This window comes from Gossypium hirsutum, chromosome D01 (assembly GCF_007990345.1).
Source record: "Gossypium hirsutum isolate 1008001.06 chromosome D01, Gossypium_hirsutum_v2.1, whole genome shotgun sequence".
Lineage (NCBI taxonomy): Eukaryota > Viridiplantae > Streptophyta > Magnoliopsida > Malvales > Malvaceae > Gossypium > Gossypium hirsutum.
Genome location: NC_053437.1, coordinates 43,591,034 through 43,663,122, shown reverse-complemented (window position 1 = coordinate 43,663,122; position 72,089 = coordinate 43,591,034). Strand labels below are relative to the sequence as shown.

At 33.7% G+C, this 72,089-nt stretch overlaps 2 protein-coding genes and 1 pseudogene across 2 annotated transcripts; 1 reads left to right on the top strand and 2 right to left on the bottom strand.

Moving 5' to 3' along the window:
- The first annotated feature begins 53,332 nt into the window (after window positions 1-53,332).
- LOC107945917 (protein SLOW GREEN 1, chloroplastic) lies at window positions 53,333-54,632 on the top strand. The gene has a single exon (XM_016880077.2). The coding sequence runs from the start codon at window positions 53,433-53,435 to the stop codon at window positions 54,423-54,425; it is 993 nt and encodes a 330-aa protein (XP_016735566.2). The 5' UTR covers window positions 53,333-53,432; the 3' UTR covers window positions 54,426-54,632.
- Window positions 54,547-56,488, bottom strand: LOC107945918 (uncharacterized). Its single transcript, XM_041086376.1, has 4 exons — window positions 56,450-56,488; window positions 55,682-55,993; window positions 55,408-55,556; window positions 54,547-55,215 (listed from the first exon to the last, which is right to left on the bottom strand). Exons 1-4 carry the CDS (start codon window positions 56,486-56,488, stop codon window positions 55,020-55,022), a joined length of 696 nt encoding a protein of 231 aa, XP_040942310.1. The 3' UTR covers window positions 54,547-55,019.
- A 275-nt stretch (window positions 56,489-56,763) lies between these two features.
- On the bottom strand, window positions 56,764-60,449 carry LOC107942905 (helicase sen1-like; annotated as a pseudogene).
- Window positions 60,450-72,089: the final 11,640 nt, after the last annotated feature.

Genomic DNA, 72,089 nt, shown 5'->3' with positions numbered 1-72,089 from the left:
CCGAATGCCATTTACCGCAATATCGACATTTCGTTCTATCTCGACGTTCATTCCCAACACTGGCGACCGAAGTGCCTCGTGTACCCACAGGGGGTCGATCACGATCTCGTCTAAAAAGGCCCGAAGTGCCTCTAAACTGGCCTGCATCATCTCGAAATCTCTTCGATGTCTGTTGAAGAGACCTTCCCGAGGATCTTTTACGAAACTCTCCAGTTCCCTCATCAACTCTTTGCTTTTCTTTTCTAAGCTCTTCGGCTTTACAAGCTCGTTCAACAAGTACCACGAACTCTCGTATTTCAAGAACGCCAACGAACATTTTTATATCTTCATTCAGCCCATCCTCGAAGCGTTTACACATAATAGCTTCAGACGAAACACATTCCCGAGCGTATTTGCTAAGTCTAACAAATTTTCGCTCGTAATCAGTAACCGACATGGAGCCTTGCTTAAGCTCAAGAAATTCCTTCCGTTTTTGATCAACAAATCTCTGACTGATATACTTTTTCCGAAACTCAGTTTGGAAAAACTCCCAAGTTACTTGCTCTCGGGGAACAACAGAAGTCAGAGTACTCCACCAATAGTAGGCAGAATCACGTAGCAAGGAGATAGCACACTTTAGGCATTCATCGGGTGTACAAGATAGCTCATCGAGTACCCGGATAGTGTTGTCCAGCCAAAATTCAGCTTGCTCGGCATCATCGCTATCCATAGCCTTAAATTCAGTAGCCCCATGTTTTCGGATTCTGTCAACTGGGGCTTATTTGACCTTATTTGGTCCGTTACCGGTGGTATTGTAGGTGCGGGGGTAGTATTTGTCGGGAATGGAGGTTGTGGAACAGCCATATTAGTTCGAATGTATTGGTTGAACCAATCATTCATCACGCTATAGAATGCTTGTCTAGCTTCATCATTCGGATTACTAGCATTAGGTTGAGAGTCTGCCGGCACTGTCCCTTGTGCAGGAGCAGGCGCTACACTCTCAAGATCATCAGCTACCTCTCGGTCACGATCGGGATCCATTACTATAAACACATTTACAATTGTCAGAAATCACCACACTATCAAGTAATCACATAAAATGGCATGTATAGCTAGACCCAACACATTACGGTAGTCCTAGAATCGACTAAACCGTAGCTCTGATACCAATTTAATGTAACACCCCGAACCCGAGACCGACACCGGAGTCGGACACGAGATGTTAACAAACTTTGAAAAATTTTTCCAGACACTGCCCAGTCTGAGTACTAGTCGCTTCAAAAATCATATCTTGAGTTTCACAACTCGAAAATCAGTTTTGTGATTTTTCCCTGAAACTAGACTCATGTCCCCACCTATGTATTTTTTTCTAGAATTTTTTGTTGGGCCAATTAGTACAGTTTATTAGTCAAAGTCTCCCATGTTACAGGGGTCGACTACACTGACCTTTTCTCATTACAACTTGGATATCTCTCTGCACAGAGCTTCAATACTGATACCGTTTGTTTCTATGGAAACTAGACTCAGAGGGGAATCCATACATATATGGTATGACCCCTAATTATCTCTGGTAAATTTATAGTGAATTTTCAAAGTCGGAACAGGGAATCCAGAAACTGTTCTGGCCCTGTTCCACAAGAACCTGAATATCTCTTACTGTACTGTTCATATGATTGTTTTGTTACTTTCATATGAAAGTAGATTCATCAAGGTTCGATTACATAATTTATTCACTATTTAATTCCACTCCTACGAATTCTTGTGATTTTTCCAATCCACACCACTGCTGCTGTCAGCCTCTGTTTTCAAAGTAAACCTTACCTATTTTCGGGGTTTCATGGACCAACTAGGGCCTTGTCATACATATGCCCACATATGATCATACTTAGCCATTCCAATGGCTGATCATTTGCTCAACACTTCCATTCCAACTATAGTTACATCATGAAACCATCTATACATTCATAAACACGAATGGTCTAATGCCATACTCCACTTCTACAAGCCATTTTCGCATGGCTGTACACTTATACATTTCATAAAGTACTCGAAAAACAACAATGGGTAGTCCTATACATGCCATATCAAAATTCAACCAAAATAGTACCCAAAAGAGCCTTTGATAGTGTGGGCGACTTCGACTTCAAGATCCCGAGTCTGATAGCTGGAGAACCAAAAATCTATAAAACAGAGGAGCAGTGTAACGAGTAAGCAATTTATGCTTAGTAAGTTTTGAGCAAGGAATTCCAGCATAAACAAAGAATAACACACATTTAGCTAAACGGAATATTTCATAATACGCAATTTACCGATATCAAACTTGCTTCACAACATTAACAACCCTTATGTACATACACAATAGACTAACTTAGCCGAAGGCCGGTAGCTCGTTTATCAACTGAGCGAACATTTATTTGTAAGGGCTCGATTAAATTCAACACATACGTAACATATCCCCATATTGGGATGTTTTTCGAGTATTCGCTGAAATTTTACAGCAAGCTCATTCATTACCAAATCACGTACCTTCGGGATTTAACCGGATATAGCTCCTCGTTCAAATGCCTTCGGGACGTAGCCCAGTTTTAGTAACTCACACAATGCCTTCGGGACATAACCCGGATTTAATAACTCGCACGAATGCCTTCGGGACTTAACCCGGATTTAGTATCTCGCACAAAGGCCTTCGGGGCTTAACCCGGAATTTGTATCTCGCACAAATGCCTTCGGATCTTAGTCCGGATATATTCACTTAGCACAAAGCCTTCGGGACTTAGCCCGGACAGCATTCAATTAATCATGCACATCTAACAATAATTCATGGCACATTCATATTTCATTTTCATTTGCGAAACTCAAACACAAGGCACATATCGTCCTTGCACATTCGGCTCAATAGCCTCACATAGAGCATGATTTAATCACATCGTAATTTAAGCTCTCTTACTCAAGAACTTACCTCGGGTGTTGTCGAACGATTCCGCTAGCTATTCAACCACTTTTTCCTTCCCTTTATCGGATTTATTTCCCCTTTGCTCTTGAGCTTAATTAAACAAATAAATTGATTTCATCATTTAGGCATCAAAAAGATGAACACAAGGCACTTAGCCCATAGTTATACATTAGACATTAAAGTCTCATACATGCAAAAATCATGCATCAACACAACATATTAGCTAATTTCTTTCCCCTTGGCCGAATATGCATGTCTATTTTTGGGGTCGATTTCAACACTTAATACACACATATACACACTAGTAAAGCATCCTCCCCCTTTTCATCAATTTAACACATGCATTGCTCATTAACATGCAAAGTTACATTCGGCCTTAGCACACATCTTGCTAGCCGATTCTTCTCCATTTAGCAACCAATGCACATATGTGCTCACACAAAAATGCTAAAAAGGAGGTTCAAGAATCATCAAGCCATCATCACATGCATCATTAACAAGCTTCATATTTTGCATGCAATGGCATTAACACAACCTCCACCTAGGCCGAATCTTAACTCATCCTCATGCCTCATCACCACAACATCAAACACCAACCAAGAATGATGCATCCATGGTCAAGTGCCAATTCCATCACATAGCAAGATTTAGACCATGGGCTAGGTAGAACTCAAGCTAACAACTAAAACATGCATGCATCTCATGGAACATCATCAAACATACCTTAGCCTAGCTACATGCATGGCCGAATCTCTTCACCTTTCTTCTTCTTTCCTCCTTAAAATTTTTGGCCAAGGATGAACCAAAGGATGAGAAATTTTTTTCTTTGTTTTTCTTTCTAATTTAGGCTAAATGAAGGTGAGAAAAGGATGAACAAAGATCTTCTCCTCTCTTTTCTTTAGCTCACGGCAATGGGGGGGGAAAGAATCAACTACACATTTTTTTTTGTGTATTCATCATACTCCTTTTCATTATTTAATTTCCATGCCTATTATTTTATTTTTTTCCACCCATGATGCACCAACAAAACATGTCTATGACATGTCTTGGCCATCAAACTTGGTCTACCATGCTTGTCATGGCCGGCCACTACTAGTAGGGGGGAAATTTGACATGCAAGTCCCCCCTTTGTCCACATGCACTAATAGGTCCTCACACATTGACCTATCACATTTTAGAATTTTCTCACATACGTCCTATTGACTAAATTCACATGAAATCAACCAAATTGAAGCTTGAAATTTTCACACATTCATAATTACATATTCTAGACAATAAGTATCACATTCAAACATTTCGGTGACTCGGTTTAGCGGTCCCGAAACCACTTCCCGACTAGGGTCAACTTTGGGCTGTCACAGTAAAAATTATTATTTGAATGGCTAAAAGGCATGATTTTATAAGTTAAGTTTGAATAGGTTGAATTGGTAGGTTTTGATGTCAATTTGAGGTATATTCAAAAGGATGGTTGGAATTGGTTAAATGTTATGTTTTGGCATGAATTTGGTACATTTTTGCGAAAGAAAATTTTGTGCAAAATGCACTAAATGGTGAGTTGAAAGGTGGACATGAAATAATTACCAAATGGCCTAATTTGTACCAAAAACAGAGTCAACATCGCGAAGTCGGGCGATGGTCGTCGTGACGAGCTTTGGATTTCAAGCCACGACGTGACGAGGAACCTCATCGTCACAATGAGGCAAGTCAGTATGTCACATCGCGATGAGGAACCCCCTTACGTTGTGGTGTTGATCCAAAATTTTGAATTTTTTACAAATTGATCCTTATTCAATTTTGAGCTAACTATAAAGCATAGGTAGGCTAGTATAAGACTCGAGAAAGGTTGTATATCATGTTTATGGTTTGGAAATGTTATGTTTGTATACATTAAGCTGTGAATTAAAAGTTAAATGTTCGTAGTTGCTCCGGCAACGAATGTAGCATCATGCAGCCCAGATCTGACGATCGGGTCAAGTGAGGGGTGTTACAGACTTCTTGTTCTTTGGTGATGATAGAAAAGGATTATGTAAAGGGCTTAGAGCTTGACGTTGGTCCTATATAATGAGTACCCTGTTGGGGACAAAAGTAAGGTCATGGAAAACCTTAGTATGATGTAGCCATATATATATATGAGGTTATGCATGGTTTGTTGGGGACACCAAGTAATATCACACACAAATATTACTTTAATATTGAACACCAAAATCGAATTAGGAACACCAATACCAAATCGAAACTACCCAAACATGGTAAATTAACCTTACAAATTACTATTGAATATTAAATTGTGATACAAAAAAACTAACAAATACAAATAAAAAATAAATGGGAGAACACACCAAATTTATGAGGTTCAGCACATTGCTTACATCCTTGAGCACTAGCAACGAATAATAACTTCACTATCACCAAAATGTTTACAAACTAATGAAAACCTTATTTAAAAGATTTCATTAAATATACTTAATAGTATACTTAATAGTATATTCTTAAGTGGGAGATAAACTAATGGTTGAGGATGATACTCAATTGAAGGCCTAAGGCCTTAATTTATAGTGGGTGAGAGGTGACATAATTATGCTCATCTCCATGTAGGATTAAAGAAGTCAAAATTAACAAATCTCCATCTTTGTTGACTTTATCAATCCCACTTAACATCCTCAATCTTCAACTCCTTATATTTGATGAAGTCATCTTTAGTAATGCCTCCAAATACTGTTGCAATCTTCAGAACTAGAACTTTTCATTCTTAAAAGATTTTTCACACAGAGTGATACCTCACATTGATGTTCTTAGTTCTTGAATGGTAAACTTGGTTTTTCACAAAATGAATAGTACTTTGACTATCACAGTAAAGGATAATGAGACTTCGAACAATTTTCAAGTCTTTCCAAAACCCATTAAGCCAAATAACCTCTTTAATAACTTCTGAAATTGTCATATACTCTACCTCTGTAGCTGGCAAAACTATTGTAGGTTGTAAGGTAAACTTCTAACTTACTAAGGCTTTAGCAAGATTAAATAGATACCCAATAGTAGATCAAGGTTTATCCAAATCACCAGCATAATTAAAATTAACATATCCAAGTAAACACTGACCAAACATTTTATCTTGCTAAAAGATTAAACCAACATTATAATTTTCAAAAGATACCATAGAATTCATTTCACAACTTTCCAATTTCCTTTACTAGGATTTGGCATATACTTGCTCACAATTCAAAATGTTTGTGAAATGTCCAGTCGAGTACACACCATCGTATATATTAGGCTCCCAACTACATTAGCGTATGAAACTTTTGCCATATATTCTCATTCTTCATCGCTCTTAGGAGATTATTGAGCACTAAGTTTCAAATGAGAAGCAAGTGGGGTACTTACTGTTGGATCTAATGCCCTAAGTGTAGTATTTTCGTCTATGTACACTTGTATTTTTTTTGAACAATTTGGTTAATGAAATTATTCATAAATTACATTAATACCCTTTGTATATTTTCTTCATGTGGTTTTTTCATGTTAAGCAAAATAGAATCAAATATTAGCTCACCGGTTATCTAGTGTAAGTAAAAGTCTAAGTTCAAATAGATAAGGAATCGAAAGTTGGTTCGTTGGGTATACAACTTCTACAATATTTAGTGTCATTCACAATAGCGAATCCATAGACCTAGGTATGGGTAAATGATACTCTCACATTGGATTTACATGGTAGATGAAAAGTAAATGTGGCCACGGGTTGTTCGTCTTTGTGATGAATAATTTGATTACTATTTTATACTAATTGACTTTTCATGAAAGAAGATGTAATGGTTAGCATGAGATAAAATAGGATCATATTGGAAGAACAGATATTATCCCAAAGAGATTAAAAATATCCTATAAGGGTAACACACTTATGATAAGGTCATTAGACGAGCACTGATCGAATTGCTTTTGTAATGGTATGTCAATATGGAGAACACATTCACGATACTATAGTTGAATGACTTCATGACTAAATGAGTTTATAATTATAGATGAAAAGTTAGAACTTAATTATAAATCATTTGAGCCCTAATCACATATGTCTAATTGATCCCTCCGCCAACTCTTTGAAATCATAAATGAATTGTGTGTTGAATCAAATGAATAGAAATGGATGGAAATGGTGAAGTTAGAGAAAAGAGAAACATTTAGAAATGAAAGTGGTTTTCTCTAAATAGAAATGGCCTGAAAATTTAATTTATGATTTTTTGAATTATTATTTAATTGATTAAATAATTAAAGTTCAAAAATGGAAATAAATTAATTGATAATAGTGAATCTGTTGAATGTAGAAATATTAAATATATTTTCTTATAAATTCTTTTATTGTAAAGTCGTCATGATTTGAAGGGAATCAGAATTGAGTTTAGAAAAATATTTAATTGGGAAATTAATTTAAGATGTTTATTTTGGGAAATAAAAAAAACAAGTATCAAGTTGGATTCAATTATAAAGTATTGAGTTAAAAGATTAGGAAGTACTTATAATTGGACTCGTTAAGGGAGAGACCCAAAAACCCCTCATGTTAATGCTAGGGACGACAGACCCTAGTATAATTAACTAGGGTTGCCCCCTAATCCTAGTTAGACTAGGAGTTTGTTTTTCTATTAAAATAAACTTCTATAATTCAATAAGGGTTTCACCTCTTCTCCCTACAAATAGTTGGGTAGGGCTAAATACAAAACTTTGAGAAAATAGTGAGAATTTATTTTCTAAGTATAAATTCTATTTTTAGGAATAAAAATTCTACTGGTTTCTATTAAAAAGAGATTCACTTTCCCACTGAAAATAAAGTAAAGAATTTCTAGTTGTGTTTGATTTGAATTCGTTTGAGCCCACATTCAAAGTAATTCGTGGTATGATAACAGCGGAGAAGGCCATTCAGTTGAAAGTCAAGAACAACAAGGATTCGTCTAGCCGAAAACATAAGTGCAATTTTGGTAAAAGGTTTATTGCTATAAGTATCACAAACCAACTCGGTTTTCAAAATTTTAATTTTTTGTTCTGCTGGAAAATTGTTTTTGGACTGAATTTTTTCCAAAACTTACATGTTTTGTATTTTCATTTAAACCAAAAATATTGTAATACATTCTTTAGATATTGTTTCTAAGTTAAACAAAGCTTGGATCTTTTTCTAACTCCATGCCCAAAATTTTATTAGTCTCACTTAGATCCTTCATCTCAAACTCTTGATTCATCTGAGCCTTCAATCCATCTATTTCTCTTTGATTTTTGAAGAGATCAACAAATCATCAACATATAATAGAAGATAAATGAAATATCCATTTCGTAGCTTTTGCAAATACATACAATGGTCATATTTACTCCTGATATACTTTTGTCTTCTTATAAAGCTATTCAATTGCATGTACCACTGTCACGAGGATTGCTTCAACCCATAGAATAGTTTGTTTAGCTTACAAAATCAATTTTCTCCACCAACAACCTTATATCATTTTGGTTGAGTTATGTAGATTTCTTCTTCTAAATCATCATGCAAAAAAGTTATCTTCACATCAAGTTAAGCTAGCTCTTGTTGGTATCTAGCACCCTTAGTGTAGTATTTTTATATAAGTATACTTGCATTTTTTGAACAAATTGATTTAATAAAATTATCCATTAATTACATTAGTACCCTTTGTAAATTGTCCTCAATTTTTTCACACGCAAAACAAAATGGAAGCAAATATTGGATTACTGGTTATCTAAAATTTAACTATTACTAAATAGTATTATGTAGTTGGATCGTAATACGAAAAGAAAACTTGTATTAGTAAATGAGCCTAAATATGCCTTTAATCTAATAAAAAATGAGCAAACCGATTGAAAGATAATTATGTTGTCTATTAAGTCCAACTGGGGAGATGCTTTTCCTTGAGCAATGAAATGAATGACTCCTAGAAGATATAGAGATAAATGTGACTGACTTGATTGATATTTCATCATATAGGACCCAAGTAGAACAGATCTTAGATTTATTTTATAGATTTATTCACTTATGACGTTCATAGTGTGGAACACCTTAATTCTGAATAGATGATGGACTATGTATGTACGTGAATTGTATACTTTGATGTAAGTAAAAGTCTAAGTTTAAATAGATAAGGAACTAAAAGTTAGTGCTTGGGTATACGAATTCTGCAGTATGTAGTAGTTGGAAAAAATTCGGTTGAAAACGGTTTTCCTGCACAGCGAAATATTAAAATTTTGAAAACTAACTCGGTTTGTGATATTTATAGCAATAAACCTTGACCAAAGTCATACTTGTGTTTTTGGCTTAGCGAACGTTTGTTGTTTCCTGCTTTTAACCAAACGATCTTCTCCACTATTCTTGTACCATGAACCACTTCAAGTGTGGGCTCGAACCAATTGAATCGAAACACAGAACTAGAAAAAGTTTTCTCTCTTTTATTTGGGGTGGAAATTAAAATTCTATATCTTTAATAGAAATCGATAGAATTGTTATTCTGGAAATATATATTTAATATTTGAGAATAAATTCTCTTAATTTTTCGACAGAGTAATAATTTCTCAAAGTTGTGTGTTATGCCTTACCGGTGTCATCTATTTATAAGAGGAGAAGGTAGAACCCTTTTTGAGTTGTAGTGGTTTATTTCAAATAGAAAAATAACTTCCTACTTAGAGTAGGAGTGGGGTGTAAGGCACACCCTAATATTCCTACTTGGGTTGCCTCCTCTTTATATTATATAAGGGGTTTTGGGTCTCTCTCACATCGGGTCCAATTACGAGTACTTCCTGAACCTTTTGACCTAGTACTTTGTAATGTGATCCAACCCGATTTGACTTTTCTATTTCCCAAAATAAACTTTAATATTCTATATTAAATAATTTTCTCATCCTTATTTTACCCCTGGTAAAATTTTGAGAAAATATGTTTAATATTTCACAACTCAACATGTTCACTGTGATTGAATAATTTATTTTCATTTCCGGGCTTCAAAACAGCTCAAAAACATAAATTCATTCTTCCGATCATTTTAAGTAATTTAGATAGAATTGCAATTGAATCATTCCCATTTGCATTTCTAATTTGGAAACTTAAATTCATTTCCAAATGGTTCCATTTTTTCCATTTTAGAAAAACCATAATCATTATTGAATGTTTCTCATTTCTCTTTTCCTATTCATTCTGTAACATCCTGCCCGGTGAAGTCCTAACATTCGGTTATTGTTTGTCGATGTATGGTATTTAGAGTAAATTCTGAGTGGATAAGGTGTTAGATTTGACTAAGTATATAAATTCTATGAATGCACCTAGGTGAAGTTTGTGTTTGGTGAGCTCGCTAGTTTGGCAAACTCTTCTGTGGAGTATGCGCCACCCCAACTGTTAGACGATTATGTCAAGTCTTTAGTTTGAAAGAATTATTTATTATTTATTATTTTATTATGATATTATTATTCTAGTTGAACAATTTATTTAGACATATGAGAATTGGTTAGAAGAGAACTAAGTTATTGTAGTCGATAAGACTCACATTTATGATGAGAGAAAAAGTGCTTAGTCACATGAATCGAGGGAGCTTAGTGGGGTAATATGACTTGTCCACTAAATCTAGCTTCTGTGTTTATTTGTATTAAGTTAGTATTGGCTTCTTGAGCAAGTTTTATGTTTTCTCTGGCACCCATATTTTCTTCTCAAATTTTCTCTACACATTTGCTCTCAAAAACCCTACGACTGAAGGCTTGCTTGAAGTTTGGGTTCGCTGTACTCAACCAACTCTTTCGTTGTTTTAAAACTTGGTAAATATTGATGAACTTTAGGTTATATTCACAGTTATTTACGTGACCTTAGAGTTGCATACTTTAGGGTTAGTTTAGAGTGGAAGGAAGGAAACTTCCCGATTCTGGGTTTTCTGCTAATGTTTCCTACAAGCTTGTTTAGTTTTCTGGTATAGTGATATGATAAGTTTAACTATCTATATTATAGCTCAAGACACTCCTGAAGGTTCTCAGGATAAGGAAAAGGTCCTATTGTTTAAATTTGTTGCATTTTCTGGTGAGTTCCTTCATACTTCCATGTGTGTGTGCAATGCCTTTATTCTAATTCCGTTAAAGCCATAACAATTTTACCACAATAGAATCTATGAAGAAATATATTTAATTTCCTTATTCAATAGATTCATAGTGACTAATTAATTTAATTTCATCGTCAAACTTCAATTGTTCAATTTTAATTAATTAAATAATAATTTGAATAAATTTAAATTAATTCTCAAGTTATTTCTATACTTAGCGAGGAAACGCATTCACTACAAATAGTGATACATGCTATCTATTTCTCTTCATTGTTTCCATTCATTTCTATCCATTTGGTTCTACATGCATTTCATTTTTGGTTTCAACAAGCTAGCGGAGGGATCAGTTGGAAAAATGTAATTAGGGTTTAAATAATTTATAATTAAGTTTTGGTTTTTCGCCTATTAATTATAAACTTATTTAATCACGAAGTTATTCCACTAAAGTATTGTGACTCGGCTCTATCTTATTATATACCATTACGAAAGCTACTTAATAAGTGCTCATCCAATGACCTTTCCATAATTGTGTTACCCTCATAGGATATCCTTAATCTCTTTTGGGATAATTTTGTTCTCCCAATATGATCCTATTTTATCTCACGATAATCATTACATCTTCCCTCATGAAAAGGCAATCGCTATAAAATAATAATCAAGTCATTTATCACAAAGACAAATGACCTATAACCACGTTTATGGTTCATATATCATGTAATATTGATGAGAAGATACCATTTACCCTTCAGTTAAGCTATAAACTCCATTATTGAGGAATGATGCTACATATTGTATAAGTTGTATACCCAACGTACCAACTTTTGGCTACTTATCTATTTGAACTCAGGCTTTCACTTACATCAAAATATACAAGTCACACACACATAGTCCATCATCCACTTAGGATTAAGGTATGCCATATTATGAATGCCACAAGTCAATAAAATTCCAGACTTAACATTTTTTTCCATACTTAACATCACAATGTAACTTAACACCTCTTATTTAATAACCATTTTCCTTTTTTCCCATACTTTCTATATACTTAACATCCTTTACTTTCTATATCCTTTTTATATTTTGGCTACCACTTCCTTTTTTGGCGGTACAATACTAAGGCTACCATATTTTTTTCTTCAGAACCATTTTCCCCTTTCTTTAGCATACTATACTTAACATCTCTTTACTTTCTATATCCTTTCTTAAATCTTACCTTATTATCAAACTGAATATCTTTTTCCATACTTACTAATATTACCATTTTCTTTAGGCATGGTAGACTACGCCCAATAATTAACTCAGAATTTGCCCATATCTTCCTTACTTTAGTGCACTCTCTATACATACTTTCAATAAATAGCTTTGCCTCACCACGTACTCTAGCACACACTATTCTACTCCCTTGTAACTATACGGGGTTTGCCTAAAAGTGTTGTCTTTAAATGATTGTTACGAGAGTCATTCTTTAGGTTACGCCATGAAGGTGTTCCTTTCCAAAGATAACTACAGAGGCTTTCTTTTCAGAGTCTCGCCACAAAGGTGTCTTTTGACAGAGATTGCCACAAAGACTTCCTTTTAACAAAGATCGCCACACAAGTTTCCTTTTAATAGAGATCACCATAAAGGCTTCCTTTTAATAGAGATAGCCAAAAAGGCTTCTTTTTAACAGAGATAGCCACAAATGCACTTCTTTAGGTTACGCCACAAAGGCGTCTCCTTACAAATTACCACAAAGGTATACCTTATTATAGATTTGCTAAAAGGTAATTTCTTTAACATAAACAGCCACAAATGCTCACTTTTACAAAAATTGGTGTTTTTGACAATAGGGATTTGCCTAAACTCACCATCGTGAGGTTTACCCCTCACTATTTGATACTCACCCAACTGTTCTTTAAATATTTTCTATATGATGCCATAGCCCAGTCATGGTCTTACACTATATGGTTTTTAGAGTTTCATTGACTTTTTCATTTAGAGATTCGTGTTTTTCGTCTTTATGAACCCTTTTAGACGACTCTAGAGCCAAACACAGACTCATTCACATTTGACTTACTCATTTGTCACAATAGACTTGTTCATATTCATATTCTATATGAATTATTCATGCAAGTTCATCATACATACATTTCTCATAGAATCATCACATCATGCATTCTTAGCTTATTTTTACAGAAGGTTCTAACATGCATAATACATTTGCAATAGTCAGCTTAGAGGCTCACTTTATAACCTCAAAAGAAACTTAAACTTCAGATTTAGCCCTTTCTTCTTGAAATCAACCGCTTGAGCTCCAGATCCTTTAATTAGCAAGATGATATGGCCTCCTCACCTCAAAAAATAGAGACTTTGTTAAAATCTATTTGGGTAACATTTATCATCACTTTAAACCCCAAACGTAACATTAAGCCTTATTTTTTCAAGTATACTTACAGATCCGTGTTCTCTTAACAAGCAAAACCTTAGAGCCTACCTTAATGGGAGGAAAATCACTAGTAGAAATAAGGGTTTTAGACACATTTGTTGGGAGGTAGCTTTCATATGCTCAGGGCCCTCATCCTTAAGAATAAAGATAACCCCATTAACTTAACTTGGGTGTCATTTTAACTTAACACTAGTCTTCACAAAAAATTGGTGAACGTCATGACAAGATTGAATGGCTTACCAAAATCTGTCACGTCTAAGAAACTTACTTGATACTCATTTACCTTTAACTCTTCTGGTTCACATTTGGTTAGTTCCTAACAGCTTTCCTTACAAATCAACTGGTATAGGACCACATTGGTCACTGCAGGTATTATGCCTTCTAGCATGGCCGTATACCTCATAACCATCCTTTTTGTAACCATCACTTTCGTTTCACTTATCATTCTAACTTGACTAGGAATCCTTGTCTACTTATTTCCATCTCAGAGTCCGCCCATTCTATAAGCCAAAAATGCATTTGGGCAACTACTATACTTAGTTAAATATTCATCCCTATGATTCTTTAATTGTCCTATTATAGAGGGTCGTACAAACAGAACATTCTTGGTTCACCTACTCTATACGCCAAGATGGGATTTTTTGGGTGAACACTTTTTCGCATTTTGTTTTTCTATATAACTATACGCCTAATTCAAAGACTTATACACTCCTACCATTATTCTTTGAATTATCATACTTAACTTAGCCATAAGTTTCATTCCTCCAAAATACGCCAGACTAAGGCGTCATAGACGTGCTCAGAAAGTAACTTATACTTAATCCAATTTCACAAAAATCACAACCTTTATACAACCATTTTAACCATTTCAAACATTAGATCAAATATCCCTAGGAACATGCCATTGACATAATGAAAAAGGCTATACAAACTTAGGTTGAGTCAGTTGCTGCTGTTTGGATACTAACTTCAGTTTCCCGGGGCTTTGAGAATACTTGTACCTACGCACGAAGTAAACAAACTATACATTAAGTAATAAAGCTCAGTGGTACTTTCATGATCCAAGATAATAAAACATAAACATGGTTAATAAGCTTCGAAACAAATACGTTCATACATATATGTACTCATTATCCAACCAAGTCATGTTTTAAAATGTCACCATTCTCATTATCTTTCAAAATGCTAGCATACTTATAACCATGCTAGAGCAACTTATACAACATTTCCATATACATGGCCAACTCTATTTAATTGTCAATTACCAATCCTTAAACTATATATATACCAATTCAATATCTGTCACACTCGGATCTCTGATTAATCTCTAATTTAGAGGAATTTTAAGGACTCAATTGAAGTCTTGGAAAGTTGATGAACTTGGAATTCTGGGAAAATTTGTGACCGATGAGTAAATTATTAGATTTCAACTCTTGATTAGTTAGATTAGAATCATCTGGTTCTATAGTGGAAGACAAAATGGTTAAGGATGAATGGTAAAGATGGTTGATGAAGATCGTGCAATAGGTGTATATATAGGTATGTGTGCAGACATAATTTTCTCAATTATGTTTACAAATTTATCTCTCCATAACATCATCTTCTTCAGTCGTTCTAAAGAAAAAGAGGATATTTCTGAAGGAAGCTCTGCATGTCCAACATTCGTGTGAATCGAAGTCTGGTAGTAGAGAAATTGAGGAACTAGTAAGCTTCCTTACATCTCTATACTTGTGGATTGAATAAACAAGTAGAGTAATAACTCTTAAAAGATTCTAAATAATTATGGATTCTAGGTTTTTAAGGGTTGAACACCTTTAGCTTAACCGATAAATGATTGTCATGCTTAGCTGACAGGACGGAAAAGTCTCTGACGTTTGGACAAGCTAAGTTGTCAAGGATAAGGAAGCAAGGTGAGTTTCTGTACTCTAATTTTTGGGTGATCTATGGTGTTGTGCTTCTAGACAAAAATACCTCATTTTCTATTACGTATTGTGATTGTGAATGAAAAGTGTTGAATGGGTGTGATATTAGTGCACAAACTAGTAGTAGCATGTAAATGTTGTAAGAACGATTATTGTTTGTCTATAGTTACTTCTCAATGTTTAAATATTTGGTGTACCGTGTATGGGTGGATAGTGTCATAGTATGTGGGAAATGCATGAATTATATGATTATAATGGCAGAGTACGAAGGAGAAATTATTGATGGGTTAGATGAAGTTAGGATTTGGGAAATGGTGTTTCTGTATACCGCCATTCGGAATTGCTGAGTGCAAATTGTGATGTGCGAAGCTCTGGGCATTGTGGAGGGGACACTACGATTTTCAAGCATTAAAGTTGAAAGTGACGAGATGGAGGAATGGGAAGATAGATAGGGAAATGGAAGTTCCATTAGATTTCACAATCTAGTGTTATAAGGTGCAAACTATGATGTGCGAAGCTGTGGGCCTTGTGGAGGGGACACTGCAGTGTTTGAACATCAAGGTTAAATATGAAACAGAAGGATATCTACCATCTCGTTAAAGAGACACCATGACGATGATTATTAGGTTCCATAGAGCAACAACGTGATGATAGTTAGCAGGATCTATGGAGCGACATCGCGATGGCGGTAATGTCCTTCGGGGCGACACCTCAGAGAGGTTTAAGGTGTAACACCATAGCGGAACTATGGCAACCAATGGAGTCTACCAAGACATTAAATATAGGGAATAGTGTGTAAGACCATGGCTCGGTCATGCCAGTAAAGAGAGTCCGAGAGATAGTAAACATGGGGAAATCTGCCAGGATATTAAACATTGGGTTACATGTGTGAAGTCCACATATCAGTATACCAGGAAACTCGCCAATGTATAAAGTAAAGTTTTTAGTATGAATGGTGCGATAAATCACCAGACTGAATGAGCTTGGTAAGTTTGGGGAACAAAGACTAGCGGGATAATGAGAGAATTCGCCGTAGTCGAAGATGAGTGGAGCCAAAGAAACGTTCCAACCCAATTAAGGTGGAAGGAGGGAAAGACTCCTTGGATAAGGAGATAAACGTAATTTACATCAATAAGAGTTCGTTAATGAAGCCGTGGAACCCACATTATTTAAGTAGATACAGAATAGGCTATAATGGGATGCAATCTTAAATTCTAAGTCAACGAAGACATAATTGAAAGACTAGGTAAACCGACCAGAGTCTTCATGGGAGGAGATGTAATCTCAAGGCTGAATGATCTATAACATTCGCCAGAGAATCGTGAAAAGGGGAAGTCCACCAGGACTATGAAGCATGGTAAAGATTTTTTTTATCTACCAAGGGTAGAATGTAACAGCCCGATTTTGGGCCTAGTCGGAACAGCGGTTTTGGGACCACAAATTCAATGAGGAAAAAAATTATTTTATTATATTTTTATGTTCTATAATTTCATGAAATGATTTTGTGAAAATTTTGTTCGAAACTTTCGACATTTGGGCACTCAATTGAGTAAAAAGGATTAAATTGTAAAAAATGCAAAAATTGAGTTCTACATGTTAGAAGTGTCCAATTGTTATGAAATTTTAAATATGAGGTCCTTATATGGTAATTAGACCATTGGTTAAGTTGGTGGACAAAAATGAACATGGTTAGGCATGTTTCCAAAGTTTTTCATTAAGGGTATTTTGGTCATTTAGTTATTAAAATGAATTAAAAACAAAATTAAAAGCCAATTTTTGTCCATTTTCAAGCTATGGCCGAATTTTGCATGAAGAAACCATGACTAGGGTTTTTCAAGCTTCCAAGCTCGATTGTAAGTATGTTGTAGCCCTGTTTTTAATGATTTTTATGTTTTTGAAATCCTCGTAACAAGATCTAGTTATTTCTACCATTATTTTGAACTAGGGTTTGTGTTTAAAAATTTACTTATGAATGATATGCATGTATTTTGATGTTTTATGGAAGAATATGAATGTTTGGAGTGTGATGAATGTCTTTTACTAAGTGATTTTCGATGAAAATGCCTAAAAGAATTAATTTGTAAAAGTTATAAAATATGTCACAAGTGTGTGAATAAGTGAGTATTGTGGACTACTATAGTTGTGAAAATGGTTCGGCTAGGCCTAAAATGCAAGGAATTTGAATAAAAATTATTTTACGAGCCTAGGGGCAAAAATATAATTTTTTCCAAAGTGTGATTTTTGGACTAGATTGAATAATGTGAGTGTTTATAAGTTTAATGTGTGATTATAAATCAAGAAAGACGAGAAATTAACTTTGATCAGTGAAAAAGAAAAGTGAGAAAAAGTGAAAAATTTCCCGGTTGAACCTCCGGAATAGAAAAGATACGAATGAAGTGACAGTAATGATCACATGTGTGGCACAGGTTGTGTGCAGGCCACTAAGTGAAAGTGATAGTAATGGTCAAGTGTGTAGTTCTATGTGCAGGCTACTACGTGTACTGAGTACCATTGATTATAAAGGTGGTTGCTATGTGCTGATTCCACCGGGTACCATTGATTATAAAGGTGGTTGCTATGTGCTAATTCCACCGGGTACCATTATTATAATGGTGGTTGCTATAGGCTGGCTCCACCGAAAATCATTGAAAATAAAGGTGGTTGCTATGTGCTGATTCCACCGAATATAGTTGATTATAAGGGTGGTGCTATGTGCTGATCCACTGTATAACGATTATTATTCCGAAGTGATCATCAGGAAATTGGCTAAGTGAAAATACATGTGATCACATAACAATTAAGTGTAATCGAATAAGACCATGTGATGAACAATGTTCTCGATATTTAATTGACCCTTTGGTACAATGAAATGAAGTAATGAAATTATGAAAGAGTAAATTTAACAACAAAACAGTTTAGGGCAGCAACAGTTGTGTGACTTTGAAAAATCACTAAAAATAATGAAAATTGAATTAGAAGCTGAATGAGATGTGGAATTAAAGATGAATGAGTCTATTTTCACATAAAGGAAACAGAGAAAGCAAAAGAGTTATATATTTTGAGATATGATATATGAATTTCAGTGAGATAGGGTCAGAATGATTTCGGAATCCCTTGTTCTAACTTTGGAAAATTGTTAAAAATTTTACAAAAATAATTATGGCCTGAACTTTATGGTTTTAGAATCTTGAATAAGTCTATTTTCAAAAGAAACAAACTAGAACATTATTTGAATTCTTTACAATGAGATATTTAATTTTTAGTGAAGAGGGGTCAGAACTATCAAACAGTGAAATAGGGGAAACTTTAAAGAATAAACTGTACTTATTGGCTAAGCTAAAAATTCTGAAAATTTTATGGTAAGAAGATATGTGAGTCTAGTTTTGGGAAAAATTAACTAATCTTAATTTAGATCTCTGTAGCTCAATATATAAATAAATAATTGACTCTGACTCTGACAGTCAACTTGAATTTACATATGGGAAAATAGTTAAAGTATGTATAATGTTGTTTAAGTGTGTAATTGGTAATACGCTCAATTATAACTGATAAACGATGAAATAGAAATGACTCATATATTTGTGCATTATTGGTCATGGTTTAAGCTCGTGGGGGAAAATCAAGTTTCATAGTATGTGTGTATGGTATATTTGGTATATGATTTGGAATGAAGTAATGTCATGAATAGGTATTGAGTTAACACATGTTAGTAAGTTTGATACATGAATAAATATTTTTCTCATCCATGCTTATAATGCTTATGTTATATGTTTATTTGGCTGGCATATTTGGAATACATGCTTAGGATTTGGCCAAGTTGTGGCAGGATTATGCCACGTTAAATTTATAAGTTATGCATCGAAATAGTAAGTGCCTAAATGGAAATATGCTTGTGATCATGAAAGGGGATGTAAGGTTTAAATTATGTAATCTCTAGTGAAATGGTTTATCATGTGGTTAGTTCCAAAAAGAATTATGTTTCAATGCACTAGCTTGCAACTATGGTTGAATGATATGTTTATGTCTTGTGTGATAAGCATAGGAAACGGGTGTGGAAAGGTAATGAAATAATAAGTTCATACTTGAAGTGTAAAATGACAAAAAAAGAGGATGATGAGTTGAATTGATGTTGTTATTTAAGCTAAAATGATATTTTCATTGCAAAATTGAGAATTTCATAAATGTGTTAATGAATGGTATAATTGATAAACATTGAGTTAAATGGTAAATACGTATTAGTATTGATCTTAATGATATTGAATTGTCAGTGAATTAAAAGGAAATTTCTAGTGATATGATTTGAATTGTAAGCATGAGAAATTGTGAAATGAATGAAAAAAAAATGAAGCATTGAATTACATGAGTATGTATCGGGTCTAGTAGGCCCTATTTATTATGAATATAATATTTTGAGGATATATTGTGAAGAATTATAAAAGTATGTTAATAATTTGAAAATTTTAATTTAGATGAAATTTTATAACTCGGTTCAATATGTTTACAAGTGTATGTGTTCTGATAATGCCTCGTACCCTATTCCGGTGTCGAATACAAGTAAGGGGTGTTACATAAAAACCTTTACGAAATACCTGAGTAGAAAATAGTATGTCGAGAAACTCAGGTCTATTGGAGTATCTTAAAGGAACTGGCTAAAAGAGTGGGTGTTATGGGGTTGCATTGTGGGTTCTAGTTCCCCAAGGAAAATTAGGTAATAGGAAGAGATCACATTTTGGTAAGGACCCATAGTTACAAAAAATAATTGGGTAAACGCTAAGCGTCACAAGTCAAGAGTAATGAATACGAGTATTAAGGATGTGGAACAACGATGAATGGGTGAGACCCAATAAGAAAACATGGATATGACCAGGCCATGGTTTATGCCCGCAATAATCTGCATAGAGTGTATAAGGCATTGGCCTTGCCAACCAATTTTCAAAAATGCTTCTATGGAATTCAAGGAGTCAAATTCTAAGCCAGAAATCTCAACTTCTTAAAATTTATGTAGTCTTATATGAATTGTATGTACAAAACTCACTAAGTTCTTCCGAACTTATAAAATTACTGCTTGAATACAGGTTACATAAAGAATCAGAAATCAAGAGGGATCAAGCCTGATTCCGTTGGAGTTAAGTGGTGCGCAGTAGCTATTCATGAATATAGAGGGGCACCCACAAAGGCCACGCATCAATGCTGAAGTTGACTAAGTCTATACGGGGTTGAGTTGGAAATTATAAATAACTAATAGATCATTAAAAGTGTTAGGTTGTATGAAATTGGAACTAATATGATGAGTATATAAATTTTAGGATTAATTTAAAGGTATAAGTTTGTATTAAGATAATAGTAGATATGTGTTAAATTATTCGGATTGTTGTGGCATCCAATACCTAGACTTAGCGATTGGGTCGAGTAAAAGGGTGTTACAATATCATTCATGAATCAAACACACCTTATTCATCTTTATTAGCATGCCATATAATGTCATATTTAATTAACATCATTTACCTGTTTAACTACTTTTCAATCCCTTTTCTAGAGTCGTTTGACTCATTCACATTTGTTTCGGCCCCTAGGATTCATTTTAAATTGATTTGCACAATAGATTACTTGATTTATCTATCACAATTCACATATGTACACAATCCATCTTATATCATCATGTCATTTTAGTTATATGCCATTTACAAAGTTTACCAATTATAAATCCCTATTGACATGACTTGGACTCAAACAGATACATAGTTCATCCGACCAACACACCAAACTAGCACCTAGGTGCATCATCAGATAAACTAAAGTAGGGCTGGCACGTAAAGTGCATAATGGCGCTTAAAGTGCATCACTACTGTGCAAAGTGCATACTAGCACACTAAGTGCATCCTGACACATGAAGTGCATCGTGGCACACAAAATGTATCCTGGCACACAAAGTGCATACTAGCGTACGAAGTGCATCTTAACACACGAAGTGCATTTTGGCGTATAAGTGCATAATCGCATACACAATTCAATCCTATGACATGCCAACTATATCCGACTCAGATCAACTAGTTAATAGGGTACCAATATTAAAATAAATTATACATATAATACATATGCCATTTCCCTTCATATTCATAATCATAAGACAAGTCATCATCAATGCTCATGCATTTCATGTCACACAATATGTTTCTATCCTTTTTCATATCACCTATCACAATTCAAGCAATTTAAATAATTTTTCTAGTTTATTCACTTTAGTCTCTTATTTCGATATTCCTTATCATACTTAATCAAAACCATTCAAACTATCACCATGTACTCACTTTGGCATTCAATAATCTAATTTACACATATAGGCAAGCAATTAATCTATCTTGAGTACTAAAAGTACAAATTGTGGTATCGCGTCACTCGTTGATAACTCTAGCCTTTTCTTTCCCTTTTGAAGGTTTCGCATTGATGTTAGCTACAAATAGTCATGAAACATGTAACATTATCAATTTCCATCCAAATCCAAAACAAATACAAATTCAAACTTATATTACAATTTATTCAATTTAGTCCTTAAACCTAGGATAAGTAAAACTTTCGATCTAAAGCTTCGGATCAAAATTTTATCTCAATTTTACTCATTAGAGACCTTCTATTTCTTATTCCTACCACAATTTCATAATAGTTTTTCATTTTTTTCAATTGTTCCCTAATGTAAACAAGCTAACAGTCAAGTTTGTTAAACTTTACAATTTAGTTCTTTTCATAATCTAAACTTAATTTTTATTAATTTCACATATAATTCATCAATTCTCAACAATGAAAACTTACCAAAATTCACCAATTGATCAAATTGATCCATGGGTTAGCTTAATCAAGTTCTCATGATAACAAAAAAATCTATAAAAATCAAAGAAAAATGGCTATGGGCTTACTTGCAAAGTTCACCGAATGCTTAAACTAGGTTTTGAAGCTTTCTTCAATGGTTTCTAAGGTGGACGGCAGCCTTGGGAAGAACATGAAAACTTTTTGTCATCTTTTCCCACTAAATTTCCTTATATACTAAGCTTACTTTTAAGCTTAATTAATTAACTTAATCATGATTAATTAAACCTTAATCTTTAATTAACTTAAGCTAATGATATTTAACATCACATCCCACTATCATCCATTTAGAATTGGTCTATTAGCCATTTAAATCCTTGGGATAATTGCTATTTAAGTCTCAAAGACTTTTTCCTAATTAAAAATCTATAGCAATTAAACTTTTACAATTTAGTCCTTGGGCCTTAATTAACCACATTTTCAGCTAAAATGCTTAACCAAATTTTAATTCATCAATATAATAGCCCCGTAAATATCTATATTTACTTTTCACAAACTCGGATTATGGATACGAGATCTCGAAACCATATTTTTCGATACTACTGGAAACTGGATATTTATATGATGAGCTCATTTATAGTGGTTCTTGGTTGATAATCGAACCTAAAAAATATTTTATTCATGTAGTGACGATTCTGATTACTTTTCTTTAGGAATTTCTCCTCCAATGCTTCTTCCAATACATATGCAAAAGTTTTGTTCTTAAAGCTACACTTGCTTCTTGGAAAGACATGATCGAACCATACCACATACCAAGAGTTGGTGGTATCCCATTCTATCTCCTTTGTATCTTCGAATTTTTCTTCTTCAATAGAAAATTCTAAACCCTACTAAAATACATTGTTTAGTACCTCACCTTACCACATTCAATAGAAAATGATCAATTCTGTCTAAAATCTCCACCAAAAACTTTGTAGTTGGCATTATTATCCTCAATGGTACAGGTGATGACCTTCACGATAGCATCAATGTTATTTCAAAAACAACTAATAATATTCAATAGCAATCATTTGATATTAGAATAGAGAGTGTAATTCAAGAACAGTACACTAGGTAATTTCCCAAGAAAGAGAGGTGGATCATAATGCACTCTTAAATATCGAGTCTTTCATAGCCAAAACTTTTCTTAGATATGCACATTCACACAACTACACTTATATCCAGTAATTGGACAAGTACGAATCATCTCCAATAGTTAAAATTTCTTTTTTGATGTGGAAGATCAAACAATGTTGCAACCACAAAGCATATAAAGAAAAATAACACTTATTTATTGACACTCTGGTAACAATTGTTGGGGACACTAAGTAATATCCCACACAAATGTAGTTTCAATATTAAAAACAAAAATTGAATTAAGAACATGATAAGGGGCAAGCGAAAGAAGATCGTATTCAAATTATTCAACTTGAGAAAGAAAGATTCAGATCTAACCTGAAAAGAAGAAACCAAATAGTTTTAGGAAAACAAGAAAAAAACAAAGAAAATAACTAACATAAGAAATTTAAGAATAAATAATAAATAAATAGAATAAAAAATGAAACATGGATCGAATAAATCGGTGAATATGACGAATAGATGGATAAGTGTCCAATTGAACCCTATGAGATATAAACCCCGAAAAATCATTTAATGGATCTAATCAACCCTCTAAGAAATAATCCTTGGAAAATTAAAGGATGAACAATGAATTCACATGACTCCTTGAAGAAAATCGAGAAGAAAATTGCTTCTGAAAATCACAAGAAAGCAATATTGCACAAAGAAACTAATTGCTATAGTTGGAATTTTTATTAATGAACAAAAACAATTATGTCTCTAATGAATATTGATGGAGCCTTTATATAGGTTGGCTAAGTACATCCAAATAAAACTTTGAAGTATACTGAAACTCAAATTAATAGATACAAGTTTAAACTTAACTTTCTTGTTGACTAAGAAATATAAAACTCCAACATAACTTAAAATACTTTAAAATATATCTAAAATTCAGATTAAATAAATAATAAAATAAAATAAACATAAAGCCTAAAAATTGAACACAATATGATTTAAACTCGAATCAAAATCTCGAAACTCATAACTTTTGTAATAATCCGGTCCAAAAATTTTGCTCACGCAGTCTTCACTAAAATGGTCATAACTTAAGCTCCCAAACTCAAAATTGAGTCATTCAAAGTGCTTTTCAAATATAAGATATATATACTCAAACTCTATAATGACATCTCAACCCAGAAATGTCTGGATACCATCCAAAGAGTTGTTGCAAGTTGGTTGATAATCCAAACTTGAAAATTGGCAGCTTCCGTGAAAGGAATTTAATAAATTTCAACCTATCCGTGCATCTATCATTCCCCCTTTCCTCAAAATTATTCTTCCTTGAATCTTGCCCTTGGTTGAATAAGAAAGAATCTTTATCATAGGTGGAATGGGTTAATTGAGCTCCTCTCAAAGGATTAACAAATTCCTAAAAGAATGAAACAAGTCAACTAGACAAATTCATGATAAGGTTAGTGAAAACATAACCATTCCTCTCTTTTGGATAGGTTCTCTCTTTCTTTGTATTCTCTTTTTTAATCTGAATTGAACTCTCTAATTTTACCTCGTAAGAATTTTCACTCACCAAAGTTGGACAATCAAATTGACTTTTATCACTCAATATCTCTTTTCTCTTAGCCTTTTGGCATGAATCATCCTCACTTCCCATTAACCCCTTAAAAAATTTTGAACATTGAATTCATCAGAATGCAACACTTTAGGCAGAAAATAAAGGTCTAACTCGTCCAAATTCATAGACTCTAAGAAACAATTCTCACAATCAACATTTTTCAGTTCACAAAGTTCACTATCACTATCATCATAATTCACACTATGTAACACCTCACCTGATGAAGCCTTAGTGTTTGGATATTGTTTAGGGGAATAAGACAGATGAGATATGTAACAACCCATTTTTAGTGATGTCAGCAATAATGGTTTTGGGACCACAATTTTGATGAGTAAATTATTATTTTATTATTTATTTGATGTTTACGGGAATATAGTAAGGTTGTATTTCATTAAGAAATTTTAAAGTTTACTTAGTTAATTAAGTGAAAAGGATTAAATTGTAAAAAGTGTAAAAGTTGAGTTCTATTAGTTAAAAGGGCTAAATGACTATGGAAACGAAACTAAATGGACTTAAATGGTAGATAAACCATGCAATGAGTTAGTAGAAATGTATGGATAGGTTTTATTGAAAAATTAATGGTTTTAAAAGGTTAATTAAGTAAATTAATAATTAAGTTATCATATTAGTTAATTAAAAGATGAAAAAAACTATCATCTTTCTCATTTTTATCTTTTCTAACCTAAAACACCATTAAAGAAAGCTTGAAGCATTTGGTTGGCTTTGTCCTAGTGCATGATCAAGATAAACCACGTTCGGACTTAGGTCGAGGAAAAGCTAAAGCTTCGGACTAGGTCAATTTAACTTCTACGCCCCTAACTATCGAGGTAAGTTCGTATGAACTGTATTCGATATAATGTTATTAGATTGAATGCTTATTGTGCTTTTTTAATGTAAATCAATCAATATGCTAATGTTACAATGCTATGATGAATTGATGGATATCGAGTCCCTGTTGAACCTTAGGAATCCTTAAGATACAAATGACATGTCATTAGGGATTTTATGTTTCGGGCTCTAGTCTTGAATGTCCTATTGATGGCTGAGTTCTTGCATATATGTAGATACTTCACATCTCATGTGAGCAGTATCGTGTAGCTTACATTCTGACCGACAGATCGTGTGAGTAGGCCCATTTCACAGCTCGTGTAAGCAATAATGCATAAGCACACTTCGCGTGAGCTTTCCCAGGTATCTGATGTAATTCTAGATGGTTCAACGGGTATGAAAAGGAAATGAAATGATAAGTATTCAAATGGATTGAATCATGAACTTATGAAAAGGATTATGGACAAAAGAATGTGATTACATGTGTAAATCTACTTATTTTATGGATGAATTCATTTGAATCATGCACATGAATACTAACTTGTGAGTTTTATGATGTTGCATAGGCTCATACTAAGCTTATGGCATTGGTGTTGAGTTATTTTTAATCTATGAATGGCATATTGGTTAGTCGAATAAGGGTCTTGAAATGATATCTTTATGTATGCATGGATGGTGGCATGAACCCTTGAATGTGTGTTTCAATGGGTTGAATGGTTATGCATGAAATGATTGAGATGGCTTGATTTTAGGTAATTTTGGGACCACACGGCCTGAGACATGAGCGTGTTACTCAGTCATGTGAGACACACAGCCTGACGACATGGCAGTGTGTCATTAGGGGATTTCCTAGGGTTCAAGTCAGTAAGTTACACGGCCTAACACACGGCTTGGCACACGGATGTGTGGGGTAACTCAGAGAGTTACACGACTTGGCACACAGGTGTATGACATGGTCGTATGACCCTACTTAAAGAGTTACATGGGTGAAGGTACGGGCTGGGACACGACTATGTGTCCCTTGTTCGAATGTTTCATGGCCTAGGGTGATTCCACATGGCCGTGTAACCCATCTTTTCAAATTTTGTGACTTTTTCCTAAATTTTCCATTTTGTTTCAAATTATCCCTAAATCATTCTTAAGTTATTTTTAGGGCTACGAGGGCTCTATTTAGGGACAGTATGCATGTGAATGAATAGTTTACAATATTGTTAACATGTTAAATGATATGACGTTTAAAAGTTTCCAATTGTACGGTAATACTTTATAACCCTAATCTGGCGACGGAGATGGGTTAGGGGTGTTACAAGATAAGTTTTGAATATGTATAGTATTAGAATTAGACTAAGTATAAGAACCCTTTGAGCACACCTGTGACGCCTTGATGTTCGAGAATACTAGGTTAGCACATAGTGATCAAGAAGTGTGTCTGATAAGGAAGGATTCACCCAAAAGCTTTGATGGCACATAGAGTGGGTGGACTCCGTTATGGATAAGGAAAATGATCTTTATGACGTGAGCTTACGTCAGCAGTGTACAGTATCCTATAAGGTTGGCTTTGAGCCAGTCAAGATGGAAGGAACAATAGTCAGAAACCAACCAAATGAGAACCGAGATAGTTAATGACCAAAGGTAAGTACTCTATTAGTTTTCTTGGAAATTGTATGTAATAGCACGTTTTTAGTAGTGTCAAAAACAGTGGTTTTAGAACCATGATTTTGATGAGAAAATAAATATTTATTATTTATTTAAAGTCTATGGGATTGTATTAGGGTCGTATTGAAGTTTCTTTAAGAAATTTTGAAGTTTAAATGGTTAATTAATTAAAAAGGGACTAAATTAAAAAAGGTGCAAAAGTTGAATTCTATTTGTTAAAATTACTAAATGACTATGGAAAGGTAAGCTAGTGAACTTAGATGGTAATTATACCATATATGTTGATAGTGGATGTTTATGGATAGGTTTTAATGAAATTTTAATAGTTTTAAAAGGTTAATTTGGTAATTTAATAATTTAATTAAAAGCTAAACAAAGAAAAAGGAAAAATGTTTTCATATTTCTCATTTTTCCTATCTCAAAACTGAAAACACCATTGAAGGAGGGAAGAAAGTTTTGGTTTTGCATTTACTTCATGCTGGTATGTATTTGAGTCACTTTTTATTGATTTTTATGTTTTATTGAAATTGTTAAAAGCTGAGGGGCTTGCCATGAACGAATTTGATGTATTTGTGATGTTAATTGATAGATTATTAATGTTGGTTGTTAAACAAACTTGTTTTGTTAAGTGGTCTTTGATGAATTTAGGGTTTAGGGACTTATTTGTAAAAATAGTAAAATTTTATGGTAACATTATGAAATGATGATTTAATTGGGTTGGTATGGGTCTCTAAGAAACTTGGCTAGCATGTATGGAGGGTAAAAATGGTATTTTTACAAGTTTCAAGCTTAATGACCGATTTGTGAAAAAGTTAAAATAGGAGGGGTAAATACATAATTTTATGATAATGTGAATTATGGATTGAATTGAATGTTTGATGTTAATTCAAGTTTATAATTGAATGTAATTATCTATTTAGATCAAGATAAACCATAACCAGACTTAAATTAGGGAAAAGCTAAAGGTTTGGAGTAGACTTCAACTCGGTTATTGCAACCATAGTCGTCGAGGCAAGTTCGTATGAAATAAAATTTTATTAATGGTAATTTAATTGGTTATTTGTTATATTATGTTAGTATAAACAGAATTGGTTATATGAGTATATCGATGCTTTGCTTAAATGACGAATAAATGATCTCATTTGAACCTTAGGAATTCTTAGGATACAAGTGACATGTCAGTAGGGATTTCATGGTTCGGGTGTTGGTCTTGAATGTCCTACCGATGGCTGAGGTCCTGCATTTGTTGTGGATTCTCCACAGCTCGTGTGAGCACTATTGAAAAGGAAATGTTACGGTTATATGGAAAGGCACACTATGTGTGAACATTCCCGAGTATCCAATGTAATTCTAGATGGTTCAACGGGTAAGCAAAGATTGATGGCCAGGTATGTATAAAATTGGATATTGATTTATGATCTTATTAAAAGGTTAGTGTGATAAATGATGTGTATACAAAAATCTACTTATGGTATAGTTAATTACATATGTATCATGTAAAAACTTACTCACTTTTGAGTTTGAAGGTGCTTATATAGGATTTTACTAAGCATATGATCTTGGTAATGATGTTATGCTTATTTTATAACTTGTGCTTAAGAATGGTAAGTTATGTTTGAGTTTATACGAGCTTACTAAGCACTAGTTGCTTATGTAGTTACTTTCCTTTGTTTCGTAGATTATCGAAAGCTCGATCGATTGGAAGCTTGTTAAAGATCTATCACACTAATTTGGTCAAGGTTATAAATGGCATGTATAAGAACTTTTTATAATGATAGTTCTTGAATGTGTTAATGAACAATTTGGTATGTGTATGTTTTTGGAGTTATGTCTTGTTGATGGGCTTTTAGAGCATTGACAAGTTTAATTCGTTTAGCCACTGTTAGGTACTTGTAATATATGATCCTTTTTGGTATGTTTGTGATGATTTGTGAATGGTTTTAAGTGATGTCAATTGGTAGTTAAAGGAACTAGGTGTTGTGCTTGAAATGTGGCTATATTGCTTAGTTTTGGTTAATGATGTTTTGGTATAAATGTGGTGCCTTTGAATGGCATATTGGTTAGATGAAATAGGTTGTTTGAATTGGTATGTTTAGATGTGTTTGAAAGATGTTTAGGTCTATTGAATGGCTGCACAAATGGAGTGGATGATTGGATATGTTTTGGTCTTGAAATGACTTGTTTTTAGGGTCAAATTACAGAGCACACGACCTAGGGCACGGGCTGTCACATGTCACACGGTCCGGCTATACGATTGTGTGACACTTGTTACTTTTGGTGTAAGTTTCACACGACCTAAGACACGACTATGTGTATCAAGTCAATAAGTTACACGGCCTAGCACATGGCTTGCGACACGGCCGTGTGTCGCAAGTCAATGAGTTACACAGTCTAGTACACGACCTGCGACACGGTCGTGTGACCTAACTCAGTGATTTACACGGTTTGCGATACGGGCTGGGACATAGCCATGTGTCCCTTTGTTCGATTGTTACACGGTCTGGGCTATGTCACATGGCCCAGACACACGACTGTGTGACCCCTGTTTTCAAAATTTCTAACTTTTTCCCAAACTTTTTTATTTGTTTTGAATTAGTCCCAAATTGTTCCTAAATTGATTTGAGGGCCTCAAAAGCTTGATTTAAGGCCCAAATGCATTTGTATGCTAGGGTTGTAATGAGTTTTAAGTACTTATTGTTAAATGAAATTATTAATGTGTTTTGATATTAATTGTTCGAATTTGTATTGTAATGCTCTATAACCCTAATCTAACGACAGAGACAGATTATGGGTGTTACATTTAGTGATATCAGAGCTACGGTTTAGTTTATTCTAAGACTGAACTTAGCTAGTAAAGAGTATAGAATACAAGACATTTATATAACCTATGATAGTATTATATCTCATGACCTAATTGAATCATGTTTTGCTTATAAATAAAAGATGTCATCCAACCGAGTCTATTTCGATGAGGTTGAAATAATGCACAAGCTTTCGTTGAAGGAGCAGCTAGTAGTGGGCCCGTAGATGAGGACCGGGGAAGCGAGGCGAAAGAAGCTTTCTTTCATATGATGTCCGAGTGGTTCTCTGAGTTATTTAAAATGAACCCTATGGCTCAACGACGTTCACCCCCTCTCATACCCTACCATGTCCCCTCTATTCCTCAAGGTTTGGAACAAGTACATGTAAGCAAGCCTCCGGTTGATAAAATAAGTAAATATGGGGTAGAAGAATTTCGCGTAACCAATATTGGACTATGGCTATAAATTGCCTTAGAAAGGAATAAATCATTAGGAAAAAGAAGTCTAGTAAGGTATTAAGGAAACTTGGATAATAGGGTCGTCACTAAGAAGGCATGACACACCAAGTGTGAATTAGTTAAAATACCAGCTACTCTCTAACGTAATGACTAAGGACAAAGGATGGATTAAGACCTAAAGGTATGTTATGTAAATATATGTATTCACTTACACACCTCTTTACAATTTTCAAGCATTTATCTGGTTGATTGGAAGGATTGAGACACGTGTCAAATATCCATAGGGACAAAGGTAAAATATCAAGGTAACCCGGGTAAGAAATGGGGAACCTTTCTCTCACTTCTTTAAGAAGTAATTGTAATTTATAAAAAGGGAAAAAAACATAAAGAATTCCTCTCATCCTTCAAGATGAGTTGAAGATATGGATCTAGGCTCTGAGATGCCCCTTGTTAAGGTAAGATCTACAACCTTACATACTAAGCTGTTAAGGAGTAGCTCGGTTTAGCTGGGTAAAGTAAGTATGGTAAAGTCTTATTTCGAGATTTCTGATGTTCAAAGTGAAATAAAATGAGTTAAGTGTACATATCTTGCTAAGTTTTCATGTTCTGTCAATTAGGGGTTGTCGATCTACTCGATAGAAGCCCGGATCTAGTGTTTAGAGTTGACAAAGATGCAAGTTAAGTGAATCCCTAAGTCAACTCTTGCAAATGTATTATGCATGTTAGAACCTTCTGTGAAAATAAGCTAAGAATACATGATGTAATGATTCTATGAGAAATACATGTTTAATGAACTTGCATGAATGATTCGTATGGAATATGGATATAAACAAGTTTTTCTGTGAAAGAATTTGTCATGAGTAAGTTAAATGTGAATGAGTTTGTCAAGTATGAGTCTGTATGAAGTGTCTATGTTTGTCTCCGAATTCATCTAAAGGGGTCCGTCAGGACTAAAAACACAAATCTTAGAAAGGAAAAGACCATGGTTGGGCTATGGCATCATATGGAAAATATTTAAAGGATGGTTGGGTGAGTACTAGACAATGAAGGGTAAACCTCACAATGGTGAGTTTAGGTGGATCCCCATCGTCAAAAACTCCAATTTTCGTCAAAGTGAACCTTTGTAGCTATTTCTGAAAGTATTTCTTTGTGGCTATTTTTGAAAAGACGCCTTTGTGGCTATCTCTCTTAAACGGAAGCCTTAGTGGTTATCTCTGTTAAAATGAAGCCTTTGTGGCTATCCTTGTTAAAAGGAAGCCTTTGTGGCTATCTCTATTAAAAGGAAGCCTTGTGGCAATCTCTGTTAAAAGGACGCCTTTGTGGTGAGACTTTGAAAGGAAAGCCTCTGTGGCTATCTTTGGAAAGGAAAGCCTCCTGGAGAAATCTGAAGAACAACTCTCGTGATGATCATCTGAAGACAACGCCTTTGGGCGAACTCCGTATAGTTACAATGGACTAGATTAGTGTGCGCCAGAGTACGTGGCGAGGTAAGGTTATGTGTTGAAATTATGTATAAAGAGTGCACTTAATTAAGGAAGATATGGATCTAAGTTAAGTATTGGGCATAGTCTACCCCACCTGAAGAAAATGATAACACTAGTGAGTGTGGAAAAACATATTAAGTCTGATAATAAGGTCAAGAAATACCCTAAGGTTGTGCAAAGTAACATATGCAATGTAGAATGAATGAAAAAGGTATTCTAAGGTTTACCTCACTAAGTTCTTACGAACTTACAAAAGTTGTTTCTGTTTTCAAGTCTGTAAAGGAATATGCATTGAGAGACGATGCTACGGCTACGCCAAGAGAGCAGTACATCAGGTTGTTATGAATACAGAGGAAGTCAAATGGTGTGTCCGAGTCTATGCTGAAGTTCATTAAGTAGTATCCCAAAGTATATCCAATAGACTAAGACATAAAGTAGGAAGGTCTGAAATTTTATTAGGTCGAAATAATAACAATACATTGTATTTTTACAAGAAACTCTGTAGCAGCCATAAATAGTAGTTTGCACATAACCAAAATGTAAATGTAAATATACAATGTACACCAATAAGAGATTATGTTACACTCATAGAGAAAGGTTTACATTAATGAACAAGAAAGAAAAATTTTAAGTTACATTTGTAAAAAGAACGTAACACCCAAGATTTGGATTCGGATTTGGTGGATTGGGTCTGGTTGAGGGCGTTACATACTATTACTATCAACTTCTTTGACATCAACTTTGAAACAAGGTGCAATGCTAGATCTAGACTCGCCAATAGGCACAAAATCTCATTTGTTGTCTTTACAAATGGTGTTCCTTGAAGTTTCTTGCTCATTCATATCATCGTCGCCAATGATAGCAGTAGAAGAAGACTCCTTAATAGGCTTTGTGTCATACTTACGTAACTCGACTTGTAAGGATTGTTTCTAATAAATAATAGAAGGTTTAACGACATTGGAAACAACATTTTTGTGTGAGTTCTTTTTACAAATATGGCACTATGTCTTGCCCAAGGTTTATTAGTCTCCTCTTCCATACTAAGTCTATGTACCATTATTAGAGGCTAAAATAAAAAACACTCAAACAAGAAAGTTAGTCAAAGAAATTTAAACCTTACCATTATACATTCACAATAAAAATAAACAACTCTAAGAGGAAAAGAAAAGAAGTTAAGATTTTTTCGCTTGTAGCTTTTAAAGAGTAATCAAACTTAATAATATTAAAAAAGATGTGGATCACTTCTAACAAAGTTGACCTAAGGCTCTAAGAAGCCAAAGAAAAACTTGACTCTAAAGGAAGTAAATTGCGTGGAGAAAGAAGAGGCAACTCTTTTTGTACCTATTAACACAAAAAGTGAAAATTTATTAGAATGCATAATAGAATAATAAAATCTAAAAACAAAAGAAAACATAAGGCTAGAATCAAAGAAAATAAACTACTTAATAGAAAAAAACCTGAAAGAATGGAAAACAACTTGAATTTTTCGTCCAATGTGTTCCTGATGTGGTAAAATCACGAAAATTAAATTATAACATTTTTATATGATAAATAAAAAGCTGATTTGGAAGTTTTTAACACAAAATTTCACCTACAGAATATTATTCAAATTTTCTCACTTGTTCAAATCTTTTTTAGGTTGTTTAAGTAAAACTGGTGAAACACTTTATTTAGCAAAATGAAACAACTCAAAAGCACCCAAGTTTGATACTAAATGATAAAGGAGAGAGGAAGAAGAATATCATACTCAAGTTGTTCGACTCGATAAAGAAAGATGCAAATTCGACCTGAAAAGAAGAAACCAAACTGATTTAGGAAAACAAGAAAAAAATAGCTAAAATAAGAAATTTTAGAATAAAAAATAAATATCAAAATAATAAATAAATAAATTATAGAATAAAAAGTGGAAGATGGATCAAATAAACTGATAGATATGACAGATAAATGGATAAGTGTCCACTTGAACTCTTTGAGATATAAACCCAACAAACTCAATTAATAACTTTAATCAATCCTACAAGAAATAATCCTTGACAAATTGAAAGATGAAGAATGAATTCCCGCGAATCATTTAAAAAAATTGAGAAGAAAACTACTTTTAAAAATCACAAGAAAGCAATCATACACAAAGAAACTAACTCTTAGAGTTAGAAATTATATTAATGAACAAAAACAATTGTGTCTCTAATAAACAATGAAGGGGGTTTTATATAAACTAGCTAAGTACATTCAAATGAAACTCTCAAGTATACTAAAACTCTAATTAATCTAAACAATTAGTTTTAAATTAAACTTTCTTATTGACTAAGAAATATAAAACTTATAAATAACTTAAAATACATTTAAAAACTATAAAAAATTTGGAATAAATAAATAATAAAACTTAATAAATACTATATTGGGATCATATATAAAAAATTAAGCCTAAAGATCAAACCAAATATGATTTAAACTCGAATTAAAAGCTCGAAACTAGTAATTATCATAATAATCCCGTCTAGAAATTCTACTTGCACAGTCTTCACTAAAATGGTCATAACTTGAGCTTTCGAACTCGAAATCGAGTGATTCAAAGTGTATTTCGAAGATAAGATAGAGATATTTGAACACTATGAAGACATATCAACCCAAAAATGTTTGAATCCTATCCAAAAAATTTTGCAAGTCAATTGATTTTTCAAACTTGAAAATTTGTAGCTTCGATGAATGGATTTAATAAATTTCATCCCATCCATGCATGTATCAGAACACTAATACGAAATTAAAACTACCCAAATGTGGCAAATTAATCCAACAAATTACTATTGAAAAAACCAATAGATGCAAATAAAAAATAAAGGAAAAAACATACCAAATTTATAAAGTTCAACACATTGCTTATGTCTTCAAATATCAACACCAAATGATAAATTTACTATCAACAAAAAAATTACAAACTAATGTAAACCTTATTTCAAATATTTCCTAAAATATATTTAAAAGTAAATTAATAAGTGTGAGATGAAACTAACGGTCAAGGATTGCACTCAATTGAAGGCTTAAGGTGTGACACCCCGCTCGGTTAAGCCTTGATATTTGAATATTGCAAAAATTTTGAAACAAGTCTTGAAAAGGTGAGATGTCAGATTCGACTAATAGTTGAAGTTCATGAGTGTGCCATTGGGCGAAGTCTCTAAAGAGAATAGGTTGGCGTGGTTCTATCCGCCCAAGCGACGCTTTTGGTAGAAAAAGGTAAGGTGGGTAGTTAGTTTAGGAGTAATGAGGGAGTTCTAAGAAAGGAACTTAGTGAGTTGTCAAGGAATTTTGAGTGTTAGGGATACCGACGAAAGGCATTGCACGATAAGTTTGTTTAGCACGATCCTGGTTACGTCCTAACATGTAGTCATGACCAAACCATGAAATGAAATCACAAATATTTATATGAATATATAGGTGGATTGCGATACACTTTTCCTTACGGCTGTGAAGCACCCATATGGTAGCTTGATTAGGATTGTAACACGTGTCAAGTTATCACACGGACAAGGGTTGCATAAATTTGGGTGACCAGGACTGAAAGGAGAGTTTTTTCTTCATTCTCCAATAAGTATTTTTCAGCTTGAGTTTAAAGAAAAACAAAACAGACCTTTTTTATCTCTTCAAAAAAATCCTACTATCTTCAGGTTGGAAGAACGGAGAGAAAGTATTCCTTATACTAGAGTAGAAATCCTAAGCTTTATCGATGATTTCTTCATACCAAGGCAGTGGTCACTGTAATCTTTGAGAAGAACTTAGAACTGGAGCTCAAGCTACTATTAAGGTTAACAGGTGAGTCTTTAAACTGACTCTTATGTGTATGTATTCTAGATACTTCTGTGCCAAGTGACCAGAGCTTAAAACTTAAACCAACAAAACATGATAGTATGCCTCTGATAAGAAAAAAAGTATATGCATATATAATATGTCTGAAAGCATGATTGTGTCTGTCATGAACAAGTCACTGCATGAAGGGTCTATGTATGAAGTTTAAGGGGATGCGTTACATGTCTGGAAAACACGAATGCATCTGTCATGAAGAAGTCCGAAAGGGATAAATCTGTCAAGTATGAGTCTGCAAGGTGAGTCTGTGTCTGTTTCCAAAGTCGTCTAAACGGGTCCGTCGGGACTAAAAACACAAATTTCTAAAAGGAAAAGTACATGGAACTTTGAAGACCATATAGTGTAAAACCATGGTTGGGCTATGGCATCATATGGAAAAGATTTAAAGGACAGTTGGGTGAGTACCATACGATGAGGGGCAAACCTTATGACGGTGAGTTTAGGCAAATCTCTATCGTTAAAAACACCAATTTCTGTAAAAGTGAGCCTTTGTGGCTGTTTCTATTAAAGAAATACCTTTGCGGCAAATCTCTAATAAGGAATACCTTTCTGGTAATCTGAAAGGAAATACCTTTGTGGTGCAACCTAAAGAAGTGCCTTTGTGACAATTTCTGTAAGAAAACCTTTGTGGCGATCTCTATTAAAAAACGCTTTTAGGGCGAGACTCTGAAAGGAAAGCTTTTGTAGTTATCTTTGGAAAGGAACGCCTTCATGGTGTAATCTCGTGATGACCATCTAAAGACAATGCCTATGGGTAAAATCTGACACTATGTTTGGTTTGGTGTATTGGATTAGCCAATACACCCCTAATCCATGGGCCCCACTTAAGCCCCTCTTAAGTAGGTGTTTGGTTCAATGTATTGCCTAATACACCCCTAATACGTTACGCCCCTAATCCCCGAAATTCTCTATTTTTTAATCCCTGCCTTCTCCTCAGTTTACATCCGTTTTAGTTTTCACGCCCTAATTTGCCCTCTGTTTACTGGGTTTGTCTCTCATTTATCTCCTTCATTGCTTGCTTCGCCTTCGGCCAGTAGCCCTAAATTCTTCTCGAGCATGCCATAGAGAAAGGCAAGAAGAGAGCTGCTTCTGTTTTCTCTCTCTAAGTAAAAATTTACAAAGGCTTCTCCTTTATTTCTTTGTTTTCTGTAACAGACCCAGAAGTTTTAACCTAGTTTCAGGTATTTTTTCTTCATATAAACTATGATCATTTTCCTTGTATGTTAATAACTTAATATCATTCATTTACTGAGGTTTTTAGCTCTTTTGGTTTTATATTGCACCATTTTAAAAAAAGACCTTTATGTTTTTTATTAGTGGGTGATTTCTTTTTTTTTCTTTACTTCATGATTAAGTATATAGGCTTTGTTGGTTCGTTCTAATAGGGAATTGGAAGTTGTTTCATTTTGGGTTTAAATTGTTAAAAGCATTAATTAATCAAAGGAAAAGAAGCGTTTTTAAGGGGGATTTGGGGTTGCATGTGTTCTTCTGTTGTTCTTATTGATTTGTTGTGTAAAAGAAAGCACTTGGTGTTAATTGAAGTTATTTGCAATGCATTTGATTGGTTTTATTTTACGAGCGACTGATTTTGTTGTCATTTAAAGTATGCTAAACTGAATGGTGAATTGCTTACTAAAAGAGGTGAACGGTTTTATCTGTTAAGGATGCAAGTCTATCATCTGTGCATTTAGGTTCCTCCTTTAAGTTATTCAGCAAATTTTTTTTGACATATTCATCGCACACACTTTGTTCCATGTTTGATTCTTGTTCCTTTTTAACTTTCATTGTTGAGAAAAACTTTAAGATAGACTTCTTTTCATGTGTTTTCAGTGGTACCTACAAACATAGTTGAAGAAGTAATTAGTGGATTTCTTAGAATAAACCATGACACCATGAGTTCCTAGTTAAATGCAACCTTTTTTCCGTAACAAAGCTAAGCAGATCAAGACAATGAAGACAAGTTAAAAATCACTGAAACCAAATAGAAAGTCATTCCTGATAAGCATTTAGTAAACGCTTTCTTCCTTCTCAATTTAGGGACCTCGGGAATGCAAATATGTCTGGTCATTTGGTTCCACAGCTTGGACAGCTTCGGCTTTGCAGAATTTGTAAGTCGATAGTGTAGGCCTAGTCTATTTTTGGTTGACCCCAAAATAGGTAACTCATTTCTTACATGCTACCTCTCATTGTTAGAATATTGAGACATACATAAAGGAAAACCAAAACACCAGCATGCTTTTGTCATCCTAGTAACCAAAACTGACCAGAACGTCTGAGTTATTCAGGTATACTAGTAGAAATAGTTGTAAACAATGATGTTCTATGCTTTTATCATTACACAATGGTTTGCATCTGTTGTCATCTTTCCATTGGATTTGGTTGCATTTTCATAGATACATGCATGGTTTATGTGCTTCTATTGAACTTCTTTTGCTGAAGATTACCATTTTTTTTTATGACAGGGAGCTTTATAGTAATAACATATCTGGTATAATCCCAGAGGATCTTGGAAATTTGACCAACTTAGTGAGCTTGAATCTTTACTTGAATACTTTAATCGGACACATTCCATCTACTCTGGGCAAGCTTCAAAAGCTACGATTCCTGTAAGAGTACATTTTTTGAGGTTAATTTACTTAATTTCTTTGCCCTCTTGCTTTCTAGTCATGTGTATATTGCTAGCTGAACTGGATAAGTAAATTGTATTTTTACTAAGAATGTATGTCCTTATTTATAATTTTTTCTAAACATAGTTGAAGAAGTAATTAGTGGATTTCTTGGAATAAACCCTGACACCATGAGTTTCTAGTTAAATGCAACCTTTTTTCCGTAACAAAGCTAAGCAGAGCAAGACAATGAAGACAAGTTAAAAATCATTGAAACCAAATAGAAACTCATTCGTGAAGTTATATCTGGACCAATGATCTAGACCAACTGTCAGCTGATGAATCCCTAAACTATGAAACCAAATAACATAAATTCCTTTAAATTCGAAGTGCTAGTCATCTCCTATTACACATCATGAAATATTCCTATTTAGCTTTTTCTTCTTTGTTGGGTTATGTTATTTATGTGTTTCTTATTCGTTATGTTATGGGCATGTTGTTTTACTTCTTCAAACGTATTGCTTTACTTTTTCTTCTTCTTTTTTTATTATTGAAATTGTATTTTTATTTTCACCTCTCAGTCCCAACCTCCCTTGCTTGCTTCGCCTCCGGCCACTAGCACTACTCCCTTAGTCCCTTGGCTTGCTTGCTCCACCCATAACTAAGCCTCTTGTATTCACTGAGTCACTGTAAGTTTTTTTGCAATTAAATTATTTGATTTTTTTTTTACTGTTATTGAGATTAGTATTGAAGAACTATGAGCCTTTTAACTTAATTCTCTCTAATATGATAATGGCAAGATTGTTAACTCTACCATAAAAAATTACATTACCATAACATAAAACCAGCAGCACTCCAAGTTACCAAAATAATTACCTATTATCATTTCAATCATTCTTCCATGGTTCTAACATTATAAGCTCCTTTAGAAGAAATAAGAAAGCCTACTTTGATAGCCCCATCTAATAAACATCCTTCAACCCACTCCGCTTCAATTATTGGATAGAATATAATTCTGGTAATGTCTTATTTGCATGTAACTCTTTAACCTACTCTCCATCTCATATATATATCGACTTTGAAGGCTTTCTGAGCATTGCCCTTTCTCATTATAGTTATTTTATTATCCAAGTCATCATGAATGTCCAATCTACTTGAATCTAGAGGTAGTTGCGTAATGATGTTATTTCCATGATTTTGCTGAATTTTTCGCATTCTTTTATCATGCTTGTTCATGAGTGGATTCAATAAATTATGCTACTACTATAAAATTATAGAAAAAAAGTTAATTTGATTTGACGAGATGGGAAAAACATGTAATCTTTTTCTTTCAACTGTTATTTTTAAATTCTTTAAATTAAACAGTATCTTGTATGGTTGAAGTTTTAAAAATCTTTAAAATTTTATGTTAGAGTCTCATCCTATGTCATTTATGTGCGAATTTTTAGTTAATATTTATTTCGGTTTAAGTTTTAAATGTATTATATATTTTTTTTATGTTTAGAGTTTGTGGTTTTCTCTTTTAATAATGTCGTCTCTAAAGTTTAAATTTGAGTCTTTCCATTAGGAACGCAATACCCGGCCATTTATTGATAATTTTGAATGTATTCTGTATTTTTGAAAAATTGAAAGGCTAATGCTTCTAACGTGTATTATTTTGTATTGTAATTAAGATTGTATTATGCTTCTTTAAAAAGTTTTTATTTTTTAAAATTTTCATAGTTTTTTTAAATCAACTTCAATGCAAAATAACTCGATTACTGATTACTTACAATAAATTTGGGGAAAATTAGGGTTCTATTGGTTTGATTTAATTGAGTCTTTTGAATTTTTTCAACTGTCTATTATATTACTTATAATATTTTTGTTTTGAGCTTTTAGATTTATTTTAACAAAAAGAGCTTTATTTATGGCTTTTTGAATATTATTTGACAAAATTTCAAAAACATTTTCATAAATGTTTCTAGAAAATAATAATCTTTCAAAAACTTTTAAATTATTTTCACTACTGTAAATATAATAATTTTATTTTTATATCATAAAATATTAAAATTAATTATATAATAAATAAAAATAGAAATGATTTGGGTTTCACATTTTAAAACTAGCATTTCATAAACCGTCCAAACACATTAGTTCAAGTTAATTTTGGTTTTCGAATTTTCCTGCTTACCCTTAAGAAGAACCCATGTGTTAAAATAAATCAAAATTCGAATCCCGAACCTCAACTATGTGTTGATTAAATCGATTATAAAATAGGTAGTTGTTTTAAGGCTACAATGTTAATAAAATAAAATAAAATAAAAGATTGAAAAGTTGAAGAGAGTTAATTGTAAAGAAAAGTAATCACCCAAGTCCCAAGTAGAAATTTGGTAATGATAATAATATATATTTGGCATATTTTAATTAAAATATAATTCGGTACTTATATACACAATCAATCAAGTTCCAATTTCGATGCTTATATAATATCCAAATTTAAGATTAAATGTGCATATTTTAATTAAAATATAATTCGGTACTTATGTAAACAATCAATCAAGTTCCAATTTCGATGCTTATATAATTGTTATTAAATTAATAATATTCAAATTCCTTATTTCATTCAAATTGATTATAATATTATTTTCAAATAAATTATCAAATTATAAAATGACACTCAATTGACATAATTATTCATAACGAGTTTATTCCTTTTTCAAATGCGTATAATGTTAATTACTCATGTTTTTGTTGCATCAACGGAGAAAATGCTCTAAAATTTAAAATTGATAAAATCTTACTGAAGATTAACAATATCTCAACAAAAATTGAATGAATTATCTATTTTATTAATTGAAAAAGATATCTTATACGATATTTATTTTAATAAATTTGCATCTCTAAAGTGTGAGGGGATTGATACTGAGTTCTAATTTTAATATGGTGCAGTAATGGCTCGTCTGCCCTTAATTGCACAAAGTGTGAGGCGTAAAAGAATCAGTGCTGCATTGACAATTTGGTTGGAAATCTGTAGAATCGCGATTTGGTTCTTATTTAGAATGGGTGCCAGCCTTAGCCTACATACTTATAGACCAAGGATTAGGTCCTATACCGTAGATTTTTATGCATAACGGGATTATGTGAAGAGGCTTGTATATGCTAGTGACGAGACTTGTATTGAACAAGTTAGGATGAATAGAACTGCCTTTTTTAAACTATGTGAGATGTTAGAATCGATAGGGGGATTGAAGTCGTCGAGGTTCATGCTTGTTGATGAGCAAGTAGCAATGTTTTTACATATCATCTCCCATCACCTTAAAAATCGAGTTATCAAGCATCACTTTAGAAGGTCCGGGGAAACTGTAAGCAGAGCATTTCATAGTGTTTTAAATGCTGTCATACGCTTACAAGATGTCTTATTTAAAAAGCCGGAGTCAATTACAGCCGATTCTTCTGACACAAGGTGGAAATGGTTTAAGGTATTAGACTGAGTTTTATATATAGATTGTACAACATTTAGTTGACTTAGAATTAAATTAGTATTCTAACTCAAGGTTTTATATCATGTGATATAGAATTGCTTAGGTGCTCTTGATGGAACCCACATCAAGATTAGGGTGCCAACAGTTGATAAACCTAGATATCGAACCCGAAAAGGTGACATAGCAACAAATATGCTAGGTGTTTGTACACCTGAGATGCAATTTGTTTATGTTCTTCCTGGTTGGGAAGGTTCAGTTGCCGATGGACGAGTGGTTCAGATGCCATTAGTAGAAGACATGGACTAAAAGTTCCTCATGGTACAGTGTATAGTTAGAGGAATTTGAATTATTCATTAAGATCAAACTTTGTTTGCTGAATTAATCATTTTTTAAAAAATTTATTTTATAGGTTGTTATTATCTAGTTGATGCTGGATACACAAATTGTGAGGGATTTCTTGCACCATTTAGAGGACAGCGATATCATCTGAACGAGTGGCGTCAGGGCTATCAACCAAGTTCTCCGCAAGAGTTTTTTAATATGAAACATGCCTCAGCACGTAATGTCATTGAAAGATGCTTTGGCTTATTAAAACTTAGATGGGGAATACTTAGGAGTCCATCGTTTTATCCTGTAAGGGTGCACAATAGAATTATTATTGCATGTTGTTTGCTCTATAATTTTATTCGAACCCATATGAGTATTGATCCCATTGAAGCGGAGGTGGGAGAAGGATTACCTACTAATGTGGTGGATGACGATGAACCGAATATCACAAATATTCATCCATCGGATGCTTGGGCAACTTGGAGGATGGAACTAGCCAACCAAATGTTCGATGAATGGCAAGCATCTAGAAATTAGTTAGGTTTAGGGACAAATTGAGTTTGAATTGATTTGTTGATGTTATTTTATGTATCTAGTTTATGAAACTTTGGTGGTCTTTGATTAAAATTCTGTATTTTACTAAACTTTGTTAAATTATAATTTAATTATCTTTTCATTCAGCATGTGTTATAAATTTAAATTTAGTATTGAACTACCGATATAATATTATAAACTGTTCACCTTTTGATTCATGATATTCAAAATAGTAAATAATGTTAATTTGTTTTTTTTTCTTAAGAACAATATGTCAGGTGTTCCACCAACGGGTGCTTCTTCTCAAGCTTCTCGAGGAAGCAAAAGAAAATGGGTTCCAGAAGAGGATGCAACCTTGGTTTCTTGCATGGTGGATTTGCACAATGTAGGAACATTTAATGCTGATACCGGGTTCAAAGCCGGTTATTTGAACGAGCTAGAGAAAATGCTAGAAAAGGCTTTACCAAGAGCAATGTTGAAGGCGAGACCAAATATTGAATCTCGGATTAGGTGCCTAAAAAGGGAATGGTCAGTCGTCTACGACATGCTTAATGGTCAAAACAACAGCGGTTTTGGTTGAGACGAGCATAGGCAGCTCGTTGTTGCTGAAGATGCAGTTTGGGAATCTTATGTTAAGGTAAAATGTATTTCAAGTATTTTTTTTTTACAAAACTTATAACTAATATGATTTCCTGGTTTTTTTTAGAGTCACAAAGAATCCTCTCAGTTCAGACATCGTTCTTTCCCTTACTACAACCAGCTTACTGCCATATACGCAAGAGATCGGGCGATTGGGAAAGACGCTCAAACAGCTGCTGATGTTCTTGAAGAAATACATGCTGAGGATGAACGTACTACATATATGAATGAAGAGAGAAACACATTCTATGACTGCGAAGCTGACGTCTCTTTAGACGACATGGATGTTTCTGGTACAGATCCGCGAGGAGATAGAGACCAAGGGGTTCCTCATCTTCAAACAAGAGAAAGAAGAAATCTGATGCTCGTGATAATGTGTATTCTTCATTTGATGAGGCTGCCACTTTGTTGGGGAAAAAATCCAGGCCGTTGGCGATCAAATCAGTAGGAGTATTGCCTCCGAGGTGGTAGTTCAGCAGAAGTCAGAAGAACATCAAAAGATGGAAGAGAAAGCTTCAAATTTATATTCAGCCTTATGGTCAATTGAAGGTTTAACCGACGATCAGCGGTATGATGCTTTGAGTAAAATTCCCGATCATCCAACTCAAATGATCGTTTTCTTTAGTTTACCTTCTGTTGCCCGATTGGAATGGGTCAGAAGATTTCTTTCTCACCATTAAATATCAATGTTCAAACTTTTTGATGTTGTAAAACTATATAACATATAGATTATGATGTACAATTTCATTTTCATCTAACTTTTTCTTAATATAAGTTAATTATGTTTATGCATAATATAATTTTCAAGTTATATATTGATTTTAGTAAATTCATATAAGAACATTTTATTATTAAGAATTTTATGAAATTATATATGACTATTAAATTATATTTAATATTAATTATTTTAAATTGTATAAATTCATATAAGAAAATTTATTATCAAGAATTTTATGAAATTTAATATTAATTATTAAATTATATGTAATAATTATTATTTTAAATTATACAAATTCATAAAATATAATTTATTAGTTATAATTATTTTAAATTATTTTAAATCATATATTTTAATTAAAATATATTTAATATTAATTATTTCAAATTTTCATTTATAGTATCATATATTATGATTTGAGTAAATTCATATAAGAATATTAATTATTAAGAATTTTATTAAATTATATATTTTAATTATAATATATTTAATAATAATTATGTTAATTTATATTTTATAGTATCATATATTATGATTTGAGTAAATTCATATAAGAATATTAATTATTAAGAATTTTATTAAATTATATATTTTAATTATAATATATTTAATAATAATTATGTTTAAATATGATTAAATTATTTATTATTGATATTAATAATCTTATTAAAATTTAAATAACAATAACAATAACAATAATAATTTACCAAAACAAATTTCTGCTAATTATAAGAATTTTATTAAATTATATATTTTAATTAAAATATATTTAATAATAATTATGTTTAAATATGATTAAAATATTTATTACTGATAATAATAATCTTATTAAAATTTAAATAACAATAACAATAATCATTTACCAAAACAAATTTATGCTAAGGGTATTCTAGTCACTTTAGTTTTTTCCATTATGCTATTACACCTCTATTCCATTCAACCAAACACAAGATTACTATTATGCCTCTATTCCATTACATTCAACCAAACAGTTGATTTGCTATTACACCTCTAATCCAATACAGCGAACCAAACGCACCTTGAATGAATAGCAAACACAGTATCCTGAGAATTGGAAAATACAGATTAGCTCTGAAAGAAAAGTCAATATGAAAGGTTATAGCGAAGTCTGTAGAATCAATAGGGTCAAAGTTATGAACGAGAAACAAATAATGAAATCCTTGGATAAAGGTTCAGGTAAAAAGAGGGTTCTCTCACTAAGTTCTATCAAACTTAACCCTTTGTGTTTTATGTCTCAAGTAAAGGAGGTGCTAGGAGGGACGACGCCAGGGCTACGCCAAAGGAGTGGTGAAGTGGGCACTCATGCATACAGAGTAGGGGTTGCACGGACATGTTCACGTCTGATAGAAACGTTTCGAACAAGTCTCAGAAATTTGTTTGTAAGCCTTATAGATCGTGTCGGTCAATAAAAAAAGTTAGCAATATTATTTAGAGGTTGAATAAGTGGGACATTATAAGCCAATGTGATGTGTAATTATATTTGTAAGTTCTGTACACGTTGTTCGCCCAAATACAACTTTGTTTGGCAGTATTACTAATAAGATGTATTTCTTTAAATATTTATGTGTTTTATGCATGTATAAGTTTGTAATAATAATGTAACACCTAGGATCTAGATCCGATGAATCGGGTAAAGTTAAGGGCATTACATAAGACCTTAATTTATAGTGGGTGAGAGGTGGCATACTTATGTCCCTCTCCATGCGGGATTAAAGAAGCCAAAGTTAACATGGTTGTAATGGCAAGATTTGATGTAATTTTTTCCTAAGTAGATTTTCTCAAGATTTAGTAGTTATCTAGTGGCTTCAGAATTAGGCGAACTCTAACCTAGGCAAACCCATTTTGCTTGGATAGTTGTCTTGGTGGTCTCCTTTTCGGCAAGACGAGTGAAAGGAATTTTAAAGTTTAGTTTGGATGGGTGATGCATTTACTTTTGGTAAGGTTAAAAATAACGATGGCGGTGATATGGGAATTGAAAATGATCATTAAGGACATTAGACTAAAAAATATATAAGGAAAATTTGAAATTATCTAATATTATTAAACTATTAAATATATTATATTATATTATATTATATTATAATTTCATTCATAAAATAATATTATGTATAACATTTTTTTGTTTTTATTATTGATGCAATTATGTATGATTTATTTAATTAATTGTAAAAAAATTAATTATTTTTATTTTATAATAATTTTAAATTATTTATTGTGTCAAATTTAAACTTCACAGTTTTAAAAGTTAAGACTATAGTTTTATCCAAAATGAATAAATAAATTAATAATCCTTACATATATTTCAGGAAAAATCTTTTATCTTTTAAAATAAATTTCCTAAAATCTATAAGTTTTTAATTATATTCATATAATTACTTATATAAAATTATTTTATTTTATTTTCAAATTTTAAAAAAAATGGTAATCTAATTGTATAAAAAAAGGGGGAAAGAGTGTTGATTAAAAGAAAAGGCAAGGGAAAGAATGAAAATTGAATTGTTAAATGCAATTTTAAATCTCCACTAGCCCTTAAAGTAGCAATGGGAAAAATGAATTGCGGTATAATGAGATTTTCCCACCGTTGTTATCCAAATGACGGAGAGAGCTTGTAACACCCAGCTTTGGCGGGTCCTGAATTTGGCGTGTAAACCAAAAGAAATTAAGTGCCATAGACCTATTCGCCAAATTGATGCTCTTGGCGTATACATTGGGCAAATAGTTGGTGTTGGTGTGGTAGGTAAGAACTGTTATCTGAAGGTGTGTACATATGAAGAAGAAGAATTTCGATAAAAGAATCGAGAGTTTTTGGAGATGGGTATGGCCAAAGGAACAGTACGTCAAGTTCGCTTAGTTACTGTGTTGATCAAGTTCTACCAACATGGTCAGGAGCGAATGAAGAAATGGACTAAAACTATATTAAAACATAGATTCTTGTGTCATGGGGCTAGACCTTTCGTCTCGCAAACCGTGCGGCTTTAGGCGATCCGTTTAGTCCAAACTCGCCTAAGTCAGCCTTTACGCCCAAAAGTGAGGATTCCTTAGAACTCCTCCAAGGCACCAATTTGTATAGCGGAAGCGATTGTGCCAAAAGAAGCTACAAAAGAACAACAGAAAGAGCGCTCGTAAAGTGTTTGAGTAAATGCTATCAATTCTTATTCACAAAGAATAATGAAACAATTCAGGAGTGAGTACAACTGAGGGGGAGGCTCTCTATTTATAGTTGAGCTCCCCCAAAACCGACGGTCAAGATACATTTACATCGACAGATGAGATTTAACCATATCCCTTAATTTTAGGGATTTACAAGATATGCCATATCAAATCTAATCTAATCTTTACAAGATATGATTCCCTCTATCTTCTGAGATTAGTTACCATATTAGCCTTTGTTGCTATCTCTTCGTTATCGGGCCAACCAGGCTTCAATCTAACAGGCTTATCCAGTAGCTCTTTGAATCGGGCCAGTTCTTGTAGGCCAAATGATCCCCATCTAAGCAAGAGACCTCTATTGGATGCATTTAGTGAGATGGTCACGGGCTTTGAACTGCGGCCCATGACATTCTCCCCCACCCATTCTCACAATGCCCTCGTTGCGACTTCTGAATGGCACTGACTTGATTCGCCTCGGTCTCGTCTCGACGCCCTAGCCTTTCCCTTCCTTCGGGACTTTTGCCTTGGCTTACGTCACTTCTTAACTCGAGCCGTCCTACTCGCTGCATTTACTCTGGTCAACTATCCCACATGCATCGCTTCCTTTTCCTTGAAGTCTGATGCACCACCCACCTCTCCCATAGGTGGAAGCCTTGTCGATGACTCGGCCAACTCTGACGCTTCACTCAACTTGAGCCTCATTGGTCCCAGCTTCATTATTTTCATCGCAACTATTCCCTCTAAGTCCGATGACAAACTCACCTCTTCCTTTGGTGGAAGCCCTTCCGATGACTCAACAAGCTCAGACATTGCCTTTCCTTTGACTCTAGCTTGCTTTGGACAGTTCCGCAACTCATGCGGACCACGGCACAAGAAGCACTTTACTCATTTCTTTTTGCTCCTCTTTGCCCTCTTAGCTTCGGCTTTTCCCTTGCTCGAACCAAGCTTCTTGGGCTCCTTGTCTGCTCCATCGTTCCCCTCGATGACAGACTTCCTCAGACACTTCCGCAACCTATGCAGATCATGACACAAGAAGTACTCCACTGGCTTCTTCTCACTTTCGGCCTCCTTGGCTTTGACACCCCTTGCGCTCGAACCAAGTACCAAGGCCTTACCCACCGGCTTCTCCTTAAGCACGGATTTCTTCAGACATTTCTTCAACATGTGTTGACCGTCGCAGAGAAAGCATTTTAGCTTGTCCCTTTTCCTCTTGGGTTTTTTCTTCCCAACTCGTGGTTTCCCATTACCACCATTTTCGCCGTTGCCATTGCCATCAACACTATCTTCCTTGTGATCCATTTCACATACGCCCATTCCATCGGACTTGGAAGACGCAACCTTGTCTTTCCCTAGACCAAGCTTCACCACGGACTCAACTACCGTCATGGCTTCCGACAGCTTTTGGACACCTCTTTGTTCCACCTCCTGTCTGACCCACGGCTTCAATCCATTCTGAAAAGCAAGCAACGCTTCTTTTTCGGTCACCTCTAAAACTTGGAGCATGAGTTCCTTGAACTCTCGAACATACTCCCCTACTGTTCCCCGTTGCGATATACCTTGCAACTTTGCCCGAGCTTCTTCCTCATCAAACTGTCCCTTCAACTCGTATTGGAACTCTTGCCACGTCCCAATCTCCCCTTGCCTTTTATCTGTGGTCCTACGTCGCCACCATAAAAGCGCAATGTCAGTAAGAAATATTGAAGCTGTATTTACCTTAACCGCATCATCCACGATGCCTTTGGCACGGAAATAGTGCTCCATCCTCCATAAGAAACTGTCCACATCGCATGCAGATCTTGTCCCCACAAACTCTTTTGGCTTTGGGACATCCTCGTTATTGAGTGCTGCATTTGTCACTCCTTTCCCCACGGCTGCTCGACACAAGGCCAGCTCTACCTCGAGCTCCTCTATTCTTGTGCTCAAAGCCCTTGTCGTAGCCATTGTTTCCTCCTTCAAAGCCATCATCATGGCCTCGAGAGCATCGTTCCTCTCCGTCAGCTTTTTCCTTTGGGAATCTAGCAACTCTCGCACGTTATCCCTTTGGGAAGTGAGACACTCGGTAACAAAGTCCCTGAACTGCTCCCTCAAGTTATCAATGCTTTCCCCAAGCGCATTGCCCGACTCTTTTGCATCCTCCATGGACTCCTTAAGTTTCCCCACGCGTTCCTCAATAGCCGACAACATCTCCCTCAAAGACTTCCTCCCCCACTTTTTTTCAAACTCTTCTCTTGACATCCCAACAGTGCCTTTGAACCAACAACTCAAATATTACTCGGTTCAAACCTTGGCTCGGATACCACTTGTCACGGGGCTAGACCTTTCGTCTTGCAAACCGTGCGGCCTTAGGCGATCCGTTTGCTCCAAACTCGCCTAAGTCAGCCTTTACGCCCAAAAGTGAGGATTCCTTAGAACTCCTCCAAGGCACCAATTTGTATAGCGGAAGCGATTGTGCCAAAAGAAGCTACAAAAGAACAACAGAAAGAGCGCTCACAAAGTGTTTGAGTAAATGCTCTCAATTCTTATTCACAAAGAATAATGAAACAATTCAGGAGTGAGTACAACTGAGGGGGAGGCTCTCTATTTATAGTTGAGCTCCCCCAAAATCGACGGTCAAGATACATTTACATCGACGGATGAGATTTAACCATATCCCTTAATTTTAGGGATTTACAATATATGCCATATCAAATCTAATCTAATCTTTACAAGATATGATTCCCTCTATCTTCTAAGATTAGTTACCATATTAGCCTTTGTTGCCATCTCTTCGTTATCAGGCCAACCAGGCTTCAATCTGACAGGCTTATCCAGTAGCTCTTTGAATCGGGCCAGTTCTCGTAGGCCAAATGATCCTCATCTAAGCAAGAGACCTCCATTGGATGTATTTGGTGAGATGGTCACGGGCTTTGAACTGCGGCCCGTGACACTTGCATACGCTTCTATACAATTGTAAACCCTTTATTGGGTAGATTAAAATGGATCGTGACACATGTGTGGTCCCCGTATGAGAGCGTGAAATTTTATATATTGATAAGGGCTTGAGAAGGAAAAAGAGGGAGTTATCTTCTTCCTTCTATTATAACATACTAGGATTGATTTGCCTTGGATCTGAGGATAGATCTTCCTTGTTAAGCTGAAACTAAGGATCAGAGTTCTAAAAGAATGTTATTTCACATCTTGGGTAAGTACTATGGTTTTTGCATGTTAACTTTTGTAATGATAAGTTATTAATAGGGTGAACAGGAAAATGGTAAAATAAAGCTTTGCATGAGGGTTTTCTGGGTATGAGATGATGATAAAGATAATATGAATAAGTTTTAATGGTATTCTTATGCCTTGCAAGCAGTGGATTGCTAAGGTTTTTGGATGGATGTTGAGATCTAGAAATTAAGTTGTTGTTCGTGAGTGTCAAGTGAGTCTCAAAGCCGACCCTTGCATGCATAGTATTATTCGAGATATTTTGGTAGAGAGTAGTCACACACTACGATTCTAAAGTTAGGAAAGTATGATAGGAAGTTGATGTTGTGGTATGGGCAATAAACGAGTCTTGCATGGTCAGTCTGTGTGGTATCTGATAAGTTGAGTATGTGATAAATGTTCTAATAATAAAATAAGGTTGTCTGAATGATTCTAGAATGTATAAGATTATCTAAAAGGAAACAAGTTAAGCCTTAAATGGGGTCAATGCTTGAAGGTCGGTTAAGTGAGTCTAAGTTTGTTCACCGCAGTGAAGTCATCTAAAGGAGTCTGTCGGGATTTTAAACATGATTCTCTGAAAGGAAAAGTCTATGGCACCATATCGTGTAAGACCGTAGCTGGTGGGCTATGGCATCATATGGAAAGAATTAAAAGAAGGTTATTACCTAATGAGGTTCTCTACGTGACCCAAGATGATGAGGGGCAAACCTCACATAAAATGATTTTAGGCAAATCCCTATTGTGAACATGCCAGAGAAATGGAAGCCTTTGTGGAAATTTATGAAATGGAAGCCTTTGTGTCTATCTATGAAAAGGGAAGCTTTTGTGGCTATCTATGGAAATGAAGCTTTTATGGTGATATATGAAAAGGGAAGCCTTTGTGGTGATTTGTGAAAAGGGAACCTTTTGTGGCAATCTATGAAATGGAAGCCTACATGGCGAATTACAAAATGAAAGCCCTCGTAACAATAATCTAAATGAAATTCCTCCGTGGCGAACTCTGAAGAAGATGCTAACGTGACGCGCTCTGAAGTAATGGTACTCATAACAAACTCGAAAAGGAAATGCTTGGCATATAAGGATGAGACTTTTAGTGGCAGACTTTGTATCAAATGGTTTTGGCACGGCCAACACAATTCACAAGTGCAAGTGGATATAATGAGAAAAAATGGGACTTTCGAGGAGGATTCGAATAGAATAATTGAAAGAGGTATCTACTATATGTATACGTGATCAATCATGAATTATCAAAGGAACGAAGACTTAGGGCATGTATGCAAGAATAATAGTGGTTGTCTATATGGACCTCTAGAAAAGAAATGGGCAAGGAATTGTGAAAGTTCATAACGAGGAACGTGAATGATGTATTAAAGATGAGAAGGGTAAGACATGATCTCCGAGTAGGTTATGACGACTATGGTATGAGGAATGGAACTCTAGAAATGTATTCGCCAAGAGACAAACTGAAAGATAAGAAATAAAGATGGCTATCTGAAATTCCAAATGCGATGTGCAAACATGAACCAGGTAATTGGTGTTTATTTCACTACCTCTGTGTATATTGTTACAAGTAAGCTAGGATGGGTCTATGCTAGGAGGGGCGATGCTAGAACTATGCCAAGGGAGTGGGTGTACTGGGCTATTATGCATACAAAACAAGTTGGTAGCAAAAATGCAGTTAATAGTTTTGCACAAAAGTCTATGTTTTGGAATGTTGTAAATAAGTTGTGAGATTAGTCAGAATTTCCTTGTGATTAATTTATCCAGTACTACAATTATTATTATTTGATGTATAATCACCTATGTTTTAGTCCAGGCAATATGTAACTAAGTTGTATTCATTGAACTTTGTACAAGTAGATTGAGCCTACATTTGTATTAGAGTGGTAACACCCGAGATTCAAATCCAATTTATCAGATCGAATTTGAGGCGTTACAGAGTTGCGATTGCACGATTAACCATGCAAATCTCACCGAAACGTTAGGTTCGATAAAATCCAAAAATAGCCTTAGTGAGGTGAGTTGTATGCGGAGGACCTTTAAGTGAGGCGAGATTATTACTTGTTATGTATAATAATATTAATATAAAATATCTAATTTAAACAAATATCAATTCAATTAGTGAAATTTAAAAAGGCTAAAATGTGAAATAGAAAATATGTGATTATTCTTATATTTATTTTTTTATTTTTAAATTAAAAATCTAACTTTAAATTAAAAACACTTATCTTTAACCTTAAATTATTTTTAATATATAGTTTTGAACAATGGTTTTTTAAATCGGATCAGTTGTCAAACTTTCAGGCCACCGGTTTATCGGTTCAACTGGTTCGATCGATCCAGTTCATTCGATTAAAAATTATTAAAAACTCAAAAATAAAAAAAAATTAGATTAGGCTCAACCAATTTTTTAATCGATTCAACCGATTTTTGATCTAACAGATTTAAAGATATTTTTCAGACCATTTCCTGATCTGATCGCCCGATCCAATCTGGTTTAAACAAAATTGATTTATATTACTATACGATTTTAATTGGCAGTCTATCATGTAATTGATAAAAACACAAAAGAAAAGCTGTGGAGTTGAATCTAATTTATAAAAGTGGGTGAAGAGATTCGAGCCCTCTCAAAACTTTTAAGAAGTTCTGTTTCTCACCTAACTCAAAACTTTTAAGTATTTGAAATTAATTATTTAACTAATTAAGGCCTAACCCCCCCCCCCCCACTACAAATACCCTCTTTTCTTTGCATCACTCTCCATTCTCCTGCCTACTTACCTTGTTTTCTTCCATCTTTGAAATACAACCCTAAATAATCTCAAGCCATGAATCCCACACTGGCCACGTTATCATCACCATCCCTCTCTTTTCTTCCCTTGAAACCACTTTCTTCTCCTTCATTCCTCACTTTTCCTTCGCCCAAACCCCTCAGGCTTAGGGTTTCTTCTGCAAATTTTGATGCCATTCCCGTTTCTAAGCCTAACAACAATGGCCAATCCCTCTCTCAAAAGCTTCAATCATTTGCCAAAACCGCTGTTTTGGTCGGTGCCACAAGTTTGATGATCGGGAAATTCTCCAACTTCCCTGCCAAAGCCGATTCTCTACCAGCAATGACTGAACAAGAACCTGCAGTTCTCCAAGAAAACGAACAAGTGAAAACCCAAAGCCCAAAAGAAACTTCACCGTTGTCTGAGTTTCTGGGATCTAATGACGAAGCCATTGCGGCATTACAGTCGCTTTTGCAACAGAAGCTCGAAAACGGCGAAGACGAAGAAGCGCTGAGTATCTTGAACCGATTGGTTTCTGCACAACCAGATTTTATTGATTGGAAATTCTTGTTAGGGAGGCTGTTGGGGGAAATGGGTCAAACGGAGAATGCACGTAAAGTGTTTGAGGAAATTCTTCAGTCGAATCCGTTCTCTTTCGAAGCTTTGTTCGAGAATGCGTTGTTGATGGACCGTTGTGGGGAAGGCGAAGCCGTGATCAAGAGGTTAGAAGAGGCTTTAGCCAGGGCCCAAGAAGAGAAGAAAGTCAAAGAAGCTAGGGATGTTCGATTCATAATGGCGCAGATACAGTTCTTGCAAAAGAACGTGGACGAATCTTTGATGAGTTACCAGGAATTGGCCAAAGAAGATCCAACTGATTTTAGGCCGTATTTTTGTCAAGGTATCATATATAGCTTGCTTGATAGGAATGCTGAAGCTAAAGAACAGTTCGCAAAGTATAAGGAGCTTTCACCAAAGAAGTTTGAGGTGGATGGATACTTAAGGACATCTTTATCGAGAATGAAACTGTTTGGGACCAGTGAGGAGAATTGAGTTTTGGGGGTTTCCCATATTTTCTGGCATTCAGGTGGGTATACAGTTCCTGGGGGTATTTCCCTTTTTTCTAAAAACTTCTCCAGTAGTGTTTCATTTAGGCCTTTAAAACCTTGTTGAAAAAGGTCCAAGTGATATTGGAACTTCTTTGCAAGTGTCAGAGGATACTTAACAGAAATAAAGAGATGAAACCTTTTTTTTATTAAAGGAATTAGTTGTTTTGGCAGTTTTAGGCTTCAATGATATTCTCAAGTTGCTTGATTTTACTATTATTTCTTGTTTTTTGGTCTCTTTAATTGGAACAGTTGGTTAGCATGATTGTCATTTGTTTGGGCTTTATATAATATATTATTTACATAATGGTATTAGGGTAAAGGTTTCTTGCTTTTGTTTAAGGCAATAAAATTGAGAATCTACTGAGAGGTTGCAGTTCAAAAAGTACATTTTAAACCCAATTCAGAATATTGATTTCGCCCCATACCAGAAGTTCTACCATAACTTTCAACTAATAAAAGATCAAGCAAAAGTATGTTATATGCAACCACTGTAAATATAGATAGGTGATATGCCCTCTAGAATTTCAGGAATGCTTATCTACTCTGGTTTTTGGCCTCCACTCTTGTTTTTTCTTAGAATTATTGTTCCCTTGGGGTTTCGAATTGACAGTGACTTTTGAAGCTGGCTTCTTGCCCTTACTACTTTTCTCACCCTTACAACTTCTCTCTTCCACGTCACAGTGGTCACCAGTTTCATCAGATGCATGATTTTCATGATTCTCCAAAAAGTATAGCTGCCATAGAAAGGGCACCATTATAGACCACCCTGAAGCAGCTCCTCGCAAACAGCACCAATTATAGGAATGCTGCTTTCAAGTTTCAGTTTATTGGAAAAGAAATGGAGAAAGCAGCAGGGATTTTTCACTAATCATGTGTAAAATGACATCTTTCAACTACGTATGGGACAAACATTGAATGAAATTGACCTTGGTTCTAGTTGACTATGGAGTCGCTTCATTAAATCAAACATGTTGATTGCATCCCTTGAAAAGTTGTCTTCTTGATCTGCAGGTTTCTTCTGCAAACATTCTTTTATACCAGCACCTATGATGAAAGCAAATTTTCCTAAATATACCTACAAAATACAGCAAATAGTGAATGATGAAACAAGCTAAAATAACAATAAGCATGATCTGAACAATACTAGGCATATAAAATACATGGAAAACAGTAAGACATTGGACCTCTTCTAAACATTACCCTCAATTTCGAAACATACGAGATAATGGTCCTTTGATCTTTGGTACTATCCACTGCCTGTAATGCTTGAACAAGTTCCCAAAAATGACCATGGTTAAACTGCAGATCACTGCCATTTTGATTCTGCATATTCAAGTCTTGATCTGACAGAGAAACTGAGCTTGAAGATGGAACAACCTCTGAGCTCGTCTCTTCATCGTAAGTGGCTGGAGGAAATACTTCACTAGAGAAACCTACGGTTTGATATTGATTGCTTCCGGCTTTCAACTTTGCAACTTTTGCTGCCTCCCAACAACTTCCCTGATTCTTCCTCTAAAGGTAAGTCCTCAAAACGAATTAAGTACTGCTGCCTCCAATAAGTTCCCTCATTCTTCTTTGATTTCTGGGTCTGTGTAGATTTCACCTTCCCAAATGACTTTCTAAAGTTATCACTGAAACGAACCTGAGGTCATGGTAAATAATAAGAATATAATTTACCATTTAATATAAAATGCACATTGCATCTCATGCACAGTTATCTTTGATAACAAAGTTTCATGTTGAACGTACAAAATTCAACCAGGAATTCATGGAAAGTTGGAAACAAAAGTAACTTTGATACAACAAGTAGAATGACAGCTAGTTTTAATCAGTATAGAAGTTACAATCTGATTAAATAAGTCATCAAGCTGACCAAAATCTTTCTTCGCATCTAAAATAGCTTTAGCCAATTCCCTATCTCCATCAGAATTAAAGAAACGATGTCGGACCTTTGCACCACGAACTAACCCTGCTAAACAGATTCACGTTTGGCCGGTGTTGTTCCATCCCCCAAAATCCGGAGGCAGTGCCTGAGAAGTCATTGAAAACCCAGAAATATATTACAACTTATCACAGAATTGCACAAACTACCAAGACATGAAAAAGGCTAATCCAAGGAAATACCACCTATGGGACTTAGGGAATGATGGAAGGGAATAAAAAAAAAAGAAATCAAAAAAAGAGGGGAAAAAATAATCAAAATAATAAATAAGTAAATAAATATGAAGTAGAAGAACCCAAATTCCAAATGAACAAATTCAAACTTGAAAAGGATCTTTCTGATTCTCGAAGAATGAGGGGCAAAGGGATTGATCGAGAAAGATCTCTTGTTCTTATTATAAGATCGTGTGATTGGATCCGCAGATGTTTGGTAAAAAAAATCCTCTTTTGAGAATAATCAAAAATGGAAAGTGTTCAATTGGAACATGAAAACGTGACTGAATTTGTCCTAGTTACTCTTCGGGACAGAGTGGAAGAAGGGAGGAGATTCTCGAACGAGGAAAAGGACCCAATGACTTCGAAAGAATTGAACGAGGAGCCGTATGAGGTGAAAATCTCATGTACGGTTCTGTAGAGTGGCAGTAAGGGACCCTTGTAAGAGCAACATTAGCTCTTTGGTAATTGGATACGAAACCAATTGCTCCCGAACTATTGGATCTCACGGTTGATATTATTATAATATCTTCCTCACCACACTGGAACCCATCAACTGACTTCACCTTCACTGCAAAGCCATCAGTTTTCTCATACTTCCTACCAAGTTTCTTCTGAATTGCAACAACCTGAGAAGCATAGGGAGATATTATGCCAATGCTCAGCCTCTTTCTTGAGCCCTTCCAAGCCGTAAGCAAAAGCAACAAAAATTCAAAAGGGCATATGCCAGTAAACTAAATATCCACATACAATAAAAAGACTCGTGGTAATTACCTTTGAACAGAGTTTGCACCAACCTCTCCAAGACGGCTACCTCAACCATATTTTTATGGCTACACCAAGAACCATCCTCTTCTTCTCTTCCACAGACATTTATAAAGGAGAAGGGACCAAACATAGGCCATGGAAGATAATGTCTTTCATAACTCTTATGCTTAACATCAGCTGCATCCAAGATATTGTTATTATAGAAACATGCATTTAGGAGGCAACTGATCAACGGATGCATTCTGTACTGAATATCCAGTGGGTGCTTTGAATGTCCCAAAGTAGTCAACCTTGGAAATAAACTTCTTCAAAAGCCAGCTTCATTAGAAACCTATAACAAAAATATACAAATTAATGGTAGAATTGCAAAGGAACCTTGGAGATAAATGAAGACTGCAAACCAAGTATAATTTACATACATTGCTTTGAACTGTAGCCTGCAATTGCCATTCATCACCAATAAGAATCGAATGTGCTAACCCTGGCAGTTGCAAGGGTATGGTCGATTCACATTCTTTCAACTGCGCTGCTTCATCAATTACCAACACACTTAAGGGCTTCATTTTAACTTTATAGAGTTTATAAGAACTGCATTCACTGCAAACGAGTAAAGAAGCTGCTTGGAAGCAGAACCGTGCTAAGGATTTGTCATTCCTTGCATGTGGCAGTTTAAGTTCACTAAGAGAATCACACAGGGCTTTTCAGAACTGAAAGACACTAACTTCTTACTGAGCACAACAAACGTGCAGGATCACAAAGACTTTGGGGAAGCAATTTATCATCGTTTGAGTGTAAAAAGAGATCCTCCACTTCTTCAGAAGATATACCACTAAAAAACAGGCATGTTTCTAATGAGTTGAGCAGGCCTAAAAGAGTTTCAAGGTCTTGGTACTTATGCCCCTGAAAGTAGGTTTTGGGTATACAAGTGTATAAAATTGACACACACCTCAGTGGTAATGCTGTAGGGGCAAATCTTTCTCTTGCATATTCAAGGAATGTTTTGAGTCTCCCTTCTTACAGCCAGTCTCACTGCCAGATTCTTTCCTCCGGTTTTCATGTTCACTACCATGTGTCCTCCTTTTGATGGCTTCATTTTCCCAGAAAATACGGTACTGAGAGACGCAATCTTCAAGAAATGTTATCATTGGAGTAAAACAGTGCCGCCAACCTAGAGGCCGAAAGCACTCTCTAAGCCTTTTTACACGATAATCTAGAAATATTTCTTCGGTCTCAGAATCAACTATAAGACTCTCGTTACTCCCGAATAAGAGGATGTCTCCCACAGAACAAAACTGATCATCAGCTACAGAGCATGTTTTGTTGGCTTCTATTACCAGCTTTAACACACGTGCAGCTACTTCTGTAATTGCAATATTTGTTGGAGCACAACTGAATGTCCTATATTTCACTCTCAACAGTGCAAACAGCAGCACGCATACAGTTTTAGTTTTCCCAATTCCTGGGGGGACCCAAATAAGTTCCACCTGAGACTTGGGGTTGCACTGCATTTTGTTGAGACAAGCCAACACTGACTTCTTTTTAGATTCATTCATTTTAGATAGAAAACTTGTCAGAAAAACATCATTCCAGTTTGCACCAACCTCTGAAGAACAAAGACTGCATCTTTCAGCTCCCTGCATACAACATGAAATTTGATAAAATTTCTCAAATATTGTCCTCAAGCAATAACAATAAATTTTATGGAAAAGGAAGGGTTATACAAACATGAAAAATGAATGGAAAATGTGAAATGCAAGACTCATGGTACATTAATCGCGTTGGACACACGCAATGTCTCAAGTTAACACAAAGAATGAACATATTGCATGATGCATAGTAAGGATGGCCACTTGCATCATAAGTAACCACTAACGATGAAAAGCAATACCAAATTATCCAGTATAACGTCACATTCACAGAAGCAAATATCAAACATTGATGTCATTTGATTCCATACCATTTGATCAGTGCACAAAACTTCTTTAATAAACTTCAAGTTTCTCTTCTTTTGCAGTGCATTCCACATTCGGGTGTTTGTGGTTACGTTTGTCAGGTGAACAACAAATGGTGATTTCTGCATTTCATCTTTAGAAACAATGTCTTGCGATGCTTTCACTCGGAAGGAAGTGGCTGAGCTATTATCATCATTGTTGTCCTTGCCAAATCTTGTGACAAGGGCAAAAGTCCAGGTTCTACTTCTGCATATACTTTGTAAATCAGAAGTGGTTTCGGGTTTCACATCTGCTATCACGAAAACATCTCCAGGCAATGTTTTGTATAATTTCTTCTGATGATCTTTGTTTTTCCAGTAATCAACATCCACATCATAATACAATGTTCCATGTGACGTATACACATTAAGGTATGTCAATACGACCCAAAATATTGTTCCATTGACTGAAATGAAACTGGAATCCTTTTCAACTGTTGCAATTGAGATCAAATGAGTCCAAAACAGTCTGCATACTCGGGGTTGAGAGAGAAGAAAAAGTTAAAATGGTTTAAACCTTTGATTCAGACAAACATTTTGGCAGACTAGTCCTATAACAAAATCTCTTGTATCTTTTACCATGGCGTAAAAGCAAGAAATACATAAGATAGAATACAGAATAATGAGAAAAAAACACTCACAATCCATAGAAGAAAGAATATTCCAAAAAACTACTACAGCTATTTTTCTCTTTATATATAAGAGCAAACGTTTCAACTTCCTTAATAAGTGCATATACCAAAAGTTGCAAATAAAGTTTGATAAAGAAAAGGAACTTCTCCAACAAAGCCACAGTTCATAGCGGCAAGGTTGTGCTAAATCAGCATCAGAGGCCAGAGTTTAAACCCATGCAACCCATCCACTTTTCTCATATTTGCACTGATAAAAGAATATGAAAAAGAAAATAGACATCAAAGATTCAATGATGATGGAGAAGAAAGCAAGCACACCTGATCCTTGTAAAGATTGTCATTCAATGTCTTCAAGAGACCATTGAAACACAGTATCAATGAAACCCTTGTTTTTTTTTTTACTTCCCATTCTTTTCCTCTGAATATCTGCAGTTAGAAACTCGTTTCAGTTGCCACCCTTTAAACGAAACCCACAAAAACTAAAATAAAGAACTGTAGGGTACCTTATGTCCTAAGAAAGAAGAGTATACTAAATATGAAAGCAAATATAAAACAATGGCAGGAATCTGTCGTACAAGCACTCACATACTCTATCAAGGCCTAGGCTTTAAAACACTTTGATAGCCTTTTGCACTGAAATGCTTTGTTCAGTATGACAATGAAGAGACCTAAAGAAAAGGAGAATAAAACATCATCATCATCATAAATCTTCTCAAGTCCCAACTTTTAGTAGCTATAAAATCTCTTTTAATTCTATTGACTTTTTTTTATTAAATAATGAAATTAATAAATTTTCTTGAATTAGACAATTATTTTTATATTGGACTTGAAGTTTTCATTTAAATTAAATTTTAAACTTAATAATTATTCTTGTATTAGAGTTTAAATATTTTTTGTTGTCCAATTTAATCCTTAAAAATTCTAGAAGATACGTCCAAACGAGAAAATAATTATAAATTTAGGCTCTAATATGAGAATAATTACCAAATATAAAAATTGATTTGAATAAAGAAAACTCAAACCTCAATATCAAAATAATTATCTAATTCAAGTTCTAGTAAGAAAATAATTGTAAAATGTCTAATTTGAAAGGAAATTGAACTCAACGCGAAAAGATTGTATTTCCTTTTTGTTTTAAAGGTAAATCATTTTTCTATTTTTTCAGTTCTGATCTGACGTTTTTCTTGGAATATGTTTAATATTTATTGCAAAACACTGAATATTTTACTTAAAATATTGCATATTGCCAAAAAGAAAAAAAAAAGGATTGCATTTGGTCAATATCTGTTCTTATAATCTTATTTGATATTATTAATTTTTTTATTGTGGAAACTCATTATTAGGTTTGCTTATAATTCTAATGATATTCTTTTTTTATTAAAAGAAAATCTAATGATATTAGTGATTAAAGATTTATTAATTACTTAATAATTGATTTTAATATATCTAAAATATTTTTAAATTTCACTAATTTTTCTCACTGAACTTAAAACTTTTATTAGTTTCGTTTTTAGAAATAATTTCTTTATATTTTATATAGCTTCTTACATGCATAAAAATATTAATGTCAAATTTATATATATGAAAATTTTATGGTCCTATTTGGCAATTGGCTAATTACTGATTACAGTGGTTGGTTTGATTAACTGATTCTATTAACTGATTTGACCAATTGATTCTATTAACGGTTTATTTAATAGTGTTTGGTAAAACTTAACTGATAGCTGAAAGTTGATAGGTGTAAAATGACAAATAAGGGCATGTCACATTTTATTGTTAAGCATTTATTTGTTTATAATACTTTAATTTTTATTGGGTGAAATTATTGAAATAAAACACTATTACTAAGGAGTTAAAACATCCATTATGGAAATTAATTAGTGAATATTTTTAAAAATTTAAATAAACAAATTTCTTAAGTTCTTTATTTGCAAATATTAACCTTGTGGAAATTGATAAATATTAATAGTGTAACAATATAATTGTAAACTATATTATTAATGATAATTATGTCATGCTCTTAGTATGTAAATTAATGATAATTATGTCACACTTTGAATAAATTTGTCAAGTAGCATATTTCAATTAATATAAAGTTGTATAAGAAATCTTTTTACACAAGTAAATTGAAAATAAATTAAGAGTACATAAATATTCAAGAAATAGATACATGTGGCAAATGGAGCAATTTTTTAGCAAGCATGTCGCAAAAGGAGTAAATTTTTAGCAAACATGGTCAGATATATCATTCCACGTATCTCATTCCTAACCAGTTGTGAAAAAAGTTGTTCATCCCAGGTTTTTTTTTGGAAGTTTTAGCTCAACAAATTCTTGTAAATTTCCATTCACCAAATGCTACAATTAGAGAGTTTGACTACCTAATTCTCCATTTGCGCCTAAATCAACTAAAAAAACCAAAACTTTATTTACTAAACACCCCTCTATAAATGGTTTAATTGACATTTATATCACCAACGATTCAAAGTCTGCGTGGTTGAAATTTTATCTAAACACTTTAAGATCTTTTGTAATAACATTCTTTCTCCCCCAGTTTATCTTGTACCAAAAAAAAAACTCTAACATTTAAATACAACAAGTATGTTATCTATCATCTATTTTTCTATATCATATCACACACAGATATATATATAATATCTATAGCAAGGTTTTTTACCAAAAATTGTAAGAAGCTTATATGGCGTAGTTGTTTTATTCACAAGTGGTATTCTAATTTAATTAATTAAAAATATAAATAATGATTTATAATTCAAAATAATAATAATTTTAACAAGATATTTTTCAATAACATTTAAATAAAAGATTGCTTAGACAACATAAAGTAATTGAATGAAAGTGTAATTATTGTAATGACAAAGAATTGTAATTCTCTAGACATGTTTGGCTGATAGATCGTAATTACATCATAATTTCTTCTGTTATTTGGTAATACAAATTATAATTACACACTTACATATTTTATATTAAAAAATTAATTACTATAAAAAATTATTAGTATAGAAAAAATAATTTCTAAACAAGTAACAAAAATTAAAATTAAATCATCATATGTATTATGTTAGTCTAAAAAAGTAGTTGATAATATGATTACTTATAAAAATAGTAAGAAAAATAAACATCATATTCAATTTTTATATAATTGTTCTAGTGCATATTTTTTGGGTTATTCCCTATTTACTATTTAGCATATGCTCATTATTATCATCTGTTGCTCATTGATTGAGTTCATCATCATTTGAATTAGAACCTTCATAATTAAGATTATTAAGATCTCTTTCTTCTATATACTCTTCGAAGTATGAATTATCTCAATTTCTCCTATGATTGAAGTTATGAAATATGCAAGATACTACTACGATCCAACCTTTTTTTTTATGCTATACTAAAGTAATGTTAATATGGAAAACAAAATTTTAGAACAAGAAATGTATTCTCAACCACATTTTGAACCCCACAATATGGTGCAAGAAAACATTTTCTATTTGCATGATTAGCATCGACCTTATAATATTTGGGTTCACAGTCCAAATAGTTTGTAGCTTTAATTATAAAATCTTGTATAGACTTAACTTGAAGAAAGACTTATGCTAGGTTATATCTATAAACGACTCGAAAGTTAGTGATTTCAAAAAATATAGTTTCGGGACCCTGTTTCCATAAACTGAGCCCGTAATAAAAATATTTACAGAGTTATTATAAATGTAAATTAAATTTTGGATAGGTAATGTGTCGAATTAGTGATTAATTAATGTACGAGGACTAAATTGTAAAAGTGGTAAAAATTTAGTTGCTATAAAATTTTAATTAGGAAATGGACTAAGGACTAAAGTGGTAGATATACCACTTAAGAATTTAAGTGGACGGTAGTTATATTGATGTATAAGAAAATATATTATAAAATTTATAATTAAACTTATAAAATAAAATATGTAATAAAAATAAACATATGATAAAAGTGTGGTAGAAGGAGAGAGAAGACGATTCTTTCTTCTTCATCTTGCAACCGGATAGGAGAAAAGAAAACAACAACATTCGGCCTTAAAAGGGTTTCAAGTTTTGAAGCTTCAATTAGTTAGTTTATTTTAGTCTTTTTTTTAATAATTTTTATGTTTTTGAGATTATAGGATCTTAATATAGCTAGCCTATGTATTAATTTGTAAAATTGTTAAAATTTTAAAAAGTTTTCATGGTTGATTTCTTGAAGTTTTAGGTATTAAATTGATAGGTTTTAAGCTTATAGGTGAAAAAGGACTAAATAGTGAAGTTAATTGAAAGTTTTGTACATTAGGGAATAAAATGAATAAATTGAAAAATTAACTGTAGAAACAATAAATAGAAGGTCCCTAATGGATATTAGTGAAATCGGATTTCGATTTGGATTTTTGAATAGAAAGTTATGTTAGTCTTGGTTTTAGGAACTAAATTGAATAAAATCTAAAATTTGTATAAATTGAAAATTAACTTGGACATTGGTTGATTATTGATGATATTGCATGTTTATGTTTATTTGTAGTTAACGTCGAACCAGAATCCTCGATAGGGAGAGGAAAAGCTAAAGTTGTCGACGAATAGCTCGAAGTTTTCGGTTTGTATTTTTACAATTCGAATTATTTAAATTATTGCATAACTGCATAGTATATCACTTTAAGATATTGAGGTGAGTTGGGATTGATTAGTTTATTTGTATTGGTATGGAAATGTTGATTTTCGAATTGAAAGACTAAATTAAATAAAAGTGAAAATAGTGTAAATTGATGAAAATGTGAGATTGAATTGGATTTGGACTGATTCATGCTATTATATGAATGAAATGTCTATTTGATTGATGAATTGAATATGATAAATTGTAAATTAAATGGTTATTACCCTATTAATTGTTCAGCAAGAGTCAGATAGAATTGTCATGCCATAGGATAGATCGAGTACAATATTGTAAGGGTTATTTCGACGATAGGTTGATGAGTGCTGGGCACATTTGTACTTCGACTATATCGATGAGTGCAGGGCACAATTTAATTACTCAGCATTGTCCAATAAGGCACTGGATGCCAAATTGGTGTGTTGGTTGGATCCGCGTATCCATTCGAGTTCGAGTTAGGTTAATAGGGACTTAAAATAAAAATGTGATAATGGTATTTAAAATGAATTACTACTATGAAATACCATGTGAACCAGACTAAAAGCCGAAAGATTAATATAATAGTGGATGAATCAAATGATCTGATTGGAACTTGATATGTTAATGTGATTACTCCCAACTTAACCCTTATTATGTGGATTGAATCAAATGATATAGATGTTGTAATTGATAGCATGATTTAAATATTTTAGCTTAATTTGCATTGATCTTTGAATTGTTGAAATACAACTGAGTTTATTACTTAGGTTACAGTTTTGTTTTTCGTGCGCAGGTTAGGTTAATACGTGATCCTGAATATCAACATCAGCATCCAGGCATAATTTGGGACTCAATAAAGTTGGTGAAATTATTGTGTTAGTTAATTGGCATGCACCTAGTGAAGTCCTTTATATTTTTTCTATATTGTGATGTTGAGTAGAATTTGTTAATGACATGTAATTATGTTTTGCAAGTTAATTTGCATTGATCTCTGAATTGTTAAAATACAACTGAGTTTATTACTCATGTTACGATTTTGTTTTCTATGAGCAAGTTAGGTTAATAGGTGATCCTGGATATCAACATCAGCATCCAGGCATAATCTAGGACTCAATAAAGTTGGTGAAATTATTGTGTTAGTTAATTGGCAAGTACCTAGTGGAGTCCTTTATATTTTTCTATATTGTGATATTAAGTAGAATTTGTTAATGGCATGTAATTATGTTTTGCAAGTTTTATAGTTAGAATTGATATGTCTTGATCATATGTTAAATGCCAATAGAGGATAAATTAGTAATATGCAAGATGAATTAGGAGTATGACATAAATGATTATAGCTTTGACAATGTAAGTATGCTTTGACTATGTTGAAATGCTTAGATGAATATTTGGTTGGTCACATATAGGTGAACAGATTGAGAACTTGAACAAGTTAAAAATGGTCTGAATAAGTGCCTATTTGATGAATGAATGTCCTATTTAGTTGAGAAATGGTTGGTTTGGATATTGAGGTACATATTGGATTGGTTTATGCAGGTTCTATGAGTGCATATTGGCCCCAATATGAATTGGTTTTGGTTTGGGCATGAAATGGGTACCAAAATGGAGGATTTTGACATAATTGACACTAAAGTATTGATACTCTGGTAAAGGTATCAATACTTAGCTCTTTTCAAGTAAATTTTCAAGAAACAAAATCTCAAAACGATATCAATACTGGACTAAAATATCGATACTTTATACTAGAGTACTAATACTTTACAAGGGTATCGATACAATTGATTTTATTTATTTTTGGCAAAACATCGAACCTTAAAATGATATCGATAACAATGTATTAGTATCAGTACTTAAGGATAAGTATCGATATTGTAGTCTTAGTATCAATACCTTTCGATTCAAATTGACTTTTTTGAACATTGAATCTAAAAATTGTGTACCTATTAAGGGTATCAATACCTGATTGGAAAATTTACAATTTGGTCCCATTTTAGGTTCAGATTAATACTTGAGTTTTCACAGGTTCGATTGAGGCTATGAAGTGTCTGTTTATCGTATAATGACTGTATTTTTAATTATTTGAGTGTTCAAATGATTTTAAATTTAGTGTTTTCAACGCTAGTTGCTCTGGTAGCGAATGTGACATTCTGTTACTTGGACCTGGCGATTAGGTTGGGTATCGAGGTGTTACAATATCCTTTTTTATCATATGTAAGTTAAGTAAAAAATAATATAAAATTTATAATATATAACCTTTACAAGTTTTATAAATTTTTCAAAACTTTTATAACAATTATTATAAATAATATAATTTTTCCATAACTTTAGAAAGTTATTTTTTATAAATAAATTAGGATAAAAAACTATAACATTTTTTATATATAAATATATTGTTTTTATAATATATAGCATGAACACAAATAATTTATGTTCATACTTGGCCATAACTTTTTTTATAAATAAATATATTATAGCACTTCTATAACATGTAAATTAATTTTTATAAAAAACCTTCTGACCATAACTTTAAAATTTTTTTAGAATTTAAATAATATAATTTTTTGTTATAACTTTATATAATACACAAAATATTTTTATAATATAATTTTTTAGGATTTATAATAAAAGAAAATTTTGGCCATAATAATCCTAAACGCTCTTACATGTTAATGCTTATAATATAATTATTATAACTTGTATAATAATATTTTGAAATTGGATTTTGTTGTAATTACCTGTGTAATTACTCTAATTCTCACCCTCCCCTAAAAATTGAAAAGTGTAATAGGGTGCTCTAATTATATCCAATTCGATAAGACCTACTAATTACAATAGTTATCCAAACATACCACCTTATATAATTACAAATAATTACACTTAAATCCAATTTGAAAATGAACTGAAAGTATTCAAAAAGAAATTACATCTACAAAACAAATTTGGAAAAAAAAAATGGAAAGTTAACTATAATTAAAAAAATTATATATAGATACATGGGAATAATTTCTATTGGATTCTATTTGAGAGAATTACTTTTCTACTGGAAGTAATAAATTATTTTTGGTTACCTACTCCAATGGTCAGCTTGTGTAGTTTGCCAACACAAGTTGGTAGTCCTAATGAGAATGAGTTGAGTACAGAAGTATAGTGGGGGCACTTTAGTATATTGTCATCACCAAACCTGGAATTGTTTTTGCTATGAATAAAGTCTGTCAGTTTATGCAAAAGCCATTAAATGTTCATTACAAGGTTGTGAAGGGCATTTTAAGATATTTTCAAGGGATGGTGGAGTATGGTCTTTCATTTCAACCTATAGCAAGATTGTCTTTAGTCAGCTTTGCTGATGCAAACTGGAGAACTGATGTGGATGATCGTAGGTCAACGATTGTGTTAGAGTTGTATGACCCAAATTCTAAGAGATTGCTTGCAAGTCAAGTTAAATAAAATATATTTTATTTCTAGAAGATTTATTATTTATAAGTATAATATATTTAGCATTTATTAGCATAATATATTTGACTTTGATTAGAATTAGGTTTTTTTCAACCTATAAATAGATGTAGTCGAAACTCTTCTTGTATTCATTCAAATTTGACAAAGTGAATTTTCTTCTCCTCTAGCCGTGGTTTTTTTCCCGAAAGGGTTTCCACGTAAAAATCTGTGTGTTCTTTATTTTTATTTCTCTTTTCTTTGCGATATATTGTCATTACCGACGTTCTAATTTTACAAATTGGTATTAGAGCTTCCGGGTTGTTCATCTCGATCACGATAATGGTGTCTTTGAAGTAGGAAATTCCGCTGTTGGATCGCAAGACCAGATTTGTGTTGTGGTAGATTAAGGTGTAAGTAGTTCTTGCGTAGATAGATCAAGAGGATGCCCTACTAGGGATAGATAAGATGCCTTCGACATTAATAAATGAAGAGAAGAAGCGTAAGGATCGAAAGGTGTTAACACAATTACATATGCATTTGTCTCACGAAATTTTGCAGGATGTGATGAAGGAGAAGATTTCTGCTACATTATGGAAAAGGCTGGAACAAATATGTATGTCGAAAACTCTAACCAGCAAGTTACATATGAAACAGCATCTTTATGCTCATCGTTTGGAGGAAGGTGCGTCTGTGCACTAACACTTAAAAGTGTGTAAAGAAATTCTCTCAAACTTGGAGGCCATGGAGGTTCAGTATGATAAGGAAGATTTAGGGTTGATTCTACTTTGTTCGTTGCCCCCATCTTATTCAACCTTTAGCGATGCGATTTTATATAGCTACAAGTCTCTCACAATTGATGAGTTTTATGATTCTTTGACCTCGGATGATAAGATGAAGCATCTTGTGGTTAAACCTGACTCTTAGGGAGAGAGTCTCATTGTTCGAGGGAGACAAGAACGGAATGCTGATGATAATCGTGGAAGGACACAGGAACAGAATCCTCACGGTAAATCTAAGGGTAGATCGAAGTCTTCAAACAGAGGTATTACTTGTAACTTCTGTAAGAAGAAAGGGCATATTAAATCTGAGTGTTATAAGCTACAGAACAAGATCAAAAGGGAGGCTGCGAATAAAAAAGGAAAACAACCAAAAAATTCTAGTGAAGTTGATGTTGTAGAAGACTACAACGATGGTGAACTTCTAGTTACTTCTGTCAACAATTCTAAAGTGAGGGAGGAGTGGATCCTTGATTCGGGCTACACCTTCCACATGATTCCTAATCGGGATTGGTTTACAACTTACAAAATAGTGTTTGAAGGTGTTTTCTGATAGGAAATAATGCTTCGTGTAAAATTGCAGGTGTTGGAATGATTAAAGTTAAGATGTTTGACGGAGTTGTCAGAACACTTTGTAACGTGCGACATGTTTCAAAATTGAAGAGAAATTTAATTTCGTTCTGTACTCTTGATTCAAAAGGGTACAGATACACAACTGAAAGTGGGGTTTTGAATATTTCCAAAGGTTCCCTCATTGTGATGAAAGAGCAGAGAAAGACTGCCAAGTTATATGTTTTGCAGGGTTCTATTGTTACTGGTGATGCGACTGTCGCTTTCTCTTTCTTGTCAGATGATGATAATACTAAACTTTGGCATATGCACCTAGGGCATATGAGTGAGAACGACATGGCAGAATTGAGTAAAAGAGGACTTCTTGATGGGCAAGGAATTTGCAAACTAAAGTTCTATGAGCACTGCGTTTTTGGGAAGCAAAAGAGAGTTCGATTCACTAGAGGAATTCAAAACACGAAGGGAATGTTGGATTATATTCATTCTTATCTATAGGGGCCATCCAGAGTGCCTTCGAGAGGTGAAGCTAATTATATGTTAACTTTTATTGATGATTTTTCTAGAAAAGTTTGGGTGTTCTTCCTGAAGTAGAAAAGCGATGTGTTTTCCGCATTTAAGTCTTGGAAAACTATGACTGAAAAACAGAAGGGAAAAAAATAAAATACCTCCGCACAGATAATGGCTTAGAGTTCTGTTCTGATGAGTTTAATATATTGTGCAAGTCGTGAGACACTTGACAGTTCATCATACTCTACAGCAAAACAGCGTTCCTGAACAAATGAACAGAATGATCATGAAGAAGGTTCGAAGTATGTTGTCAAATGCCAACTTACCAAAGTTGTTTTGGGCCGAAGCAACCTCTACTGCATGTTTGTTGATCAATTGATCTCCATCCATTTCCATTGAGAAATAGACTCCACACGAGGTATGGTCTAGTAATCCTGCTGACTATTCTGATTTAAAGATCTTTGGGTGTCTTGCATATGCTCATGTTGATAATGGAAAATTGGAACCGAGATTCATTAAATGTGTTTTTCTTGATAATAAAACTGGTGTAAAAATGTATAAGTTATGGTGTCCTGAAAATAAAAAACTTGTGATTAGCAGAGATGTTGTTTTTGATGAAACTACTATGCTACCTAACTTATCTATTAAAGACTCTTCCAATAAAGAAAATCAAAAGCAGGTGGAGCATCAGATTAATCCAGAATCTACAACAGAGCTGACTCCTCAAGCCAGTACAAAAATTAAACCTCCAAAGAAGTATGTCGAGGCTGATCTAGTTGCTTATGCTTTAAATATGGCTGAAGATATTTGTACTCCCTTATTATATACAATTACAAAAGTTACTTAATAAATGTTCATCTAATGGCCATGTCATAAGTGTGTTACCCTTACAGGATATCCTAAATCTCTTTGGGATAAATTCGTTCTCTGAATATGATCCTATTTTATCTTATAATAACTATTAAATTTTCTTTCATGAAAAGTAAATTATTATTAAATAGTAATTAAACCATTTATCACAAAGGAAAATGATCCATGACCATATTTTTCTTTTAATCTATCATGTAATGCCGATGAGAGAATATCACTTACCTTTTATTGGGTTATGAACTCCACTATTATATAATGGTGCTATATAGTGCAGAAGTTATATACCCAACGTACTAGCTTTTAGTACGAGTGCATTTACATCCAAGAATACGAGTCACACATACATAATCCATCATCCACTAAGGATTAAGGTATGTTACACTATAAACGTCACAAGAGAATAAATTCATAAACAAATCTAGGATCTATTCTACTTGGGTCCTGTCTGATGTACTATTAGTGTAATTAGTCACATCTACGTCTTTATCTTTTAGGTTTCATTCGCTCCAATACTCAAGACGAGATATTTCCCTAATTGGACTTGATAGACGACATATTAGACTTTCAATTGATTTGCTCAATTCTGATTACACTAATAATGTATTTAGATGATCTACTAATATAAGATGCATTTTCATATTACGATCAGTCAATGCAATATTTCTTAATATTAGTTAAATGTTAGATAACTAGTGAGCCGATATTTGCTTCAATTTTTCTATGCGTGCAAAACCGTCGAGGATAGTATATGTAACACCCCATACACAGTCTGATTACCAAACCTGAGCTATAGAATGCCACATTTGCCACATCAATGACTCTTCGTTAAATCCTAACCTAACCTCCATCACACCACCATGAAAATAAGATATATATGCGTAAGTTACTCATATGCAGAGAAATATCATGAAGGTAAAAACACTTAAATAAAAACACTTAACCAAGTTTCATTTAGTCACAGCTCGAAACAAATAAGGGTTTACATACTTTAACATGTAAAGTTTCACAAAGGGGTTCGCCTATTGGCTACTAGGGGTTTGCTTAATGACTTTGCTAAGTGCTACATACTGGAAGATTCTTAAGATTTTCCAGACGAGGTTAGATTTGTGAATAGGGTTTGCAAAACAATACGGTCTTAAAACAAAATAAGGTTCACGAACTCCCCCTAAGTACTTAGATCCTAGAAACTCGGATTGTAGAGCCATTTTCTAAGAAATATTGTCGGTATATTCTTAAGGGTTCGCTAGATGTAGTATGCCACATTTGGGGTTCA

Coding starts and splice junctions, on each gene's coding strand:
- LOC107945917 (XM_016880077.2), top strand. CDS start 53,433: ATGAATCCCACACTGGCCACGTTATCATCACCATCCCTCTCTTTTCTT.
- LOC107945918 (XM_041086376.1), bottom strand. CDS start 56,488: ATGGAACAACACCGGCCAAACGTGAATCTGTTTAGCAGG. Junction 55,994..56,449: donor ACGTGAATCTGTTTAGCAGG/GTTAGTTCGTGG, acceptor ACTTACCTTTAG/AGGAAGAATCAGGGAAGTTG. Junction 55,557..55,681: donor CGTATGTTTCGAAATTGAGG/GTAATGTTTAGA, acceptor TGTATTTTGTAG/GTATATTTAGGAAAATTTGC.